At 41.3% G+C, this 60,948-nt stretch overlaps 1 protein-coding gene across 1 annotated transcript; it reads right to left on the bottom strand.

Annotated features, from left to right (window-relative positions):
- Nucleotides 1-3,161: 3,161 nt before the first annotated feature.
- On the bottom strand, nt 3,162-42,884 carry PITRM1 (pitrilysin metallopeptidase 1). Its single transcript, XM_075550131.1, has 27 exons — nt 42,787-42,884; nt 40,080-40,182; nt 37,674-37,780; nt 37,160-37,311; nt 35,618-35,732; nt 35,442-35,538; nt 31,237-31,397; nt 29,502-29,628; nt 29,135-29,223; nt 28,262-28,390; nt 27,498-27,611; nt 27,211-27,307; nt 26,433-26,567; nt 25,045-25,183; nt 18,951-19,067; nt 17,289-17,421; nt 15,308-15,428; nt 15,069-15,145; nt 14,620-14,785; nt 14,232-14,332; nt 12,646-12,766; nt 11,702-11,773; nt 10,452-10,564; nt 5,976-6,101; nt 4,688-4,833; nt 3,943-4,045; nt 3,162-3,850 (listed from the first exon to the last, which is right to left on the bottom strand). The coding sequence occupies exons 1-27, from the start codon at nt 42,822-42,824 to the stop codon at nt 3,757-3,759; spliced, it is 3,093 nt and encodes a 1,030-aa protein (XP_075406246.1). The 5' UTR covers nt 42,825-42,884; the 3' UTR covers nt 3,162-3,756.
- Between the last annotated feature and the right edge of the window lie 18,064 nt (nt 42,885-60,948).

Below are 60,948 nucleotides of genomic sequence, written 5' to 3'. Positions count from 1 at the left end.
AAAAAAGGCAAAGCAAGCTTCTACAAAGACAGCAATGTCTGCTACTAAGGCCCCCGCCAAGGCAGCACCTAAGCAAACGAGTGTGCAGCCCGTGCAAGTGTCCGCTCCCCGGGGTGGTGGGAAACGCTAAGCCGGCAGCAGAGACTTTCTAATAAAGATGCAGCTATAAAAAATAGACATACATGGCCTTAGTGATAAAAAGGAAATTGGAGATGACATGATAGAATTTTGCAATATCAATAACTTGTTCATAGCAAATACCATTGGACTTCTCCAGATAAAATACAAAGAAATCAAATTAGCTACATCTGTGCAGAGAGATGATGAAGAAGCTCAAAGCCAGCAGGTAAAACTAAGCCAAGAATGGACTGTGGAACACTGTGTTTACGTAAGTTTAAGTTGAAGCTGAAGAAAATTATAACAAGTCCACAAGAACCAAAATACAACCTGGATTTTGAGAACATCTCAAGAGATTTGTTGCATTAATAATAGAGAAGATCTGCTGTGCTGTGAGATTACATAATGAATATTATCCACAAAGAAAGCAAAACAGCAATGATGAGGTCAAAGAACTGAAAAGAATATTTCAACGGGCAGCTTGAGAAGACAAAGCCAAATATAATGAAATGTTCTAAGACCTAGAGTTAGAAAATCCAAAAGGAAGACCATGCTGAGCATACCTTAAACTGAAAGAACACACGAAAAAAAAAATCAAGTCTCGAGTTGCAATATTGAAAGATTCAATGGAAAAAGTATTGAATGACACAGGAAACTTTTTAAAAAAGGAAAAAAAATACTAAAAAGTCACTGTACTAAAAGAACTAGTCAGTCCTTTCAAAAGGGGGCATATAAGCAAGAATCAGTGGTACTGAAGGAAAATGGCCAAGCTGCACTGAAGGCATGAGCCAAAATCAAGGCTCCAGAAATTGATAGAATGCTGAATGAAATGTTTTAACAAGCCAATGAAGCACTGGGAGCACTTATACTTTAATGGCAAGAAATTTGGAAGACAGCTATTTGACCACCTAATTGAAAGAGATCTTTGTACCCATTCTAAAGAAAGGTGAACTAACCGAATGCATAAATTCGAGAACACTATCACTGATATCACATGCAAGCAAAATTTTGCGGATCATCCAACCATGGTTTCAGCAATACATTAACAGTGAGCTGCCAGAGGTTCAGGCCAGATTCAGAAAAGGACATCATGAACAAGGGATATCACTCCTAACAACAGATGGATCTGGGCTGGAAGCAGAGAATACCAGAAAGATGTTTACTTGTGTTTGACTGACTATGCAAAGGCATTTCACTGTGTGGATCATCATAAACTATGGGCAGCCTAGAGAAGAGTTGTAATTCAATGGGTGCATGAGCAAATGTGGTGAAGAAAGCTGATGGTGCCCAGCTAACAAAAGATATAGCATCTGGGGTCTTAAAGACTTGAAGGTAAACAAGCGGCCATCTAGCTCAGAAGCAACAAAGCCCACATGGAAGAAACACACCAGCCTGTGTGATTACAAGGTGCCAAAGGGATCAGTTATCAGGCATCAAAGAACAAAAAATCGTATCATTGTGTGCTCACCTCCCAAATATGATCACTGAAGACAAAGGGGTGCATAAGCAAATGTGGTGAAGAAAGCTGATGGTGCCCAGCTATCAAAAGATAAAGTGTCGGGGGTCTTAAAGGCTTGAAGGTAAAGAAGCAGCCATCTAGCTCGGAAGCAATAAAGCCCACATGGAAGAAGCACACTAGCCTGTGTGATCAAGAGGTGTCGAAGGCATGAGATATCAGGCATCACAGAACAAACTCATATTGTGACTGAGGGGGAGTAGTGACCCCAAGCCCATCTGTAGGCAACTGGACATCCCCTTACAGAAGGGTCACAGGGAGGAGATGAACCAGTCAAGATGCAGTGTGGCAATGATGAAACATACAACTTTCCTCTAGTTCATAAATGCTTCCTTCCCACCTACTATCATGATCCCAATTCTACCTTACAAATCTGGCTAGATCAGAGGATGTACACTGGTACAGATAAGAACTGGAAATACAGGGAATCCAGGATGGATGATTCCTTCAGGACCAGTGGTGAGAGTGGCAATACCGGGAGGGTGGGGTAGAGAGGGAGAACTGATCATCAGGATCTACATAGAACCTCCTCCCTGGGGGACGGACAATGGAGGAGGGGGTGAGGGGAGACGTCAGACAGTGTAAGATATGACAAAATAATTTATAAATTATGAAGGGTTTGTGAGGGAGGGGAAAGCGGGGAGGGAAGGGGGAAAATGAAGTGATGCTAGGGGCTTATGTGGAGAGCAAATGTTTTGAGAATGATGAGGGCAATGAATGTACAAATGTACTTTATACAATTGATGTAAGTGTAGATTGTGATAAAAGTTGTATGAGCCCCCAATAAAATTATTTTAAAAACACACACACAAAAAGAATCGTAATTCAAGAACACTTCATTGTGTTTATGTGGGACCTGCACATGGATGATGTAGTTGTGTGAACAGAACAAGGAATGTTCTGCATGTCTGAATGCATGTTTAATATCAGAAAAGGTATGTTTCAGGGTTGTATTCTCTCTTCAAGCTGTATGCTAAGCAAATAATCAGAGAAGGTGGATTATATCAGGATTGGAGGAAGGCTTCTTAACCTGCAATATGCAGATGACACCACCTTACTTGCTGAAAGGGAGGGGAGTTGAAGGACTTGCTGGTGAAGATCCAAGATTGCAGCAGCATGGATTACAATTCAATGTAAAGAAGACCCGAATCCTCACCACTAGAACAGTTGGTAACATGGTAAATGGAGACAAGATTGAAGTTGACAAGGATTGCATCTTGGTAGGCGGAGGGGCAGTGAGAAAGAGGAAGGTCCTGGATGGGGTGGACTGACACAGTGGGCGCAGCAGTGGGCTCACACTGAAGAAGAACTGGAAAGTTGGCACAGGACGAGGGGTGTCTCCGTTCCATCGTACAGGATCACCTGGTCAGAATTGACCCTGTGGCATCTGACAACTAACAACTCTGTGAGGTTCACACCCATCACCCTTTTCTGAAGGTCCTTCCTATAATCATACTATTTTTTAATTAAAAGATAATTTTATTGGGGGCTCTTACAACTCATAACAATCCATACATCAGTTATATCAAGCATATTTATACATATGTTGCTATCATTCTTTTTTAGACATTTACTTTCAATTGAGCCCTTGGTATCAGCTCTTCTTTTTTCCCTCGCCCACCCCAATCATACATTTTTATAAATTAAGCGAGTGGGCTGGAATAGCTTTGTTTACTTTATTCATTCATTTTATGATAAAACCCCTAAAATATTATTTTAGTAAAATAACGAATAAAATACAGGTAAGTCACAGCTGTCTTTTATTTATTTATTTATTTGGTTGGTTGGTTTTGTTTTTTAGCTGTCTTTTATTTTTAAAGCCTTCAAAATATCATATTCTAATGTTAATATGGTAAAATAAGCATTTATGTCATTAGAAACTTTTAAAATTTTATTCTGTGCATCTTTGGCACCTAAACCATGATCATTTATTTCAATTATATCACTTTTTCCTGTTCACAGTACTTTTCCTCCTTTAAACTGAAAGACTTTTGGTCTGATTTCCCGTCAGGATGTTTGGCAAAGCCTTACGATCATATGTAATAATAAGATTTTCCCCAAGCCCACTGACACTCTGGACCTTCAGCTTAAAGGTGGGAATTAAATCTAGCTCACAGGTTTGGTTATCTTACTATCCAAGATGGGTCCTTAGCAATTTTTACATTCTCTGGTCCAAGTAAAGCCAACCCATGTGTGCACTTTCCAATGCCAAGGTACCTAGAAAGAAGTAAAAGATGAGCAATCAGTACTATTTCTAACATTAAGAGTTTTGTTTCTAATTAATATTAAGCCACCCCATGTATACTCACTTATGGCTCACATCGATAAGCTTGTCGTGACTGACGGCAAAGAGCTGCTCCCGATGTGCCTGCTTCACCTCGTCAGCCAGTCCATACAAGAAATGGTCCATACCTGAAAGTTAAATTATGGTACAAATGGAGTAGCTGGCTAGAGTGGCTAGACTCTTGGTTGGGATTATGACATGGTTACATGGACAAGTTTATGTGCATATTTCAAAAAAGGGGGGAAATATATCTACATGTTCTATATTCAAATTAAGCTTAACTTTCTCTCATTCCATCTTGACCTCATCTCAGAACCTCGCTGACTCCTCACTTTTGAACGTAGGAAAAAGAAAGAGTAAAAGTCACATAAGGTTGATAGAAACAAAATGACCACATGTGTCATGTCAAAACATTCTCCTTCAGCCCCATCTAGCTACTTATTTTACCGTATACGGTACTTAGCCTTTCTGGGCCGCTCATTTAAACTCTACAATGACAGAAACCAACATGTCTGTGTCTGAGGGAATAAATGAAAATGACATCCAGGTGTCTGTTTCTAAGGTCAACGTTTAAGTTGTCAGATGTAAAAACTCATATATAAAGAAAAAGGGAAGGGAGATGGGGTGGTTTTTCTGAAATGGTACGCGCTGCTGCTCTTGCTCATTCACGCGGAGAGCAGCAAGTCTTCCTGTGCTTGGGAAGAAGACTTAGTTGCCTGGAATTCTGTCAGGCACAATAGCATATCGAGGTTCTGAAGAACTCAAAATACCTTTGTCTGAGGGCGCCACAGGAGCATCCACACCCGAGAACACGGAAAGCTTTGCTTCATCGATGTCTTGCTGTGTGAATTTTCCAGACTTAGCCCAGTCAACAGCTTTGCCGAAGGCCTGGAGAGTTTCTATTGAGTTTGGATCCCTAGAAATGTCATGAAGTTAAACACTTAACCACTGTACACTGGGAAAACCAATCAGGGGCATACTGGCTTAAACCCTCATCATATCCTGCTCATTGGGGCTCTATTTCCATGCTGCAGAGTCCAAAGGCCCACAGGTACAAATCAAGTCCCACCAATAAAAATTTAAATCTGACCACATAAACCATTTAACACATTACCCTCTAACTACAGAAATACACCCACCTACCTATCTAACTACACCTCTGTTTTCTTCTGATTTTAACAGGACCAGAAGCCAGTGGGCTGAAGGAAAGCCTGAATTCCAATGAAATGAAGGAAAGGCTCGTGTGGTGCTGAGTCAGAACTGACTCACGGGCACAGGACATGTGGAAAAGTTAAAAGGTTAAATTATATCCAGATCTACCCAGAATAATTGACACAGTATGTATGGTTGAACCAATAGATACTTTGTCTAAAAGGAAAGAAAGCCTCCATGGGCCCTTGTTTATATAAACATAGCAATCAACCTGTCTTCTGGTACAGATGCCAAGAGTCATTCCCTCTCTAAAAGAGATGGCCCTGGCACAAATCAGCTGACCAAGTTTTACAGTCAAGGGCAAAGGGACAAGTGGATCAAAGTGTAAAAACCTAAGCCTAAATTTAGTGTGTAAAAAATATACTTTCCAGGACACAGGAGAGAAAATTAATAATTACTCTAAACAAAGTGAAATCGTCTTGTAGCTTTGGAAATTTAAAGAGAACAATCCCCACGAAGGCTACATAGCTACAGAAATTCAAAGAGGACAGTGCCCACCAAGGTGCCGATAATTGAAAGTAGCCTAGAAAGCTCTCAGAATGTCTTCTACATAAACATGCTAAGGATCCAAGTTCTATAACATATAGAATTTACATAAAGTAAAATGGTTTCTATTCTATGTCACTGTCCATAAAATCTGACAACAGAAAGGATACTGTTAGCCATGATTACGTGTTTTAAGATCTGGGGGAATAGATGATTGGAAACAATTATTCTACTAAATCCACTCCAATGCATAAAACCCTGATTCTGAGAAGAATAAATGTCAAGAACTGAAATTGTGGGTGGGTGGGTGGGTGGGGGTGGGGTGTGTGTGTGTGTGTGTGTGTGTGTGTAAACACTTACCTGTAAGAGTAAAGAGTGAATATTCCATTACGGCCAAGCTTAGCACCTCCACCGTAAGCACCACCCTTTTCCCGAATTTCTGTATGTAAGAATTTAGTAGTCATCAAGCGTGCAAGGATCTTAAGACTGAAATTAATAATAAAAAATGCAAGTTAAAAATATTACTAATATGGATAAGAATATTACTAATAGATTATACAGCTTCAAAGACAAATAGAGAATGACATCAAATTAGAGAGAGTCAAGTTGTAGAGTAAGGCATACCAATGGTCCCATTATCTAATACAACAACAAAACACAAAACTGAGAGAAATGCAAATAATAATAATTTTCAAATTGTTTCCTTCAAGTCCAGGAAATGGGAAGTAGGAGTTAAGAGTCAGAGGAAAGGGGATAAAAACATTTCCCTCAAACATTTTAATCTGTGTAACTAGCTGAACTTGTGAGGTCAGCTGTTCAAACCACCAGCCGCTGCGAGGGAGAAAAGAGGTACAGTCTCAGAAGCCAGCAGGGTCACTTCTACTCTGACTTGTAGGGTCACCATGAGGCAGAACTGACTCCTGGCAGGGAATTTTTTTTCTTTTTCTTTTGGTTTATATTAATTTTTAAAATTGGGTCAAGTAAAACACAAATGTTATATTGCTAAGGCAGAGACATCTAATTAGATGTCCTATAGCGGAAAATGTCGGGGGGGGGGGGGCGACAGAAACTAATATAAATCTCTTGGACTGACTTTTACAGGAGTCCCTCCCTATGTAACATTCGATAAACTAAGCCTGCTTTCTGCTAACAGTGGCAACAGTTGATGCCCTGGAAGAGAAGACGGGACCACTCGAGAGCAGGGCCAAGTTCTACCTGACAGGCCAGCCAACCCTGTGGCGCTGGAGGCGATGCCTGGGCAACGTCTGACGGGAAGAAACAGGTGTGTCATGTCTATGGTAAGCACTCAGGTCCCAAATCACACTACCTGCAGAACTCACCTTACTCTAAAAACAATGATGAGAATACACTAAATGAAGAAGTAAGTGCTGGGATGAAACACAATGGGAACACAACAGAGCAGCAAGGGGAGCAGAGCAATGAAGTCTCAGAGGAATCCCAACAACAGACTTCAGGGGCAGGGCATGGCATATTCTTAAGGGCCAACAGACAGACCTGGAACTATTTATAGGCTTTTTAAATTTTTTCATGTCTATCTATATAAGATAGGATAAAAAAATCCCAAGGAAGAAACAACATGACTGACGGTTCTGGGAGCGGGGACAAGGGAGAAGGGGAGGTGAGGGAATGGAAGGGGGGAGCCAACAAACTCAGGGACAAGGGTATAACAAGTGATCTAAAATTGATGACAAGGAGGGCGTAGAATGCCTAGTGGGGTTTGATCATGTGCAATGTAGCTGAGAGGAATTACTGAAAGCTGAATGAAGGTATAACATGATAGTGGGACAAGAGGAAAGTAAAAGGAAATAGAGGTAAGAAGTAGGAGGCAAAAGACATTTATGGAGGTATAAATACAAGCATGTACATATGTAAATATATTTATATATAACAATAGGAATATAGGTTTATATACATATATTTATAAGCTAAGTATTAAGGTAGCAGACGAACATTGGGCCTCTACTAAAGTACTCCTTCAACATAAGAACACATTGTTCTATTATCCAGCCTTCTGTGATGCTCACGTTCCCGACACTATCACTGATGATAAAATGGGTGCATAAGCAAATATGGTGAAGAAAGCTGACGGTGCCCAGCTATCAAAAGATATAGCATCTGGAGTCTTAAAAGTTTGAGATAAACAAGCGGCCATCTAGCTGAGAAGCAACAAAGCCCACATGGAAGAAGCACACTAGCCTGTGTGATCACAAGTTGCCAACAAAACCATCAAGACGTAAAACAAACAATCCCTACGATGTGAACAAGGAAGGCCGGAGTGGACACCCAAAGCCCATCTTTAAACAATTAGACATCCCCTCACAGAAGGGTAACAAGGAAGGGACGAGACAGCCAGGTGCAGTATAGCACCAACAAAACATACAACATCCCTCTAGTTCTTTAATGCTTCCTCCCTCCAACTATCATGACCCCAGAGCATGTACGCTAGTACAGATAAGAGCTCTCAACACATGGAATCCAGGACAGACAAATCCCTCAGGAACAATAATGGGGAATAGCAATACCATGAGGGCAGGGGGAAGTGGGGTCAGGAAGGAGGAAGCAACTCAGTGATCGACATATAACCTCTCCTCCCCCAGGGTGATGAACAGAAACATGGGCAAAGTGAGACAGCGGACGGTGTAAGATATGAAAATAATAATAAGTTATAAATTATCAAGGATTCATGAGGGTGGAAGAGTGTGGGGAGGGAGGGGAAGAACAGGAAGGAGGGGAAAAAAGAGAAACTGATACCACGTGCTCAAGAAGAAAATGTTGAAAAAGACATGAAAAAAATAACAATAATTTATAAATCATCAAGGGTTCATGAGGAAGGGAGAAAGAGGGAGGGGGAAATGAGGAGCTGATACTAAGGGTTCAAGAAGAAAGAAAATGTTTGAAAACAATGATGGCAAATATGCTTGAGACAATGGATGTATGTATGTATTGATTGTGATAAGAGTTGTATGAGCCCCAATAAAATGATTTTTTTTAAGTTGAAAAAGATGATGGCAACATATATACAAATGTGCCTAATAATGATGGCTATATCGATTGATATGAGCCCCCAATAAAATAATTTATTTAAATAAAATTTTAAAAGACAAATTAAATAAACAAACAATTAGCAGCGTATTCATAAAGATCATGATGGGGAAACAAGCCACCCTCTTCTCCTCTGAGTCAGTGGAAACATGAAGGGCCCAGATCGCATTGCGATTTCATTGACAGTTTCCACAGAAGTATTAATCTGTTGGAAATTAAAAGAAAGTAAAAATGCCAACACTTTGACGTGCAATGCCTATGAAGAACAGTGTTTCTAGACTTGCCATAAGACTAGTTTTATCTCTGTAAAGATTTAGAAATTACTTGTATGGGTTATAAGGAGCCAGGGGTGGCATATGCAGGTAAGGGTGGAGCTGCTCACTGTGAGGTCAGCAGTTCGAACCCACAAGCCTTTCAGATGAACCATGTGAGGGCTGACTTTGGTGGCAAGCGCACCAATGGTGATTCTATGGTCCTGAGCCACGTTTCTTCATCAGTCAACTGTGGGCCTTCCCTCTCTTGCCTTCTCTTTGAGGTCTTTACAATCTTCCTTAAAATGCTTGATTTGTCTGAAAACTACTGTTTTATGTAGCAGGGCAATCTAGTACACTTGCTGAAAGCTTCCATGATTTCAGAAGGTGTTCACTTAAAACTTGTTTGAAATTTGATCGACTGTGTTTCTCCACACCACAAAAATTACCCTTTTTTTAAGGTGCCCTAAAGGAGACAAAATGGAGCTTTGATGGTGCTGTGGACCCGACGTTGGGTTGCTAACCCATATGGTTGAGAATGAGGGGGGGTCAAAGCGGAGCCCCAAAACCCATCTGTAGACAATGGGACAATTGGACATCCTCTCCAGAAGCGTCACAAGGAAGGGATGAGTCAATCAGGGTGCAGTATAGCACCGATGACACACAATATTCCTCTGCTTCTTTGAGGCTTCCTCACCCCCCACCTTCATGATCCCAGTCCTGCCTTTCAGTTCTGGCTAAACCGGATCGTGCACACTGGTAGAGATCAGAGATCACAACAAGTGGAATCCAGGTCAGAGAAACCCCTCAGGAACAGAAATGGGAATAGCGCTACCAGGGGGGTTGCAGGAAGGTGAGTAGAGGAGGGGAGGAAGGGGGAACCAATTGCAATGATCGTCACAACAGAAATGTAGGTGAAGGGAGACAGTGGATGGTGTAAAATATGAAAATAATAATTTATAATTTATCAAGGGGTCATGAGGGTGGGGGGGAGCTGATACCAAGGGCTCAAATAAAAAACATTTAGAAAACGATGATGACAACCTATGTAAAACTATGCTTGATGCAACTGAAGCATGTGATAAGAGTTGTAGGAGGCTCCAATAAAATTTTTTTAAAGGAGCTTGTAAGAGCCCCCCCAAATAAGATGAGTTTCTAAAATTATAAAATAAAAATATCTAAAAAAAATTAGAGGCAAAATTTTTTTAATTATTTGTAAATAATGTTAGGCAGTTTCTCCATGAAAATTTAATTTTTGAAGAACATTTAGGACCTGTATTTCTACCTATATATGCACTCTTTTCTATTAGACTCATGTACATTCTAGGAATCTAGACTCTAAATGCTAAGAGTAATATCACAACGGCACAGGAGTTCAAAATTTATAGTAAATCAAAAACAAAATCCCTGCTAAGTAAACCATGCCTTGTGATGTTCTAGTGTCAGAGAAGCTTTACAGAGACTGCAGACGCATCACGGACTGCGGCCCGAGGACGGTCCTGTCTGCCTTTCCAGTTCATACCTGGCGTGATCTGGATGTGTATAAGGAGCGGTTCTAACACATTCCCCAACGAAGTTCACTGGGAAAGGAAGCAGAAAATGGGTCTTCATCTGGCAGGGCTTGAAAGTAGGGTCCTGAGGAATAAAGAGGCCTCAATCAAATCAGGCTGCAATAGCGCAAAATAGCACAAATGGACAAGAGAGTCCACAGCTACTAAAAACTAGAAAATACCTGGTTTTCCTATGGAAAGCTAATGATCATTCTGTCATTCTATAGAATGTCGCACTTTATAAGTAGCATGCAATATACTAACCCTAACACGGTGCTTTCCAATATAATTCTCAGTGTTAGGATTATTTCATGACGCCAGTCATTAGATCTCGCCTTTATTTTCCCTCACAAATATGGTACACTGCTATGTTATCACTATGCTGTAGGATTCACCAAACCAAATGGTAGCATTAGTGTGGTAGTTACATAATCTGGTAGAGGATTATGAGTGAAGGGGTGGAGTCTGACCTGTCAATCAAGATATAACCAAAGAAGCTTCTGTGTGAGCATGGCCTTCTCCTGAGAATTCTGGGAACTCCTGTATTTCTCCTGGGAGGCAGGTGGCACTTCTCTCTCTGCTCACTTCCTGCAGGATCTCCCTGAGGCAAAGCCACATGGACCCACCCTGATGCAGCTCTGGGAACTGGAGGAACCACATAGAGATGCCTGCCACCGCTGAGATACTCCACCCACTGACCTGTGATCTTCCTGCATTCAGCGTCACTGCCTGTGTTTCGTGAGTCTGAAGTGGACTTCATAGATTGGTATCAGACATATGGGCTAATATCAGACTTATGGACTTGATTTGGACTGGGCTGGGATGCTTTCTCAATATTCAACTGCTCTTGTATATAAACCTCTTTCTTAAACACATACGAGTCTCCCTGGATTTGTTTCTCTCGTCTACGCAGAGTAACACAGCTGGCAGTGCTGAATAAGTAAGAAGAGATGACACTGCTGAAGTGATGGAGAATTAGCACTGACTCATCATGGGAAGTTATACCAAAATAAAGGCAAACCGCACTGAAGAGAGCACGTGGAGGAAGAGCTCATTCCTGAGGGCATCCACTCAGCCTGGTCCTAAGGCACAAAGGGCTCCGGGTGGCCGTGATGAGAAGCTACAATGAGCTAGCAATTCTAAGAGAAAAAGCTGTCACACTCACAAAGCCTGTGCCACAAGCTGGGTTTATTCTGAAGTTCTGCTGGTTGTATTAACTCACTATGATTAGCTTCCTAATGATGTGGGAGCCACTGGCAGGGGAACTTCCACTAGGTCCACTAGGTGCGGGTTTCTGAAAACAAAGATGTCCAAGCGTAAGTGTGAAAAGTCGACCATTCACTTGAAGTAACTAACAAGGTAGCGTTTAAACAATTCACAGCATTGACAACAGTGTTTAAGCAGATATGTTTGAGTCTTTGCACCACAAAGGCAAACATCTGAAGTTGTTTCCCCCACCTACCCACTGATATTCAAGTTCTCTAGTAATAAAATTGCCTCCAGATATGTTCAATTGTTGGGCTATAATCAGAAATAGCACAAAACACCCCCTTTTTACACTCTATTTTTTAAATTAGTTAATGAGTCAGTGTGGAAAGGCAAGTACACAGCAGACCACCGTAAATGGAATGATGGATGTAGAAATATAAGATAAAAGCTATCAGAAATAACTCCTATGAAAAAAAAAGTAACTCCAGAGACCATCCAGCTACATAGGGCAAGAATCTAGGAGCTGGCAAGTGTGCAATAACCTACTTTGCAAATTAATCAAACGAATGAGGCTTCCACTCGATACAATTATTCTTGATACAATTATTCAAGAGAGAAATCCTGACACAGGAGTCACGCTGAGACTGCCTTTAGGAAAGCCCTACAGACAGCAGTGAGACAGACTTCACTAGCCACTGCGTTCGGCTAGTGGAGACGCTGTATTCCAACCAAAGTCTGTCTTCCCTCCCAAGGAACGGGCTTCACACGGAAGCAATAAGCTGGGAACACAGGCTAACCACAGCGTTTGAATTCATTGCTTCAGGCGAGCACTGGATCCTCCTATGCTTGTTTCTTTACCTGTACTTATACACAGAATACACGATTATATGTAAATCTTTACACTGAGATTTGGCACATGTAAAGTGCCCTGTTACTACTGACTGTATTTATCATTACCTCAATCACATGTGGACGGACAGGTTTTCGTTCTTTCTTACTTCGACCAAGGTTTTTAATGAAGCTTTCTACGACTTTTGCCGTCTGAGACATCTGCTGAGGAGTTGCATTCACCGAACACCTGTTTAAAAATGTACATGTCCCTTACTATAAAAAATACTATCTTACCAACTACACTTTCAATCAATAGCACAAAAATAAATGTATCATTTTTATATCAAACGATACTCAAAAGTGACAAAAAGGAACAGGAGCCGAGGACAGAAAGGATGCCATCCTCCATCTCTGGCGTGCTTCCCAGCTGCTGTGAAACCCGCTCACTCACGCCAGGGCACGGGAGCTCACATAGGAGCAGCTGAGACAAGACTGATTTCTGGAATCAAACGTTTGTCTTCTTCTGGAAAAGTAGAGAGACTACAGATATCCAGATCTCTCAGTAATGACTCCATATGTACACTATCAGAACATTACAAACCAAGACAAGTATATTATCAGAACACTATAAACGTAAATGAACCGTTTGAAAAGTAAAAACTGGCTGTTAAAATAGCAAATTACCATATATACTCAATGTATAAGCCGAGTTTTTCAGCACATTTTTATTGTAGTGTTGGTGGTAAAATTAGATGCCTTGGCTTATATTCAGGTCGGCTTACACTCGAATATATACAATATATTATATGTAGCAAAAAATCTACCAGGCTTTCCAAAATATCATCTTATAACCCTTTTAAATTATATAGGGACACAAATACCATCAACTACAAGTTATATAAAATATACAAAGCACTGATGATGTATAATTTTTTCCCTTCTATCCTAGATCCTAAATTTACTTTGGTTAAATGAACAGCTCGTATCATTAAAGTAATGCTAGCTATAAAGTCTAAGTACTATACTCAGATTATTTCTCTTAATCCTTACAAAAACTTGAAAAGTGGGGTTTCTTGGCAAAGAAAGCTAAATATCCAAATGGTCAAGGGACCCACCCTAGCTCCACGTGTTAGACTTGGAGCCATTACCCAGGGCTCACTGACAAGGTCGCTGTGCACTGACCACTGTGTCTCACCCCTCAGACTTAGAGAATTTACCCCTTAGAATCTGCCCATGATTTCCAGCACTTTTATTCAGCTTCAAAAATCCATTGTATAACTAAGCAACTAGAAGTTTTTCTCAAACGATTATTTTGTGGTTTTATTTTTGATTTGAGCAATTTATTCTCTACAAGATTTCTCATTTCCATAACTTTGCTTATGATTTGGGAAGCAATTTAATGTTAAATGTTTGCAACAAACCCTTATTTTGCAGTACTATGATTAAATTAGCTTGATTTTCCCCTTATCTCTCATAATATTAAACTTTAAAATATAATCCTTCCCCCTCCATACCCAGAAAATAAATCATCTGAAGCCTCTAGTTAATTGCTAACCAGTACCAACATCAACGTGTATTGTTATCATGAATGTAAGTTTATGTAATTATAGTTTGGGGCAAAAAACTTCTAAACATCACACTGAACCAAGTGGGATGAACCATGAGCTCTACGATTCGTGAGTCATGATTTGCCATGAAGCATGCAGCCTTACCTCAGGTTATCACAGTTTAGCACGTGTTTCTGGATACGTGGGAGCTTCCTCAGGACTGGTTTGATATCTGTCATTTCAGAAATTCTCTTCATTAATCTGACCTACATCAAAGAGATCCAATACTCAGATATCACTGGCAGACCTCCGCCGTCTAGAACTAGAGACCCCTGAGATCAGCAATATCATTTAAGCACCGGAGAGGTTCGGATTTGGGGTTGTGTGTGAGCAGACGGCTTGGGGGAAGGATTGGATTAGGAGTCCAAGTGAAAAAAAAAATCCAGTGAAATTTAGACACTTGGAAAGTTCACTTTACTAGGCATATCTTAACAGCCTTCAACTATACGAATGAACCAGAATACAAATGGGGCTACAACACATTTATTTTCACCTGATCCATCCCATTAAAGGTTTCATGGAGGTCTCCAGCAGGTGTGAGGGTTTTACTGGCTCTAATGGATGCATACAGATGACCAGAATCGGAAATGCCGTTTGCAAGCTCCTGGGCGCTCATTTTTACCAAGACTTGGAAGTGTTCTTCTTCTTCAAAGCAGGGGCTATGGACAAAGAAGAGCTACAATGAAGTCTTGGAGCAGTCTATCCATAGCCCCTCTCTATAACTGGGGGTGGGGATTATATACTTATGTTTATACCCATTTACCATGATTTGAACACCTTCAGAAATCTTACGAGTCCATAAAGATTATACATTATAGATAAAATTAGCTTAGAAAATCAACCACCACCAAAAGTGTAAAATCGTATACTTTTAGAATACTTCAGATTTAGATTTCTGACACATCCCAAGAATGAACATCTTTGGCAAATAATGTTTGTTACTTGTTAAATATTTCACTCCACAAATGCATCATATCTGGTAGATTTCGATCCAGGCAGAGAGATGAAAAAAGCACGCCCTGCATCGTAAGTGGGAAAAACAAAACAAATGGAAAAAAAAACAAACGAATTAGTTTTGAGGAAATTTTAAAAGGAAAAAGCATAAAAATAAATAAAAGGAAAAAGCAGCAGGTACTGGAGACACACGCGTTTGCGCATGCTGGGATCGAGAACTACGTTACCTGCTCGTAGGTATCTAGGTGGGAATCGTCAGGGAGCACGTGCGGAGAGACAGTCATCCCTCCCGTTTTCAGCTCTATTTGTTGGGCTTGTTCTCGGTAGTTATGAATGCCGCAGCCCAGCCTACGGACAGCAAAGAAGCACTCCCTGTATCATCAAGGACAGCTTTCCCGGGCATTTTTAAAACCATGCATTCTGATGTCCAAGATGCTTCAATAAAGTCAACCACCACAGCCTTCACAAACTTTTTAAAATGTTCTTGTTCATGTCCTAAGTGATAAAGCATTTGCATTGATAACATTTATAGATTTTAACCCTCTGTAGGTTTTCTCATACGCAGGGGATTTCACATGCTAGTCTTTGGTGGTCAGTGTCTAGCTACAAAGATATCAAAATATGCCTATCAAATTCTAAGCTTTTAAATGTTTCATACAGTCCCTATTTTATTCTTCTTCCAATATATTCTGAGACACACGATTTGCTGTTTATTGCATTTTTCCAGGGAGCATAGCCTGTGGGTTTTTAAAAAGCTGACCACGCCAGGGGTGCTGCTGCTTTGAAGGAGACATTCCAGCCAGTGCTCCAAGGACGAGAAGGAGCTTAAGTCAAGGCCCCAATGGTGCGGCTTCTCAAAAACTGCAATGTAACCAAAAAAGGACAAGCAGCGGGAACTGTTTAAAAAGAGAGAGCTTCGCAAAGGTCAAGGGCATTTCCCTTCTCATGGCATACTCAGCCAGAAGGTTCCACATTAATCTAGCTCGCTGTAAAGTGCAAATACTTTCATCTCCACAATGCAAACAAGTATAATGGGCACTGGGCCTACACATTTTGCTGTGATGGTTTGAGTTCCCTTTATTTCCTGGGAGCATAAGAAAAGAAAGTCTGCAGGCACACAGACCTACAGTGCAGCCTCCACCTGTGGCCGCTTGAAATGGAGCAGAAGCCACGGATCATGCAACAGTGTGCGTGTACTTGTGCATTTCCAAAGGCAGTTACAGGGACTATTTTACTCACACAACAATAGGAGTTATACATTCAGCTTAGCTGAGAGGCAAATTAAGGAATGAGTATACTACATGATGTTTAAGGTTAAGCCCTGGCTGACATTTTCTATTTGATTACTGATATTTTATTACAAACATTTATTTTTCAAACTCGTAAAATACTCAGCCATTGAGATACCTATATTCTCTACACTCATAAAAATTGTAGGCTATTACAGTTAGAAAACAATTTCTTCACAAAACAAGTTTTAGACAAATACAACCAAAACACTCAATCTCAATGCCACTGAGCTGCCGCCAATTCACTGCACACTTATGGGGCAAGGTAGAGCTGCTCCTGTGGGCGCCTGGGACAGTACATCTCTGTGGGCATCGAGAGCTCAGCTTTCTCCCATGGAACAGCGGTGGTTTCGAAGTGCTGGTCTTGCCATTCATTTTTTTAAATCATTTTATTAGGGGATCATACAACTCTTATCACAATCCAAACATCAATTGTGTCCAGCACATTCATACATATGTTGCCATCATCATTCTCAAAACACCTGCTTTCTACTGAGCCCTTTGCATCAGCTCCTCATTTTTTCTCCTCCCTCCCCGCAGCCCCCTCCCCCCTGGACCCTTGATAATTTATAAGTTATTATTATTTTGTCATATTTCACACCATCCAACGTCTCCCTCACCCACTTCTCCGCTGTCCGTCCCCTGGGGAGGAGGTATATGTAGGCCTTGTCATCTGTTCTCCCTTTCTCTCTCACCTTAGGGCTTGCGATTCTCAGCCCAACAAGTAACCACTACGTCACCGGGGCAGCACGCTAATACTCAAGTTTGGAATAACAAGTTTTAGTTTATTAACATAATTACTATTAATACATTCCTCTCAATGCCATTTACATACAGAAAATATACCTGAATAAAGTATATTAATACATGTCAAATCATATATACAAATGTGTTTTTATTCCAATTAGCAGACTCTTACTTGGTAAGGACACTGCAGAAAAGAGGCACATATGGCTTTAGCTCTTCAGGAAGTGTGTTTAAACTAGAAAAAGCCCGGAAGTATACCATACCATTGGTTGGCTGGGCACAGTACTGAACAGGGACTTCTCCAGCTGTAAAAACAAAAACAGGTATTTTAGTATTACTAGTAAATTTTTAATCACTTTCCAGAGTACAGGCTTAGAATGTATACTAAAAAGAGAAATGCTATTCATTTGCCATATGTAAATTGTACTTTTTTATAGATTGTAGTTTGTTGTGGTAAGAAGCTGAGAGTCTTAAATACTAAAGGTGATTCCCATTTTTAAAAGCATTTCACAGAAAAATCATGTTCTTCTGGGTTTTTAACTGTCCTAGTATCCCAGCTGGTCCTGAGCTGCCTTTATCCATCCATGTTTACTTGCACCCTAACCCTTCTCTTTAGCAGAGTGGGTTACTAGTGATTGAAAGGCCTCATTACAACGATTTCATACATCCTAAATGCCACTCATCTTTTTCTAAGACATCCTACCCACACCTATAGTAACACACACACACACACTACCTCCTTAATAAAATATTCCCGTGACCCACTTGACTCTGTATTTGGTTGATTGTATTCTGTATTGCTATGGCTACTCAATGTTATGAAAGACTGAGTAGTATGTATTATATTTTTATATCCCCAGCACAATCCCCTGAACCATACGAAATACTCAAATATTTATTGATGGCTGAGTCCTGGTGGCACAGGCTCTCCAACACATCGTCCATCTATGTCTATAACCTTCTGAAGGCCGTGTTTCTAGCCCTCCAACCCTACCCTGAAAACGTCCATGCTCTTCAACATCAGTTTTGGCAGGTTCAAGGAACTCAAGTCATGTTACTTGTAAATATTGAGTTTGGGGAGCAAAAAGAAGTTAATGGGCAAGATCAAGGGGATAGAGTGGAAGGGGTAAGGCTTCCCAAGAAAATTCTAGTAGGACAGCCCTTGCTCCCCTAGAAAAATGAGCAGGTAGACTGTCATGAGGAAAACAAATTCCTTGGCGACTTTCCTGTTCTTTTTTTCTCAGTTTTCGATTTCCTTTGAAAACACTTCCATCACAATTGCCCACAATTATCCCACCGAAGAGGAATCATCACCTTCTGAAACACCTTTCTGCCTTGAGTGTAACTGGGCCAGAAAATACCCTCAGAAACACTCTTTTGATTGAATCTATTTTTTTCCTCAAAGGTATCCTAACAAGATTAAGACAACATTACTGAGAGCACTTGTATGCAGCCATCCACTGATGACAGAGACAAGTTTGAATGTCTTTGTTTGGAATAAACCCATGCATGAAGGAATGGGAACCCAATGGCGACTTTCTGCCAGGCCCTTATATGACTCTGTAGATACTGACGTTTCACTAAAAGCAATTTCCAAACCCACTGGTGTCAAGTCGGTTCTGACTCACAGTGACCTGGAGGACAGAACAGAACGGTCCAATAGGGTTTTGCAGACTGTCAACTTCACAAGGACAGAGGGCCACATCTTCCTTTGGAGGAAGTCCTGGTGGGTTCCAACTGCCAACCTTCAGTTGGTAGCTAAGCACTTACCCGCTGCACTATCAGAGTCCTCTAAAGAAACCAGCACCCACGCAAATTGACCATGTTTGCCCACCTGCCAATGCCACCTCCAGCTCAGTGACAGGGATAGTTGGCTCGATATCTGACACTTTCAGAGCTGGTAGACAAGAGGCATCTTGCGGTTTACTTTGCTGAGTTCGTAATTCTAAGCCTGCGGACAAAAAAAGGAACATTCAGGACTATAATTCATATATGCAACTTATCTCCTTTGGATGCAACTTATCTCCTTTCCATTGATCTACCTTTTGACACATTTTGATTGTATGATAGTGTTTAATATTTCCTGCTTTCTTTCCAAATGAGGTTTTTATTTGATCATTGTTGCTTGAGCCCCCCCTTTTTTTTTTTGTATATTTTTCTGTATGGAGGGAAGTCAGTCTGGGCAGATCTATGAAGAGTACAACTGGATTAAAAATTGCCTGAGGCTAAGGGCAAAAAAGGGGAGGCTGGGGAGATGGGGAGTCAACGATAGGTATAAGAAGGAAGAAAATGTTCCCAAAGTTGACTGTGGTAATGACTGCATCACCTTAACATGAATGAAATATTGAATTGTACGATATGCTAATAATATCTTAATCAAGCTATTCAAAAACAGCTACTCCACAGCAAGTGCTAGGAGTAAATTAGTACTAAGGATATATAAGGCACCTACAATTTCTGAACTAGATCTAGCGGCATTAATAGCCTAGCTCAGTAGTGTTCTTTTTCCGAATGTCATTTTATAATTATTTATTTTTTTATTGTGCCAGAGAGCACAGAGGTTTATTTGAGCAGTCATCCAATCATCTCTCAACTGTTTCACTACATAGACTGTACTTGTTATGGGAAGAGAATCCAAAAGGTTTAAGTGTATTGTTTTAAGCATCGGCCTGAACAGTGTATGTATAAAAAGACTCGATCCTTTCTAGAAAAAATTGAGTTAACAGATAATGAAAATTTTCCATGCACTTTTTAAGAACCCCTTGTACAAAATTGGATTTTTTCACATGCATGATTGAGAGGGGATTACTGTATCAATTCAGTATTTTAACTGGATCTCCTGGTAAAGAAGACTCACAGGGTGGTGTTTGCTCACCTAAGAAGGAAGAGGGACAGCTTTCCTAGTTTTCCATTTCCACATTTCTTAAATTCCTTGAGAACAAGTTTATCATGTAACTTAAAGATGGGACTCCAAAGTTCAAAGTGTCTCTGGGGTGCAGGGACTGTGCGTATCTCATGTCCCACTTCATCCCCATAGACATGCTCTGCCCCAGAGCAAAGCTGAAGGTGAAACCATCCTCAACATCAGACTTTCTGGATGTACACTCTGGAACGGCTCTTTCCAGGAGCAAGTGACCATGGTCGCTACAGTTCTTGGTCTCTGAGTGAACAGGTATTCTTACACAGAGCCTTCTAAGAGGAGCCTAATGATGATGATTAGGTCACAGAGGTCAGGTAGAATAGGGAAGAGTAAAGTCTTCGTATTCACCACCACTGCTTGTCAACCACTTCTCCTCTAGGTTCATGTAAGACCCTCGTGTGAGACTCCTGCCATGCAGTTGGTTATACAACCTTTCCTGTTTTCATCGCTGTCATTTACAAACCTCCGAGCTCATTCACCTTTCACAGGAGGCTTTACTATCCCTTTTCCTCCCCCACACCTGAGTGTCTAGTCAGCCATGAGAATATCTTACCTAAATACTCTGAAGTGAAAGGACTATCTGTAATACACTGTACTAAATCAAGGAAGCTGATCGTAATCTCTAGGGTAACCCCTAAAAGAGTAAGTAATCAAAGTATGTATTACTAATGAATACAAAGAGAAATAGAACAAAAAATTGATTCATCCTTAAAATATCAAAATGCACAAGGTGCATAAAAGCAGGTAAAATGTAGCAAGTAGTTCAGAGGATGGACGGAAAACCAAATCAATCAGTGAATTACAGCAATTTAAACAGATAATGAATTCCAGTTAAAAGATGAAGACTGCCCAGAGGGGGTAAAAATGAGAAGCTGATGCCAAGGGCTTAAGTAAAAAGAAAATGATTTGAAAATGATGACAACAAATGTACAGTTGTACTTGAAACAATGGACGGATGTATGGATTGTTATAAGAGTTGTCCGAGTCCCCAATAAAATGATTTTTACAAAAAGATTAAGATTGTCAGATCCAGTGTAAAAACTGTGCTGGTTAAATATATGCTATTTAAAATAGAGATACTTTAAATATAGGACACACACTCAAATAAAAAGAGAAATAAGATAAACTGTGGAAACACAAAAGCCTGGTGTTGCTACACCAATACCAAAAACCAAGCCAAATTTGCTGCCATTAAGTCAATACCGACTCATAGTGACCCTGTAGGACAGGGGAGAACTGCCCCTGTGAGTTTCCGAGACTGAAACTCCTTAGGGGGGGTAGAAAGCCCCATCTCTCTTCTGAAGAGTAGCTGGTGGTTTGAACTCCATACCTTACAATTAGCAGCCCAACACATAGCTACTATGCCACCAGGACTCTTACACAAATACAAGTTCATGAAAAGGTGGGAATGGAGTTTCAAAATACCCAACTGGCTAACAATGCCAATGAATGATCCCCAATGGTGCAGTGGGTTAAGCATTGGGCTGCTAGCCACAAGATCAATAGTGTAAAGCCACTAGCTGCTCTGTGGGAAAAAGAGGAGGCTTTCTGCTCCCATAAAAAGCTACAGACCCCCAAACCCCCCCGGAACAGTTATATTCAATTGTAGGGTTGCCATGAGTCGGAATCATCTCAACAGCAATGGGCTGGGAGGGTGAGGTTTGAATGGTGCAATGGTGGAGCTGCTCAGTGAAAACTCCGTGGCTGGAGGCCACCAGTGGCTCTGCAGAAGAAAAGATCTGGTGATTTGCCTTCACAAAGATTACGGCCTAGGGAACTATGGGGCAGCTCTACTCTGGCCTCGAAGACAACAACAATCTCTAATAGCCCTAAACCACACCAGTATGTGGCTTCCTCCAATTACACCGAGCCATTTGAATACAAGACGGAAAATGGGTAGCTGACCTGTCCCCAGGATGGGGTTTTACAATTAAAACCAAACTAACTTCCATTGAGTCATGCCAGACACACTGACAAGAGAGGGGACTTTAAATAAGGAAAGAGTAAAGGAACAGACGACAGACTGGGGAACCATGGTGGGTCACAGCCTGAGGTGTTTAAGTTAGAAAAGAAGGTTGGTGGAAGACAACTTCCAAAGACCACTCACTGCCACTGAGTCGACCCTGACTCAACGACCTTCCATGACAGGAAAGAACTGTCCCTGTAAGTTTCCCAAGCTGGAGTAGAGATGCTTGTCTTTCTCCGATAGAGCTGGTTGGTGGTTTCAAACTGTTGACCTTGCAGTTAGACACCAAAGTTTCAGAGATAGAAAAGCCTGCAGCTGGGATGGTAATGGTGGTGGGAGTCATTAATAACACAGGGTTTATAACTGTCACAAGTCAATCTTTCTCCTGCAACAGAGCAGCAAGGAGAGCCAAACAATTAAGTCCCCAAAAATAGACTTTGGGGCTCCTAAAGACCTAGAACTATTTATAGGCTTTTCTTTTTTTGTCATTGGTTTTTGTTCGTGGTGTTGGTTTTTTTGTTTACTTTTGTTGTTTTGGTTTGGTTTGCTTTGTCTTTTTTGTGCTTGTTATTGTCTCTGAATGTCTCTCTAGATAAGATACACGGAATAACCTACCTTGAGGAGAAAACAACGGGACCGTAGGTTCAGCGGGGGACATGGAAGATTGGGGAGGGGAAGGCGGAGGAAAGGAAGTGGGATGTCAAAAAAATCCAGGGACAAGGGAACAAGTGATCTAAAATCGATGGCAAGGAGGGCATAGGATGCCTTGTGTGGCTGGATCAAGGGCAATGTAGCCAAGAAGAATTACTGAAACCCGAATGAAAGCTGAACATGATAGTGGGACGAGAGGAAAGTAAAAGGAAATAGAGGAGAGAACTAAGGAAAGGACATTTAGAGAGGTCTAAATACAGGCATGTACGTGTGTGTGTGTGTGTGTGTGTAATGGTAAGAAATAGATCTATGTGCATATATTTATAGGTTTAGTATTAAGGTAGCAGATGGACATTGGGCCTCTACTCCAGGCCTCCCTCAATGAAAGAACACTTTGTCCTAATACCCTGGCTTTCTGTGATGCTCACCATCCCGACAGATCACTAAAGACAAAATGGGTGCATAAGCAAATGTGAAAAAAGCTGATGGTGCCCAGTTATCAAAAGATATAGCGTCTGGGGTTTTAAAGGCTTGAAGATAAACAAGTAGCCATCTAGCTGAGAAGGAAAATCCACATGGAAGAACCACACCAGCCTGTGTGATCATAAGGTGTCGATGGGATCAGGTATCAGGCATCAAAGACCCAGGACAAAAAATCATATCAATGTGAGTGAGGAGTTGTGTGGAATAGAGACCCAAAGCCCACCTGTAGACAAATGGACATCCCCTTACAGAAGGGTCACAAGGAAGAGATGAGCCAGTCAGGGTGAAGTAGTAGCACCAATGAAACATACAACTTTCTTCTCTAAGTTGTATGTTTCGCACCAGCACCTCCCACCCACTATCATGACCCCAGTCCCTCCTTTTAGTTCTGGCTAGACCAGAGCATGTGCACTAGTACAGATAAGAGCCACAACACATAGAATCCAGGTCAGATAAACCCCTCAGGGAGAGAAATAGGGGAAAGGTGAGTGGAGGAGTGGAGGGGAGGAAGGGGAATCAACTGCAATGATCGTCCCAGGGGGACAAACACAGAAATGAGAGTGAAGTGAGACAACGGACAGTGTAAGATATGAAAGTAATAATAATTTATAATTTATCGAGGGGTCATGAGAGTGGGAGGGGGGAAAGGGAGGGAAAAAAGAGGAGCTGATACCAAGGAAGGCCTCAAATAGAAAATAAAATATTTAGAAATTGATGATGGCAACATATATACAAATGTGCTTGACAAAATGGATGTATGCAAGGGTTGTGGTAAGTGTTGTAAGAGCCCCCAATAAAATGATTTAATTGAAAAAAAGACAATCTTTCTAAAATGAGCTGAGAGATCCCTACTAGATAAGTTCTCTACAGCACCAAGCTCAAACCTATTGGTCTTATCAAACCTCCCTGTTCTTTATCTCCTCAATCAACCCATGTTTGGGGGAGAGAATATATGTGTGCATGTATAGGTAAGCACGTGCATGTCTATGTGTACTGTCTATGTTTTTTTTAACAGGTTATATGGAGGTACAATTAAACTCAGAATTCTAAAGATAAAATTCAATGGGTTTTGACAGCAATCATATTTATACTACAGAACATTTTCATCACCCCAAAAGTTCTCACCTGCCCCTTCACAACTCCATGTCCTATGCCACTCCTGGCTACTAGCACTTACTGATCCACCTTTGTCATCTCTAGCATTTCAATACATGGACTCATTTTCTCTGTAAGCATTTTTGGTGACTGACTACATAATGTTCTTGAAATGTATCCAGGTTGTTGAGTGCATTTGTTTACAAAGCACAAACTCCAGCAGTCTCAGAGCAAGGCCCTCCACAATTTGGTCTCAATTCATCATTCTGATCTTAGTCTTTCTCACACACTTTCTTTCATCCAGGCCTAGCTAGTCCTCCTTTTTAAAAGTGACACACTGTTCACCTGTTTACCCGTGCCTACCTACACAGATCCTAGCTATCTATACTCCATGACAAGCTCAAGTCCTTTAGCTAGCTCCGTTAGACTTGTTAGCTCTTTATAGCGCAGACTTGTCTTCCTTCTAAACTCATAACTGATATTGTCTACGTTGTTCCCTTGGCAATTTGCCATATAGTAAAACTTGAGGAATTATATTGATACAGTTTAGCACCTAGAAGTACAAAGAACTCATAAAATTCATAATTCGTACATATTCTTTTCCAGGATTTCTTCCTTGCCTGTCAAACCACAATATAAATTATTTGAGAGTAGGGGTTGAACATTCTAGATGCCCAATAAATATTTGTTGAGATAATTGCTTGGCTTCAACTATTAACTACTTCTTAAAGTTCACTGGATTTGGGAAAAGGCCAGGAATCCACCTTAAGAGGCTTTCTTCACAGTTACTAAGAGCAAAACAAAATCTCTAACCTTTCTTGTATATCGCTTCCTTGTCTTTGGGAGAGAGAGAATTGATCTTTTGCTTTAGTTTTTCTGTTTCCATTTGTGTTTGCTTCTCATAATATTTGTCATCTGGTTTCATTGATAAAGTCAACTTATGTTGATTATTCTGTAACAAGAATAATACAAATATTAAACAACAATTTATTAAAGTTTAATATATTGTACCAGCCTTTGCCTATGTGTTTTTGGTTGGTTCTGTAGTTCCATTTACCCATTTTGAAATAGTGGAAATAATAAAACTCTCCTCAAAGGTTTATTTTACAGCTGAAGTTCTAAAAGTCATGTAAGTTTATAGAACCATATTTAATATCACTAATTACATAAAATTTCACAGATGCTGTTATTATTACTATTAAGGGGGCTTCAAAAGTTTATGAAAATTCCGTAAATTTTTAATATAATTCTTCTATGAATTTTTTGAGGCGCCTTCACATTATCATTATTATGGTCACTATGTCTTATTCAGAAATGTATAAATATTCAACATTTTCTTTACTGTTTGTGGGAAAAAATTTTTTTAAACCTACACTTTTCAACACTATTAATCTTTGATTATAGCATAAATATAGCATAGAATAAAGGAACTACGTTCTAACTTAGTCTTCATTCTACTATTAACTTTCCAATAGTCAAAACTAATCTCTTGATTCAGAACTTATTACATTTGAGGATAAATTAAGTGTTGATCTAACACTAATAAGAAATATTAGGTAATTAACATGCTTCTCTTAATTATTTCAATAACTAAAAACACACACAAAATGCTCATTTGTAAGACTACAAAGAGAGGTGGGAGAATTAAAGTACACAGAAACTTGACATTGAATAACTACAATAACTTAGAGAAATTGCAATCATATTATGTCTCATGCCCAAAACAAGGGCATATTAAAAGAGAGTTACCCTCAGATACAGACAATAGTTTTATCTACCACAGTAACATCATTTTTAAAGTTGGAACAAATTAATGTCTATATATAGACTTAATATAAAATCAAATACAAATGCCTAGAAGCTATTCAAACAAGTAAGCAAACAACAAAATAATTCCATTAAAAACAAAATAAACTAAAATATTTATTGTTCTTATAGTTTAGAAAATTCTTCCGTTTTTAAAAAAAATCCATAAAATGTATGAAAATATTTAGTTTAGTACTTATGTACCTAGATTCATGTATTTACATGTAAAAAATACACATATATCCATATAAACACAACTCACAGTGGAACCCAAAAAATATGATCTTTCATTAGCAGAAACAGGCTTACATAATATAGTTTATGTTCCCAAAGCTCCTTTCATTGTTACAAAATCTAGCTTTAAAATGACAGATTTAACATTTCAATTTTCTTACCTTAAAATATTGCTTCACTTTTTCTTGTAAAAACTTTGGATTTTCCTTAAGGCACTCTCTGAATTGAGCCATTTGATTTCCTAATTTCAAGAGTTCCACAGGGTCCCCATCATGATTCCAGCAAGAAGCTATGAACTGGGACAAAGCATTTTAAAATCACTCTGTGTATTACACTACAAATACTCAATTATCCCTGTAAATATCAGAGGGTTAAACTTTATTAAGATCTTAGGTTTCTATATTGGAAACTATCACAAGTGACAGCTTATAACAGAAATTGAGTCATTATCTGGTTGAGAGATTAAATTAACTCTCCCCCAGTGTTCTAATAAAAGGAAAGCACAGATTTACGTAATTTTCAGAAATCATCTTCATTAATGACAACCACTTGCATACATTTCTACCCCTCTAAAGTACTCCGTATAAATCTAAATCACTTAAAAACATAAATTACCATCAAAAGCCTATAAGCTAATAAAAAGGCAGAAATAGGGCATAAAATTAAAAAGACAAGCTAAATCTAATAAAAACTTAAATGTAAAAAGTCAATTACATCAGACCTGAAATTGTGTAACTTTCTGAAAACATACACACTTTAAAGTCCAAATAACGGTTCTATGTCACTCTAGACTAGAGTAGTTTAAAAAGTTCAAGGAAAACTGGTATTCAAAGGAAATGAGATTTCTCCATGAACTTTTACTCAACTCCCTTTCATTTTCAGTGCTATAATGAGCCAGTCATTTTAAAAGCAAAAAGAGGCGGTTGAGAAATTACATACTGATGTCAGCGTAAGTCCGAAGCTAGTTGATTGGTGTTTCATTTGTATTTCAGTTTTATGAAGCAAAGCTTCAATTCGATCATCTTCAAATCCTTTCCTATAGAACAAAATGATGAACTGAGATGGCGAAAAGAAATAGTGCTAGGTAGCAGACACAATATTGAACACAATTAACGATGAACTAATGTATGCTTGGTGACAACAGGGCACAAAATTGAGAAGGGTCGTTCCCCTTACCAAACTACACAGCATTCATGAATTAATCACTGCAGAGAAAGCATACTCACTCAATGACTTCATCAATTGTTTTATCAATAATGGTTTTGACAGTCTGAATATCTTTCTCTGCAATCCCTTGTAGGCCTACACTGAAGAAGGCCTCCCTTGTATAACCATTATATCTAAAATCCAAAAAAGAGATGATGCATTAAAATCCATGATTTTCATCATTCACTTTCACCAAATGTGCCACAGAACTTAGAACTTTAAACGTCCAGATCCTCTACTGAACTAACAAACATAGGTGTATTCTCAGATACTCCCTCCTCCCTCAAATAAAATTAGCTACATTTAGACTCTGTCCTTTTCTTACTTCTAAAAATCAACACAAACTTCATGTACGGCAAACTAAATTGAGGAAAAAAGAGAGCGCTGTGGAACTGTATACTCTTAACATTTCAAAGAGTATTTTAATATACTAACGTTTGTAATAGGCGGCATGGAACATTCTGAAATCTTGAAAAAAACTCTCTTGGTTTTTGTTTTTGTCTTTTTCTTTTGTTTTACCAAATGTTCCCTTCTGGACTCTGCAAACAACTTCTTCAAGAATCCAAATCTAAATCAGCTTTGTGTTCTTGGGGAGGGCGGTGTGGTCCTGCCACCCCACAGGGCAGCAGCCTCCCAGGGCTCTAAGAGACCACGGATGACAGTAACATTCAGCTCCACTACGACAACCAAAACGTTAACCGCTGTGCAGACATGGAGGAGCACGCCCCTGGTGGACAAAACCAGTCATTGAGCGCTACTGATCAAATCTAGTCATAAAACTTACCCCACGTTAGGAGAAAAGTCTGTGCCAAGTCCAGATTCAATTAAAGCTTTATAAAAGGGAGAATTGGGCCCACCGATCAAGAGTGAAGACAAAAGAGTTAATGTGAAGGATTCAAATGTATCAGTGATTCTTCCGTGTCAAAAGAAGACAGGAGTGGCATGGAGGAGGAAGAAAGGGAAAAAAGGTAAGCTGTTGGTCCTTCTAACATTTTCAAAATCATCATTAACATTCTCATGTCCAAAGACGAAGTTCTACAACAGCCTGGCCTTTTAACCTCTCTTTTCGCTTACAATGCATTTATATACTGTGATTGTTGTTTTCTTTTTGGTGTCAAACCATTGAGTGTATTTAACTCAATATCTTTGCACATATATAATCCCACTTTCTCTACAATTATAAGAACACTATAAAGTAGACTACAATCTGGACTAAGAAGAGAATGGTTCAAAGCTGTACAGCTACTAAGCACAAGACACGCAGACAGATTGAACTGCCAAGTGAACACCTGTTCTTTCTTCCACAGCCCTTCTGAATATCATGCCCATGAAATCGCTAGAACTATACTGAGTTGTCTTATATTGTTCCGAGGTGACTATTCATAGTATTCATAGTAACTATTGCTGCTTCATGCCAGTCTTTATAGGCAAGGAAAACTTTCACATACAAAAAGAAAGTACACTGTTTCCTCCTACACAGCTACGCAGAGTCATTTCCTCCCTCTCCGGTGTTAAGACCTTTCCTGACACTTCGCTCTCTAGTATGAAAACCTAAATCTAATGACACACTTAATTATACTTGATTATGGAATTCAACCTGGACAGTTTTCTCCCATTTTTCAGTGGCCACCAATTGTAACAACTTCTGCCTGCTTACCCTGGTAGGAGGAAGCTGACACTGACAGTTGTCTGCTTAGAGGAATCTGCAGCGAGTGAGTCAGGGCCACATGTTATCTGGAATTCCTTCTGTAAAATGATGTGACATTTCAAATTGACATAGAGTAGGAATAGTTTAAAACCACTCCAGGCTATTCTGGATATGGCAATTGGACCAAAAATGTGTTACACTAAATTAACTTTCTTTTTCAAAAAAAAAAACCACCCGTTAGCCTCAAAACATTCTTAAATACACTATGCAGCCCACAAAAGCATTTAAAATTCCTATGATTACTATATCGTTCCAGTATTTACTATATTTAATAGGTAGCCTCTTTAAAAATTGATTTTTCTGTAGACCTACATACAGGTTTATCCCAAGGTGTCTGAGCTGGCACTGTGGTACTTGGTTCAATTTTCTGAAATTTACTCAGTGCTTCTTCATCAATTTGTTTCAGGTGATTCTCTAACTGGAAATTACCATACGTGAAGATCCTAAAATTTTAAGAAACGTTATTAGTTTATTTTAATTAAAAGATTTCAAACTAATAGTCAAGACTTTTTGTATGAAATGAAGGATACACAATATACAACAATATAAAGTGGATAGTTACCCAGTTTACATAATGAAAGAACTTTATACAGAGGAATAATTTTTCCCTACATATCTAACTATAAACACCAAATAGAAGCTTCCTTTTTTTTAATAAAATACATTGGCTGTAAAAACAAAACACAACATAAGCTGAAAAAATGAACTAAAGGTAAAGCTAGCAACTATATGGTAAAACTTATGGCTTCTGTAAAGAATATTGAATATACCACGGAGAGCCAGAGAACTGACAACTGTCACTTGGAAGAAGTGTAGCCGGAAAGCTCCTTAAAGTGACAAGCAGGTCCCTGGAGAAGGACCTCAGCTTGGCAAAGCGGAGGGCCAGTGAGAAAGAGGAAGCCCTCAGAGAGATGAACTAGTGCAGGAGCTGCAACAGGGGAGGATCACAACCCCACACATAACCACTCTGCCACCACTAACAAAAACAAACAAAAGCTGGTCTTTCATCTAGATCTAAAATACTGTGGAGAGCAAATGCTTTGAAAATGATTAGGGCCAAGAATGTACAGATGCGCTTTATACAATTGATGTATGTATATGTATGGATTGTGATAAGAGTTGTATGAGGCCCTAATAAAATGTTAAAAAATAAAATAAAATACAGGCGTGGCAAATAGCAAGTAATTTATTTGTCTAAATAATTATTGCAAATGTGTTATTATTATTGCAAAAGAATCAATTTATCTAAGACTGAAAAGCCAAAACAAAGCATATTTTTAAAAATCCCAATTTTAAGCTACAAATTTCAGATTGTAAATGCTTTTAAGCTAACCCATTATTCAACCTGGGGGTGTATCTACTGATAGAGTTAATCTTTTTTTTTTTAATGTTGTCTAAAGTATTTTCGGATTTGGAGTACTAGTATCCAAAAAAACAAAACGGAACAGAACAAAAGGAGCCCTGGAGGCACAAAGCTAAATGCTCTGTTACTTCCCAAAGTCTTCGTGCGTGCCGCCTCCCAGAGGCGCCACGGGACAAAGAGCGGCCATTCTCCTTCGACAAACATGACACACGTCCCCAGACTTATTTGACCGACGGCCCCCTTTTTAGAAAAAAAAATTATTCAACGTTCCTGCGCATTAAAAACGTTTGTATTCTAGGCTCTTAACCAAGATGAAGTGCAGGTTTTTGCCTTGGCAGCGCCCTGGGATAGTTCTATCACCCTTGGGAAGATGACATCGCTCACTTTGGGTAACACTGGTTCAGAACAACACCAACAATAACCACAAAATGCGCATACGGTCACGCATGTATGGCTTTAGGCCAGATGCTTCTTCTGCAGCTATGACTGCAAAGGCAGTGTTTGTGACCACTGTCCTGTCCTGAGAGTCGTCGTCATTAGTTTGGGGGTTTTCTCTTAAGGAATGCCCACATAAAGTAGGCAGGCAATCCAGCATGCAAAGAATCTTACCTACAGCAACATGTCTTTGAGACGGAACGCAAGCAAACAAGTTAGCCACCAGCACTGAACTCTACATACGCAATGTTACCTAGCGTTGCTCGGGTGATAATGAGTAGCATGGAACTGCTTCAGTTGTTCCCAGGTAAGATCCGGGATGCAGAGTGGGTCGCCACCAGAGATCACTGAGTATGTGTGGTCAGGGAGAAGTCTATTTTGAAGGTGCTGTGAGAATATTCGTTCATTATCTGTCTTCAAATTAAAAATAAACACGTAAATAAACGTTATTCCACCGTAATACAGCATATCAAGCACACCGTGGGAGCATAGAACTGTAACACTTTAAAGATAAAACTGTTCTTACAGAAAACATGGTCATTCGTGCAGTTACTGATTAATGTTAGCATTAAGATTATGAATAATTTATGTAGTGGAGCCATTAGGCTGGCTCTTTACACTCAGTACAGATTGAGTAATCAATAACTGCTTTGCTCAAAGCAAACAGCAGAACACATTGAAACGAAGGAGTCATTTTTGCCCTCGAACTGTAAAGAGTCTGGTGGAGTAGTGGGTTATCAGTTGGAATGTTAACTGCCAGGTCAGCAGTTCAAAATCATAAGCTGCTTCTTGGAAAAAAGATGAGGCTTTCCACTCCCCTAAAGATTTAGAGTTAAAAAAACAAACAAAAAAGATCCAGGTTTTCAGAAACTCACTGGAGCAGTTCTACTTTGTCCTACAGGGTCGCTATGTGTTTAGTTAATGGTACTGGTGATAGATTCCATGGGGTTTCAGAAGAATTCAAAGGAAATCACCCTAATTTGACTTTCAACAAAGTGACTTGAAGGAAATGATACCCAAACTGAGTATTAAAGGAAAAGAAATTGTTTGTCAGCTTAAAGTGGTCACAAGCCAAAATATCAGGAAACAAGCAATCCCAAGCACTTCAGAAATAACTAGCCCAGAGCAGGGACTGGTCTTAAAAGCTGACACAGTAAATGATGGTGCAGGACTAGGGCAGCAGTTTCCCATAGAACTTTTGAATAAAGGGATATTTTTCTTTTCTAGATAGTTTTAGTGACAGACTTAACATAGCTACAATTCAATGGTTTAATCGTATCAAAAAGAACTGTGCAGTCATCAGGGTTGTTTCTCTATTCCCTAGGTTTATAGGTGTGTAAAGCAACTCGATGTGTAGGTTTGTACATTTAATACACAAAAAAACATCTTTAAATGGGTCAAAAAGAGATCCAATGATATTACATTTTCCCCAATGTCCGCCATACTTGACTTTACAGTGTCCTCAGTTCAGATCCCTCAACTCCGATGGAGGGGTTCACCAGAGGCTTCATCCACGTGTGGACCTGCAAAGGGATTCTGGGCTTCCACTGCCATCTCTAGCTTTCTGCGAGCCAGGTGTTCACAACTTAAGCTCTGACACCATTTCCTCCTTTACCTTTGGATTACATTACTTACAATCCTTGGATCACACAGGCTGGTGTGCTTCTTCCATGAGAATTTAGTAGACTCCTCACTTAGATGGCTGGTTGTTTGAAAACAAGCCTTTAGAAGACCCCAGATACTATTCTTTCTGATAGTCGGGCACCACCTGGCGTCCACACTTGGCTATAGCACCCATTATGTGCAGCCATCTCCTCTGGAGAGCAAGCTTGAAGCAGGGCCATGTCATAAGAACTAATTGTTCTTAGATTAGGGCTAGAATTAAGTGCAAGCACAAAATCCATTCATACATCTGTGGTTTATATATGTCTCTGGTCTACCTTAGAGGTATTATTGTCATTTTATGGTACAGAACATTATTGATCATCCCCCTGGGCACCACTTCCACTGCCATCAACTCACTGATGACGCATGGCGAGCCTACAGAGCAGGGAAGAGCAGCCCCTGTGAGTCTCTGAGCCTACAAATATTCACAGGAATAGAAAGCCTCATGCTCCCCTTGGGGAGTTCCTTGGTGGTTTCAAATTGCTGACCCGATGCGTAACCACGAAGCATTTGATAGTGTCATCAGTTTAGCCAGTGTCGAGACGAGGAAATTATGTGAGTACGGGTCAGCTATGAACCACAATACATGAGTTACTGACGGGCACAGATTGGACTCTTAAGTGACTGAGCACTATTGATATAAATGAGGGGTGGTGATAGGAAAAATCTTCCAATAATATTCACAACAGCAGAGCCACGCCTATGAGATTAATACAAGTCAGAACGAAGCAAGAAGGGTATTAAAGTCCATGGTGGTTCCAGGCCACCATTCATTGGGCACCCACAGGGCAAGAAGTTCAGATCAAAGTCCAACGTCCACCAGTTCAATGCTAGTAGTCGTCTGCTGCTTCTCACACGAGGGAGTCTCAGCCTCAAGTCCAATGCTACAAGTGGGTTTAAGGTAAAGCCCAAATCAGTTGGTGGCATTCCCACATCAAGTTATTCTGTGTGGCCTGGGTGGCCTATGAAGGATGTTGTGTGCCTCAAAAAACAGAGCCTAAAGTTGCAGGAATCTATAGCCCGCGGGCTGGATCACCCAGGCTGCAAAGAGAGTTACGTCCTAAGTGTTCAGTTAGGAACCTAGTACCATGCATATTCTTCCCCTGTTCCACTAAGTATTGTTAAATGTTGTTTTTGTTTTGTTTTCCTGATGGGAGGTTGCTCCTCCCCACTTTCCTACCTACAGAAATGTAACTGCCTCCTCTGAGACATACCGCCGCCCCATCTCTCATCCTGACTCGAATTTCTAGGAAGGTTTTCTTACCACGCTAGTGGAGTGTGTGTTGGATTGAGGTGGCCTTAGCACAATGCTGGATGGAAGCAACTCAATATTCTTCTTCTCCCCACATCTTGAAAAACTGACCCCAGCTGAGAGGAGGTCTCCTCTGTCGAAGCGGTTTTTAAGAAGTACATTTAAATGGGTGATTCATGGTTCATGGGTGTTACCTAGTTGCTGAGGGGGCTGGATTAGAAGAATACATGCCCCAAGAGCAGTAGCCTGTCTTCATCTTGGTGTTTATCCTCAGAGTAGTAGACGGACATACAATATTTGACCTTCTGTGATTGACTAACTTCACTCAGCTTAATGGTTTCCAGGTCCCTGAATGTCTTGAGGTGTGACCCATTTTAAAGCTGTTTCCTTAAAAAAAAAAAAGTACAGAGGAACTATACGTGGACTAAGCCCCTGGTGACTCCCCTCTGACCTTGAACCAGGTGTGAAGAACTCTGCATCGTGTGGAATGCACTACAAAGTGGATTCTTGCAAATGTGGTTAGGTTAGAATTTAGGCCCCATCATTTGCTCTCCCTTATGATACATTTAAACTTGTTCTCGTTTTTCATATGCTCTGCTTTCTTTCAAAATGAGGTTTTTAATCTGTGTTACTTTGTGATTTTTGTTATTTATTTTTTACTGTTTTTCTGTCTATGAAATCCAGGATAGGCAAATCTACAGAGACAGTACCTGGGTTAATGATTCATTAGGGGAGGTCAAGGGGAGCTGGGGAGCTAATAACGATGCGTACAAGAATGAAGACAATGTTCTACAACTGATTGTGGAAGTGATTATACAACTTTTCTTGATATGATTCAACTATGGAATTTTTTTTTCATTTTCGTGGGCTTTTTTCCAACTATAGAATTGTACAATAAAACTGTTAAAAAAAACAAACACAAACCCAAAAAAAATGCATTTTCTTTATCATAAAACAGCTGAGGAATGTTTACATACTTACTCATTAACTTAAAGCTCATCAATAAATATTAAATATTAACAAATACCCTTTGAAAAATATTTTTCATTAACAAAAACAAACAAATACAGAGAACAGCAGCCCAGTTTGCTATTTTTACAAATTTCTTAAAGGTCTGGCTTAATTGAAGGCTGCTGGTTCTCATAGCTGCCTCTGTTTTCAATAAGTTGTGACATCACACATCAAATCTAGCTTGGAGACACTCCGCTGTAAACTTAAGCAAGAATGAGAACGGAAAACGTTACGTCTCAATGTCATTATGAAATGGTTTCACCCACTGAGCTCCTGCGGCTAATCGAGCAGGGCTTCCCAGACCACAATATAGAAGCCAAGGCTCTGGGATGAGCAGGAGCCCCGCCCTGCTATCATCCCATGGTCTCTGCTCACAGAGCCGCCCATGTCCAGGTAATTCGAGAAGTTATCCGAAAACGTTAAGTGAAACACTGGAATGGCCATTCTCTCTCAAACCTGTCTGGATTTCCTGTTTTACACAGCTAAGATCACAATTTTAACACTAGAGAAAAAAGGAACAAATAACTTACAAATGCTCCCTTCATTTCATTAAAGACAACGCCTTTAAAGGTCAGGGGTGTCTGGGGGTCACTTGGATTCGCATGCTCGAGCCTCCATCCTTCCTGCCTGAACAACGAAGAATGGTGGTGAGACGACGAAGACGCCAACACTTAAAAACAAGAGCAGCCAGTGAGCCCTTACATACCAGAAGTCCAGTTCCCGTAGGCATGGGAAAAAGGCCGCATCCAAATACACTGAGAGGAGATTCTGAAAATCCTTCGGGTTTTGTGTGGAAAATGGGTACAGAGTATAATCACTAGCTGGGGACAAATGAAAAGTGAGATTTAAAATACAGCAGATTACCACCAAAGTTACTCTCGAACCGAATTTCACCATTAAAGAAGGCTCCCGTGTCAATAACACAAATGACTCAATCCTCTGCTTTGCTCCAGGTAATCTCACTAGTTTGACTCTTACTGACCCTGAGTTTCAACTCTTCTAGATCTGACCCGATGTCTGCCCCTTAATGAGCAATCGATGCAGATCTTTGAGTAAACATTTCCAGATTGGGTTTTGTGGAGATCTTAAGATAAGCTCATTCTACAAGGGGATTGGTTTCATTGTTCTCTTTCAATGCAGGTGCTCTGCTCTAGCAGCGCTTCATTGTCACCTTTACCAAAAGTAAAACCCAAACAACGGCTACATAATCAAGATGGAGACTAATGCTGCCGAGGCTCTGCACTTTTCCAGAAAAAACACAGGGTTCACTTATTGAAAACCGCCCTTCTCATCATCTCAGCATCGCGCGGCTCTTCTCACAGATTGAGTCTCTGACATCTTTCATCCAGGCCAGGGCTGGCAAACTAGCTTTCAAGGCATGTGCGCTCTTCCGGTACACGTATGTAGCTCGGAAGTAAAACCGAGAAATTTTAGGAGAGATTATTCAGATAATAGTGATTTCATTTGTTGCCAAAGAAAAACACAACCCCAAAACTATTATTTATGACTCTTGAATAATTTTAAACTGTTGTAAGGGACAGGATTGGCTCTTCCGTCTCAAAAGTGTGCTGACCCAAGGGACAAGAGTCAGTCAGCCAGGGTGCAGCATAGTACCGACAAAACACTTAATATTCCTCTGGTTCCTTGAAGCTTCCTCACCCCCAATATCATAACCCCAGCTCTACCTTACAAATCCGGCAAGACTGGAGCATATACTGGTTCAGACAAGAGCTCTCAACACACAGAATCTGGGACAGATGAACCCTCAGGAACAGAAATAGGAATAGCCATATCAAGAGGGTAAGGGAGAAATGGGGGGCAAGGGGGAGAAAAGGGGGAAGCGATCACCACGATCTACATATTAACCAAAAAAATGGGGGGAAGAACAGAAATGTGGGTGAAGGGAGGCAACGGTCAATCTAAGATTTGAAAATAATAATAATTTACAATTTGTCAAAAGGGTAGGAGGGGGGCGGGAAGGAGCTAATACCATGGGCCCAAACAGAAAGAAAATGTTTAGAAAATGATGGCAACCTATGTACAAATGTGCTTGATACAATTGATGTATAGATTGTTATAAGAGCTATAAGAGCCCCAATAAAATGATTTTTAAACAAATAAATAAAGTGCTAACAGCAACCAAAAAAAAGTTTGCTGACCCCTGAGTTAGAAAATCAGTAAGTTACTCTGGTGCCAGTGCCTCGATCTATTGTGACAAACTGATTCTGGGTCAGGACATGTGTCTCACCTGTGAAGGCGTTCATGAACGTCGATAATGACCTATTTAACATTTTGAAGAAAGGATCTCTGCAGGGGTACTTCTGGGAACCACAGAGAACTGTGTGCTCAAGAACGTGGGGAACACCAGTACTATCCATTGGAGTCGTACGGAACTGTACACTGAGAGAAAGGGAAACAGAACCACAAATGAGATGGCAAGGCTTCAACTAACACAGCTTTTACACGGGTAGTGAGCTCAGATCATTAGAATTAATCACTCTAGTATCACGATCTGTCAATAAAATGGCTTCTAACTATCAGAGAGACGATCACTGCTTCACACTAGAGCAGTTTAATGTGTACAACCAGGGATCACAATTCAGGTCATCTTTTCCTTATCTTTTTGGAATCTTCTGCCAATGAAAATAAAATTTTACTGAGATATTGTTTTAAATTACTTAGGATACAATAGGTATTTTAAATAGAAAATACTTGAAATCTAAAATAGCCTTTCAAACATGTTCTTGCAATGCACCACATACCTAAACAAATTATTTTTGTCTTCTCTTGCGACGTGTAAATATCTAGCACCTGTGCTGTCATGACTGAGTTTCACAGCAGTCAAGAAGAGTTCAGGAATAGGTGTTACCTAAATTTCAAACAAAAAATATGGTTATTTTAAATTAAATGGATGATAGATGTGTTTGCCTTATAAAATAGACAATATGGGAACCTAACATTTCAGGGCTGAAAGGGTATCAGAAACTATGTGTTGAAATTCTTTATCTTACAGAGGAGGAATTAAGGCCTAACGTTGGTAACATGCTCACGCCTCACTGAACAACATGATTAAGTCTCAAAGTCCTAAAGGTCATAATGTGAAAATGGGTAACTGTAGCGATGACAAAAGGGAAGATAACCACATAATTAAATAACTGCCAACCCACTGAGAACCCTGGTCCAGCTAAGTGGACACACAGCCATCACAGGCAGCGTTACTCTAGCCTTGCTCTTTGGGTATACTTGTTAAATCGTAAGTCAGTAAATCACAACTAGCCAGATGGCAGATTTTTGATGACTGCATGTGTGAAATGTTGTTAACAAGATAGTTGAGTAGTAGGTGTAACACATATCCCATTATTATTATTGCTACACATCTTCACCTTTCACACATTGCCTGTGGTAGATATTCTCATCCCATTGACATATGAAAGAATTAATGCATCAATATGAATTAATTTGCCCAAGAGCACAGAGAGCCAAAATTCAAACTGCCGTCTACCTGTGCTCTTTCTAGTTCCATGCTGCCTTCTAGTAAGAATAACGACTCTCACTTTTTACCTGTCTGCTGGGTGTCTTTTGCTTAGGCGTTTCATATCACTTAATGTTCCGAACGGCTCTATAAATAAGCTCTTATCCTGAAAGAGCTGACGGATGCTCCCCAGAGTGAAATTTGGCTTCACCTCGTTTATGATGAGTTCTAGTGGAAGGCTGGGGTTATTACCAGTCCCTGCTTCTCCTGGAAGGATCAGCAGGCAGACAGCAGGGTCTTCAGAATAGTGGGAGCCGTGAAGAATACAAATCTTTCCAATCAAAATGAATGAATCCTCATTCCGAGGGTGGTCATCTCCTCCTTTATGCACACCTCTATTCTAGATTCTACATTCTTTTGCATTAGAGGTTTTTCTTTTATCCGCCAAGCATGTCAGCTAGCTGTCTTTCCTTCAACCATACCCTATATCACTGTGATGAACAATAATGCTGGCACAGTTTGACTGCATTTATTTCTTTATGTTCAAAGCTCCCCTGAGCTGTCAGGGATGACTAATAGACTAATATTACTCTAGAACCTTTAAAAAGTTTGCCTCATAACAGCTTCAGGTATATATTTCTCTAACAAGAATCATGGGTTTGGAATAATCATGGGTTTATTATAAAATGCATTTTCATAAAGCTTGAAAAACAAAGGAAAAGAATTCACCATTCTGAATAAGATTTATAACCACATGCTCTATGATAAATCCAAACTTTGTTCTGTGGCCTTTATGGGACTTTATCAATGCTCTAACCTTGCTATCAGAAGCCCAGGCATCAGTCAAACTAAGTAACTCAGTGTCCCTGAGCCTTGCCTTGACCTACCACATCAGCACTTGCTAGAGTTTCCAACAATCTCCCACCTCTTCGTAACAGAAATGGAACTTTGTCCAAGAATCTTTCCCTATTTCACTACCCGGAATACACTCTCTTGGTCTTCCCTTGCATTTTACACTTCTGATACATCATTAATCATGCTACCCCTAGTATTAAAGTTGTCTGTAAATATTTGAATTGCTTATTTTTCAACTATTAGACTTAATTTAAAAAGGTATGCAACCATTTAAGCAGGCCAAATAAACAGCAATAAAAAACAGGCAAACAAAAAGCAGTAAAATCTCTTGGAACATAAATCTAAGGAAATGAAGATGCACAACCCTTTAAATGTAATTCTGAAAACCAAAAGCATGAAATAATTTTTAAATCATTTGCATGACTTCTAGCAAACTCTTTGGGGGACAAATCTTGACCAGAACCGCTAAGAGTCATTTAGAAGTTTGATAAAGCACACTATAAACTACTATATTGGGGTACAGAAATACTAATGTGTTTGACTATGAAGGGTTGATACCAGCCTCCTCTGGGAATGTTATTTTCTAAAATCTGAAAAATTTATGAATCCCAAAAGATATCAGGCATGAAGGGGTTCAGGTATAGAAGTGGGATCAGGAAACCATTCTGTTTCCAAACCCTATTCGGTTGGGCACCTGCAATGCATCAGCAAATAGGCCTGGTTCTAGAGACACACACTGCAGAAAAACCCAGTCTCGGCAGGAAGGGCCCCACACAGCAGCAGAAGTTGCATCTCTGTTAAGATGTTGACAAGTAAACAGTGTATCAAAATGCACCAGTACCTGGTTTACAGTGAACCCGTGGATTTTTTCTCCTACTTTATATTGTAGAGCTCTCTCACAAGCTTTACTGCTTGTCCACCTCCATGCTTCCTGGTTGGTACAGCTGTAATTAAGAAAGGTAAAAAAAAAAAAATTCTGGGTGACGTAACTAAGCAGTATAATAAAGGCTATTCATGGATAGAGATAATTAATTCAAAGAATAATTGAATCATGTAACTTCCAGACATATGCTAGCAAATTCATTTCCCATAAAGTTCTTTCATTTTTAACCTTTTACCTCAATCCAGCTAAACTTTCTTATTAACAGCAAGTTGTTGGTGCTGAAAACGGTGTACAAGTTCACCGTGTGCAAACGATGATGCAGGATTACCAATTTTCCAATCACATATATTCTTAATTGTATAAAAATAAATTTCCTCTAAGAATAGCTTTTTTGGCCAAGGCCAAAGAACTTACCAATAAGCTGAGCTAGCTCACACATAGCTGGTTTTTTGGGGGGGTTTTTTGGGGGGAGGCTGGTTTTGTAACATAACAAATAAAACTAGTCCTTTAAAAAAACAAAAGAATAGCTTTTCCCATGATAGGAAAAAGAACATCACAGTAAAACAATAAATTCAAACTAGAGTAAAATACTATTACACATTTAACACGCTGAAGACAAGGCTCCCCACCCATCAGTGATCTCTGTGACATCTAGACAAGGTTACTTGTAGGAGGCCGAAAGGGTGTCAGGAGGCAGCAATTTCAAAAATAATTACTTTTGGGGAGGGGGGGAAGAAAAATACTGTTTGCACTGTAATGTTTTATATGAGATTTTCTAGATTAACATTCTAGCTCACAAAAATGTACTTTTTAAAAAAAAACATTTTATTAGGGACTCATACAACTCTTATCACAATCCACACATACATCAGTTGTATAAAGCACATCTGTACATTCATTGCCCTCATCATTTTCAAAGCATTTGTTCTCCACTTAAGCCCTTGGCATCAGGTCCTCTTTTTTTCCCCTCCCTCCCGGTTCTCCCCTCCCTCATGAGCCCTTGATAATTTATAAATTATTATTTTGTCATATCTTGCCCTGTCCGGTGTCTCCCTTCACCCCCTTTCCTGTTGTCCATCTTCCAGGGAGGAGGTCACATGTAGATCCTTGTAATTGGTTCCCCCTTTCCAACCCACCTTCCCTCCACCCTCCCAGTATCGCCCCTCCACCCTCCCAGTATCGCCCCTCACACCCCTGGTCCTGAAGGGGTCATCCGCCCTGGATTCCCTGTGCCTCCAGCTCCTATCTGCACCAGTGTCAAAAATGTACTTTTTAAAAAGATAGCACAGAAAGCAAACTTTTAAAAATGGGCTAGTCATTGGCAATATTATAGCGAGATCGTCAATTTAACAAATTCTAGAATCAGAGCATTTTAAGAAGTTATTTATCATCAAGAACACAATCACAAAAAGAATATACCACATTAAATGCATATAAATCTAAAGAAGCAATACTTGGGTTCCCCCTCCCAGCAACTGGGAAAAAAAAACAGCGCCAGCTAATCATTCCAACTCCTGAGACCCCATGTGTTTCCAACAGGGTTTCCACCTTTGGAGCTCAGGGTTTTCACGGTTCACTGGCTGCGCATCATCGAGCCTTTCTTCCAGGTGGGTTTGAACCACCAGCGTATTAGTTAGTAGATGGTGAACAGGCACACACACTTTCATGTAATTTATAACGTATAAGAGGAAGCTTCCAAAAGTTCACAGGAAAATAGAATTAAAAGATAAAAGAACAATTCCACAAACTTTTTGAAGTTCCGTCCTATGAATAACACTGCTTCTGCCAAACCCACTCTCAAAACTGACATCCCACAGCTCCCCACGCATAACCTGGGCTGCGATAGCAACTTGCACCGGGTGAGTGGGATTTGGAGGTGTAGCGAGGCAATTATTTATCATCTATTTTCATAACAAAAACGTTCCCTGCATTTATAAACATGAGCTCTGACACTCATTCACGATTAGAAACAATGCATTTTCTCATATGAATCTTTTTTTTTTTTAATGTTCGATTCGGGTGGCTGCGATCTTACTGAGAACTTAATAGTTCGGGGAAAGTAGCGCTGGAGAAAGGCCTCCTAAGGATTCTCGGCCCCGTAAGAGAAATGAAATGGGAGCGAACACAGTCATGAACCGGTCAGTTACTTTCATGGCACATATTAAAACCCACATTAATGATAACCTTCACTTCAAAGGGGCAGACAACCTCCACCCCGGGCCGGCCACGCACCCTGGGGAGCACGTGAGGTCCACGAAGGGGAAGGGGAAAGAGGGTCAGCGACGCTCCTGGGGCCCCTAGGAAGCCGCGCCGACTGTCCCGGCTAAATCCCACAACCAGCCGAGACCGGAAGTCCCCTCCTTTCCCCGCAGGCCCAGAGAAGCCGCGGACAGGGAAGCCAGGGATTTTCCTGCTTCTCCTACTTTCCAGGAGGCAGGGGTGAAACGCATGCCCAGCCCTGAGCCACGGAGGAGGACCTCGAGGGTTCGGGACCCCGGACCAGGGCAGAGGTCCGGCAGAACGCCCCCGGGGCTCGTTTCCCTCCTCACCCCGCCTCCTTGACCACCGCACACACCGCCCCCCCGCGAGCCTGCGCACTGGCCGGCGTGGGCAGGCCCTCCGCCCCTCCGGGTCCCGCCGCGCCCGCCGCAGCCCGCGTCCTCACCGGCCGGTCAGCCTCCGCAGCCCACGGCAGCGCCACATGGCCTCAGGAGACCGAGTGCGAGCGCCGCGCCGCTGACAGCCGCTTAACCCGACGTGGGCGCGCCGGAGGCGGGCCCACACGCCGTCCGCGCCGCCCATTGGTCAGCGCGGCGGAGCTACGCCCTCTCTAATAGGCTCGTAGAAGAAAGGGCAGCTTCTACTGGCGGCGTTGGGCCGAGGGGCGTGTCCCAGTCGTTGTCGCCCCGCCTCCGCACCGCCCCTTAGCCACCGGAGTGGTGGACCCGCCTTGAGGGCGCGGGGACCACGGAGAAGGGGCTGCGCAGCTCCTGATACGGGGAACTCCGTCCCTTTGGCCTTGTGTGGGCGCGTGTGCCTTACGATAATGTTTCCACCCCGCACTCTCCCCGGTTTTACCTATTTACTCTTTAGGGCAAATGATGTAAGAGTGACCTCCATCGGGTTCTTGGCTCCCTAGGCCTTGATTGCTTTGCTTTTAAAAATAAGAGGATCGGAATTCCTGAGGCCATGATTCCGGGATGTTTCAAATCAAGAATGTGACTTCACCTCTGTTGTTGCAAGGGGTCCTGGGAGCGGGAAAGACTCACTACTACCCTGTACACAACAGAACAAGTCATTGCCTGGTCCAGCGCCATCCTCGTCCTTGTTTCTAAGAGGTCACTGCCGTGGCCACTGCGCTGTTCCATGTAAACGTTGAGAGACTTTCTCCCCACCACCACCCTCTTTTTTAAAAAACTCTTCTACTTTATCAACCGTGATGTCTTCCACAGATTGGTGTCTCCAAAGTTCATGAAACAGAGTCTTGCCAGCCTCGTCTCTACGGAGCATTCTGGATGTCCTTCCTCCAAGACAGATTTGGTTCGTTCTTGGAACAGCAGTCCATGGTATACAGTGCTCTTTGCCAGCACGGTAATTCAAAGACCTCCATTCTTCTTCCGTTTTCCTTACCAAACGAAGTCTTGGACAGCAGATTTGCCCCGTAGAATACAATGTTTGATTCCTTAACAGATGCTTTCATGGGTGCTCCTTACAGATCCAAGTAAAGTGAAATATTAGTGAAATACTTGACAACGTCCATCTTTTTCTCCATTTGCCATTGGTGCTGATGATTGGTCCAGTGTGAAGATTTCTGTCTTCTCTGTGTTGAGTGGTAACTATACTGAAACCTGTAGTCTTTGATCTTCATCCCTAAGTGTTACAAGTCCTCTGCATTTAGCAAGCAAGGTTATGCCCTTTGCATGTCACGGGTTGTTCATGACTCTTCCTCCAAATCCCCAGCCACGTTCTCCTCTGTGAGGGCCAGTTTCTTGGGTTATTTGCTCAGCCTGCAGATCGACTTCACATAGGAAAAGACTCCAGCTATAGAACAACTCAAGAAGTCCTGCAAGAGGTTGGAATAGTTTCCTGACGCTGGTCACATTGTTACCATACCTTAGTTCCCTAGTGCTGCTACAACTGAGAAGCCACAAATGGGTAGTTTCTAACAGTCAGAAATTTATTTTCTCCCACCAGCTGCAGGAGAAAGCTCTCTTGTTCACCCTGTGTGTGTTTGGGGGGGGCGGGAATCTTGTCTCATTTTCTCTAACAATCTTCTTGACATTACATTATGATCTCCACCAGAAATCTATGAGGGTGATTTTTTTTAATATTGCTACACATTGTAGATGCTTTATTAAGCACAGTATAAAAATCTGAAGCTAGCATTAGTCGACATCATCCTCTTATCTAGATCTATACATTTGTGAAGTAGGTGTTCCCATCTCCCTTCCCTGGAAAAGTCGGCACTCTCTTAGTTACACCACTTCGAACCAGTAGTTTGGACATCCTCAAGTGACTCAAAGCATGTTCCTTTGGAATACTCCTTGCGTTTGGGGAACAAAAAGAATTGTGAAGGGGCAAGATCAGGGCTGTAGGGTGAATGAGGTAAGGCTTCCCAATGACATTCTTGAAGAATGAGAAGGCACATTTGTTGTGGTGGAAAACACACCACATGCAATATTGCTGGTCTTGTTCTCAACATTTGTTTTCGATTTTCTGAAAAATCTTTATTATGAATTCTGTAATCATGCCGTGTCTTCATGGAAATCTATCGAGATTACCCCTTGGGAATTTAAAACCAAAACAAGAAACAGTCATAATAACTTCCTGAGTTGGCCTCTCTGCCTCAAGTTTAACTGGCCCAGCAGATCCCTTCTATGCCCCTATTCTGATTGGACATTTTTTTAAGTTTCAAAATTAAAACAAATGTATTATTGAGAGAACATGTCCCCAGCTGTCCTCTGATCACAGAGACATATTGAAGCGCATTTTGTTTGGAATTAAGCGGTGCATGCATATTCTTGTTCGCCTCTTTGCCTAAGCTGCTCTTTCATCTCTCAAGAGCCATGAGTTTAAAAGACAACCTGGTCATGCCTGATTAAAATAGCAACGAAAACTGTTTACCAATAGGACGACATCCACAGATATAGGGTTCAGGATGTATAACACATATTTTATGGGACCACCACCTAATCCACAACATTTGTTGTTGTTGTTGTTGTTAAGATTTTTTAAAAGTGCCCATTGACATTATTGTTCACCCAAGGCAGAGGGTTGAACAGGGAACAGAACCACAATTGTGGGTTGGAATCGACGATTGGGGTTTGAGCTTCCCTGTTAACCTGGAGGTTGGTGATGGAAAGCTATCCAGCAGTGCCGCAAATGAAAGGCCTGGCAATCTCCTTTTGTAAAGATGACAGCAAAAAAAAAAAAAGCAGCCATCTGAGCAGTTCTCCTACACAGCACATGGGGTCACAACTGATGGCAACAGGTAGAAAGAAACAGTCTACAGTGGGGTTTCTTCTTCAAGACACAAATTTGAGCTTTTAAGTTCCTCAGAGATTTTACCTCCATTCCACTTCCTTCCCTTTCTCATCTTCCTTGCCGCTTGTGTAAGTGAACTGGAATTCCCTCTTATTTCTTCCTGCGTCTCTAAAGAAAGATAATGCTGAGTAGACAGCTACCATGGAACGAGTAAAGGCATTAGTGGCAAGGTAGATGGTACTACCGCTGCAAAAAGCCACAAAAATTGCTACAAAACTCTCTCCATAGGGCAGCCGATTCTGCAATGGACCCAGCACCCTCTCACTGATGAACCCAACTGAAGAAGAACAAACGACTACAATGAGAAGCTGGGATACTTTGTATGTCCATGAACTTTTATTCCGATGAGAATTTGGGTGCTAATATTAATGGGTCATCACAACAACATCTCTGTGATCTTGAAGGAGACAGCTGGGTATTATTAACTCCATTGTGAATAAGAAGGAAAGGGAAGCACTTGGAGGTTAGAGTAGTTTGATCTCTCTGGAGAGTAGATGCGTATAGACCCAGTAATTGCCATTTATTAGTACACTCCTACAGGAGACAGCATCTCGGTGGATGACCTAAATAAACACACACAATGTATAAATAATCATTTTGAGCATCACCTTTATGCAAATGTAGTTCAACTTGTGGTCACACAAATCATTTCCAGGTAGAAGAGAAAGACCAGAAACAACTTTTCCAATATCCTAAGTTACAAAAACATATCCTATTTTACAGGGAAATGCATTGTTTTTTTTCGATTAGCAAATCAATATTGGGTGGGATAGTTTATGGCCAGGGCATAGAAGAGCAATCAAGTGTAGATAGAGTCGTTCCAAGGATAAGACTCTGTCCTACAACATTCCCAATGAGAACCTACAGAAATGTGATTTAAAATAAAGACTCAACAGCATCTGTCAACTGATTTAATATGGGAAATGCAGTGGGGAAGGAATTAATGACAAAATTGTAAGGACCCGTCATATTCCATAGGATTTTAATCAACATGAAGACTGCTAATTGGCTTATATTGAATTAAAATGTCACTGAAATTTTAAGAGAAAACAAGTGTAAAAGTCAGATTTCAAAGAAAGATTGGTAAGGATAATGGACATATTTACATGGAAGAAAAAAACATAAAGGATGTTTGGAAATATGTTATAGTTAGCTGAGGTATCTTAGTTTTGTTTTTAAGCTACCATATATACTCTAGTGTAAGCCAACCCAAATATCAGCTGAGGCACCTAATCTTACCACAAAAACTGCATGAAAAATTTGTTGAACTCAAGTACTCCCTCAATGCAAGAATACTTTGTTCTATTAAACTGACATTCCTTGATACTCACCTTCCCAACACGATCACTAAAGACAAATGGGTGCATATATGAATGTGGTGAAGAAAGCTGATGGTGCCGGCTATCAAAAGAGATAGTGTCTGGTGGGGAGAGATAGCGTCTGGGGTCTTAAAGGCTTGAAGATAAACAAGCAGTCATCTAGCTCAGAAGCAACAAAGACCACATGGAAGAAGCACACCAGCCTGTGTGATCACAAGGTGTCAAAGGGATCAGGTATCAGGCATGAAAGAACAAAAAAATCAAATCATAGTGAATGAGAGGGAGTGCAGACTGGGGACCCAAGACCCATCTGTAAGCAACTGGACATCCTCTTACAGAAGGGTGGCAGGGAGGAGATGAACATACAACTTTCCTCTAGTTCCTAAATGCCTCCTGTCCCCCACACTGCATCCCCCACTATCATGATCCCAATTCTAATTTACAAATCTGGCTAGACCAGAGGATGTACACTGGTACAGATAGGAACTGGAAACACACGGAATCCAGGACAGATGAACCCTTCAGGACCAGTGGTGAGAGTGGCGAAACCGGGAGGGTAGAGGAAGGGTGGGACAGAAAGGGAGAACCGATTACAAGGATCTACATATAACCTCCTCCCTGGGGGATGGACAATAGAAAAGTGGTGAAGGGAGACAGTATAAGATATGACAAAATAATAATTTATAAGTTATCAAGGGTTCATGGGGGAGAAGGGACTGGGCAGGGATGGGAAAATGAGCTGAGAATGATTATGGCAACATATGTACAAATGTGCTTGACACAATGGATGGATGTATGGATTGTGATAAGAGTTGTATGAGCCCCCAATAAAATGATTTATTAAAAAACCCAACACATGGCTAATTACATAAATAGGGTCTAAACTGAAATTGTGTACTAGAAGGGGTGATTAAAATGACATTGGAACAGTAAAAAAAAGAAGAAAAAACACTTAAGGAGACCTAGATAAATGGCAGGATCTACGTTGACCAATAGGAAACGCCCAGCCATTGCTAGCGTGGCTTTCTTGGCTAGCAGTCCAGCCTTGATGTGGCATTGACTCCTGTGTGTGCCTCTCAGTATCCTGTGCTCCTTTGTTTAAGGCACGACTCAGAGGAGATGAAGTCTAGGGCCCACTCTACTGGCCTCATTCCCTAACAAAAGAATGTTTCCAAACAGGGTTACATTCGCAGTATCAAGGCTTAGAACTTAAACACATCTTTTGTGAGAGATAAAATTCAGTTCAAATTCCCTCACGCCTTGGTTCATGGTTCCCTTTCTGCATCCTTAAAACTAGCAAGATCTGGTCTTTCTTTTAATCCTGTCTTTCTGGTTCTGGTCTCCCCGATTCACAACACTTCTGATTACACTGGGCCCACCCATATAATTTAGAATAATCCTTTCTTTTGTGGTCTTCGGAAAAGCAACCTTAATTTGGCCCATAGTGGTAATTCTCCTAGCCAGGTAGCCACGTATAATTACAGGTTCCAGAGACTCAAACATACACATAGTACACTGTGGCAGCCACAATTCTGCATGCCATAAAGTCTAAAGGACATCTCATTCATGCATACAAAATACCAGGAGAACATTAAAAAAGAAATTATTTATTTGTTCAAACAAAAATGAACATCTTATGAATCGTCTGTAGCTACTTTAGAATATAACTGTCAGGTTTATATTCTTAAAAACGTAGTCAATGGATAAGCTTTCCCTCATTTCCACTCCCCCACCCCCAGATTTCCCCCGACCTTCTTTCCTGAGCGTCATTTAGTAGTCAGAATCCTCATTTTACACATGAGTGTACAAGTTTTATTGTATATTGCTGCTATTTTTAGCAAGACATTGCAAAATAATCCAGCTGATTGGTTGGAAGGAAACCCTTTAACGTGTTAGGGAAAATGGCGCAGTGGATTGAGCAATGGCTGGCAGCTGTTCGACCCCACGGGCCGGTCCACGGGAGAACGATGTGGCTGTCCGCTCCCGGGAAGACTGACAGCTGTAGGAACTTGAGGCGCTGGCGCAGCAGTTCTATTCCGCTTTAAATCAGAGTATTCTGGGTCCCGATGAATCAGAACCACTTCAGCAGCAGTTAAGTTTGGTTTTGATTTAGGGATAAAAAGAAGATAATGACTATTGATCACTGACTTTTCAGCCACCAGGTTCTAAGACCTTAGAAACAATTGTGCCTTCTTGTTTGTGGCAGTGAAATTAATATTCATTCATGAAATGTCTTTTTAGTGGAAATGAGCCAGAGATAATAACATTTATACAACCTAAAACTCAAGAGGGGGAAAACTGGTTTGTAACTTCTCCATGGATTCTTCCTTAATTCAGACAATGTATCAGCAGCAGCATAGATCTATGTCAAAAGTATATCATTAGCATTACTCTATTCTTCTCAATATACGGATTCTTAAAATGACATCTTTGTTAAGTATTCTTCTTGAAAGAGTGGATCTTGTAAATCATGAGCCAAACAAATTTGTCCCCACGACCAGGTTCCAGAGGGCAAGCACTTGGTCTTATTACTCCATCACAGGCCGACTAAAGCGGGAAGACCAAGCGTGGCCCTGCTTGAAGGATAACGGTCTCTGGAGAGCCGAGATTGAAAATATTAAGTGGAGAGACCCACAGTTAGATATCAAATCTTAAGTCAGATGAACAGGAGGGAGAGCTAATCCAACATGCAGGAATCAGATTAGAGATATTAAATCAGGAACAAAGTCCAATGGCTCCTGAATGAGGTCTGCCAGCCACATTTGAGTATTCATTCTTCAGCGTGCTTTGGTCCGTCTGTCTGTTTTCAGTAGGCCAGTGATGCGCAGAGGGTCCCTGGGTGGGACAAATGGTTACACTCCCCACTAACTGGCATCGTATTGGAGGTTTAGATCCTACCACCTGCACTGAAGAAGAAAGGGCTGGTGATCCGCTTCTGTAAAGGCTACAGCCTGAAAAACCTCAAGGACCAGCCAGACTGTATAACACAGAGTCAATGTGAGTCTTGCTCATCTGGGCTGAGTTTGTGGTTTTGCTTTGGTATGGTGTGGATGAGGACATGTTATGGGGAGGGACCGGTCCATGGAAAAGGACATCTTGTTTGGTAAAGTCGAGGGGCAGCAAAGAAGAGGAAGACCCGCAACAAGCTGGACTGACACAGTGGCTGCAACCATGGCCTCCAATTTGGGAATAATTGTGCGGACGGCCCAGGACTGGGCAGAGTTTTGTTCTGTGTCGCAATGCATCAGAATGGACTTGACCTAACAAAACAGCCACACTGGAGGAGACTCTGGACTTAATGTACGAAGTTGAAGCAGACCCAGGCGGTTTATGTCTAGCAGATTTCTGTCAAGCTCACTGTCATCAACTCACAGTGAGCCCCGTGGGTTTACAAGACTGGAACTTGCTTATGGGAGTAGAAAGCCCAGTCTTTTATTATGATTACTATTAATCATTTTATTGGGGGGCTCTTACAAATCCTATAGCAATCCATCATTCAATTGAATTAAGCACACTGTGCATATGTTGTCGTCATTTCCAAAACATTTGCTTTCTATTTGAACCCTTGGTATCAGATCCTCTTTTTTCCCCTCCTTCCCCCACCCTCCCACCCTCGTGAATCTTTGATCACTTATATATTATTGTTGTTATTTCATGTCTTACACTGTCCATTATCTCCCTTCACCCACATTATTCATGTCCCCGGGGGGTGGGCTGTATATTGAACCTTATGATGGATTCCCCCTTTCTCCCCTCCCCCCCCCACACTATCCCCTACCCTCATGATATCGCTACTCTCCCTACAGTTCCTGATGGTTTTATGTGTCCTGAATTCCATGTGTCGAAAGCTCTTATGTGTACCAATGTGTGTACTCTGGTCTAGACGGATGTGTAAGGTAGCACTGGGTCATGGTAGTGGGGGAGGAAGCAGTCAGGAACTAGAGCAATGATGTGTGTTTTGTTGGTTCTACAGTCACCCTGGTTTAAATCGTCCCTTCCTTGTTACTCTTATGTGTGTGTGGGGGGGTCCAATTTTCTACAGATGGACTTTGAATCTCCAGTCCTGTCCCCATTAACACTATGGGTCTGTGAGGGAATGTTGTGTCTTGTGGTGGGGCTGACCATGCATGGTCCTCTCTGCGCATTAGCTTCTCTAAGCAGGGATGTCGTCCCTAGGGCTTGGTGGACTATGATGAGGTGTTCTCTCGCTCTCTCTCTCTCTCTCTCTCTGTCTCTCTGTCTCTCTCTCTCTCTCTCTCTCATTTGCACCTGTGTGGTTTGAACAGACCTGCCACCATCCCTGGGCTATAGCCTCAGTGCTGTCCTCTCTCTTACGTTCTTCTGGGGAGGAGGTCAACATAGCTCAGCTTGGGCCCGGCCCCATCATCCTCTCTGTTAGCTGCTCCATGCCAGTGTGTTGCCCTCAAGATTTAACACTCTGGGATAGGGTCTTGTCCCTCTCTCCTGTCTCCTCTTTCCTGAAAGTCCAGTCTTCCTTCCATGAAGCTGCTGCTGGTTTCAAACTGCCAACCATGCAGATCACAGCCCAATGCATAACCACTATACCACCAGGGCTCCAGTAGTAGATTCCTAGAGAAACTGAATATTGCCGTTCCCCTTTGCTATCATTAGCAATGCTTTGGAAGGCAAGCACTAGAGAGTCAGGATAATCATGATTTGATAATGTGGTAGTTACACAATCTGGTGTCAATTTGAGGACTAAGAGTGAAGGAATGTAATCTAGCCTGTCAATCAGCTGATAGCCAATGAGGCCTCTGTATGGACATGGCTTTCTCCTGAGGATTCTGGGAACTCCGGTATTCCTCCTTGGAGGTGGGAGAGACTCTCTCTCTTGGCTCACTCCCTGGGAGACATCCCTGTGGAGAAGACACCAGGAGAGAGGCTGATGGAGCCAGACCTCTGGAGCTGGAAAAGCCACGTGGAGACCCCTGCTAGAGCTGAGATGCTTCCACCACCATTGGATCCACAAGATTTCCCACCCACTGGCCTATGATCTTCCTTCATTCAGCATTACTGCATGTGCTTCAGAAGTCTGAAGAGGACTTTGTAAATTGGTATCTGACATATGGGCTAATATCAGACTTATGGACTTGATCTGGGCTGGGCTGGGATGTTTTCTCAATATTCAACTGCTCTTGTATAGAAAGCCCTTTCTTATACAAATATGAGTCTCCCTGGATTTGTTTCTCTCGTCTACCTGGGCTAACACAGATCGTTAGCTCCTCCCTGGCTCTTTCTAATGGATACATGTGGGATCCAACCCCACATCCGGATGGGTTCTAAGTGATGGGTCTGTAATTGAAGGGAAGAAATTAAGAGACAGACAGAAGTTTGGGGGTCCTCAACTCCACCATGGCATCAGGAATCAGGTCCGAACAGGAGAGAGAGAGAATGTATTTTTATATCAACTTTATAGTCTCAGGAATGCAATCTCCCTAATTACAGGTAACTACATAGGTAACAACGTGGGCAGTACCTTACCAGAGGTCCCTTAGTTCATCAGGGGAGTAGCCTAAAACCAGTGCTGGGGGCAGAGAAAGGGGGGTGACTGTCCCCTGTGCAGGGAGAGCAATAGCAACATGTCGCTACTGTGTTAGATAAAGCTGTGGGGCAGACAGCTCTCAGCCACGTGCTTGTGAGAAGTCACTTTAAGGCAGCACTATTCTGAGAGGATCTTGTGGGGATTAATCTTAATTATGAGAACATGATTGGGACTCATCTCTAACTCACAAGTGTGAAGGCCTCCCTCCACCCTGAACTCTGGCCTCCCAGACTTGTTAAATATGAAAATAAAGAATTTGTCTGCATACCTTCTCTTCACATTCTTCAGTTTCCCACAGGTAGATTTTTTTTTGGGGGGGGGCGGGTATGGCTTCAACCAATCCATGGTGAAAAGACGCTCCTGCGCCAGAAAAGAAGAGGTCACTGGGAGCTAGAATATAGCGTCTAGACTGACACCCAAGAACACATGGAATTTTCATATATGACAAAAGAAACATTTTAGATCACTGGAGAAAATATTATTATTCAGCAAGTAATGCTGAATTATATTCAATACCCATTGTTCATGTCAAAATAGATCACATGTCCCTTTACATTAAATATGGAAATGTCTAATATAAATAAAGCTGGGTAGATCTTTTTAAAATGGAATTATTTCTAAGTATGAGATAGAAGATAAAAAATATGTAACCAAAGAATCTACATATAATCTCCTCCCTGGGGGACGGATAACAGAGAAGTGGGCGAGGGGAGATTTTGGACAGTGTAACATATGACAAAATAATAATAATTTATGAATTATGAAGGGTTCATGAAGGAGGAGGGAGTGGTGAGGGAGGGGGGAAAATGAGGAGCCAATATTAAGGGCTCAGGTAGAAGGCAAATGTTTTGAGAATGATGATGGCAACAATTGTACAAATGTGCTTGACAAAATGGATGTGTGTACAGATTGTGATGAGTTGTATGAGCCCCTAATAAAATGATTTTTTAAAAATATGGAACCATATTCAATTTGTAAGTTGATATAAAGTTCAGAAACAGACAATTTTTAAAAATCAGCCTTAAGTATAAACAATAATTAAGAAGTTATTTAAAAAGCAGGAATTTAAAAGATTCTTGCAAGAGAAAATACAAATAATATAATCAAAATATTGATAAACATTAAAGATAAGTGGTTCAAAATATGAAAATTACAAAGGGTCAAGGGTCTGAAAAGACCCTCAGCCATTACTAAGAAGACGAAAATTTAAAACAAAGTTGTGATACTCTATTTACCCAATAAAATATAAATATTTCAAACTCACTGATACCTAGAGTAGCTCTTCTGAAATGATAGGTGTAATAATTGGTGTAAATATTTCAGAGCTACTTGGCAGTGTTAATTAGAAGGTCTTAATGTGCATTTCCTAAGACTAGCAATTTGCTTGTCTTGTAGCTTAGTGTATGCCTACATTCATAAAAACCTGCAAAAATAAATATGCACAGTGCAGTTGTAAACAAGTAGTCCTGATAACACAGTGGTTAAAGCACTCAGGTGCCTACCAAAAAGGCAGGTTTTAATCCATCATCCACTCTGTGGAAAAGATGTGACAGTCTGCTTTCATTTCCAAGATCACAGCTTTGGAAACCCTAGGATACACTTCTGCCCTATACTATAGGCTCTCTGTGAGTTAGGACCAACTCCAAGAAAGTGGATTGTTGTTGTTGTTGTTGTTAGGTGTTGTTGCGCAGGCTCCGAGTCATAGCCATCCTGTGCCCAACAGAGCAAGCCAGGCCTGCAGGTGCCATCTTCAAGCCTATGTGGGAGCCCATGGTGGCAGTGACTATATCAAGCCTTCTTCTGGTGGGTCTTCCTTCCTCTTTTCGCTGCCCCTCTGCCTTACCAAGCATGATCTCAGGGACTGGACTCTCCTGACAACAGGTCCGAAGCGCAGTGTCTAATCAGTCAATGCTGTTAGCTTTGACATACTTTTGACTTAGTTTTTGTCATTTATCATGAAAGTTGACACATGGTAGATCTGAGGTGTCCTGGCGCAGGCTCTGACTCCCAGTACCAGTGCGCACAACAGAACAAACTAGCGCCCAGTCCCTGATCATTCTCACAGCACTGGGATGCTTGAGCCCACTGTTGCAACTGTTGTGTCAATGGGAGAAGCACACCAGCCTGTGTGATCATGAGGTGTCGAAGGGATCACGTATCAGGCAGCATCAGAACAAAAAACCATATCACTATGAATGAGGGAGAGTGCGGAGTAGAGACCCAAAGCCCATCTGTAGGCAATTGGACATTCCCTTACAGAATGGTCACAGTCAGGGTGCAGTGTAGCAACAATGAAACATACAACTTTCCTCTAGTTCCTGAATGCTCCCTCCCCCCCAACCCCCTTGTCCCCCCCCCCCACTATCATGATCCCAATTCTACCTTACAAATCTGGCTAGACCAGGGGATGTACACTGGTACAGATAGGAACTGGAAACACAGGGAATTCAGGGCGGATGATTCCTTCAGGACCAGTGGTGTGAATGGTGATGCCTGGAGGGTGGGGTGGAAAGGGGAAACCGATTTCAAGGATCTACATATAACCTCCTCCCTGGGCGACGGACAACAGAAAAGTGGGTGAAAGGAGACATCAGACCGTGTAAGATATGACAAAATAATAATTTATAAATTATCAAGGGCTCATGAGGCGGGGCGAGGAAAAAGAGGGAAAAATAAGGGGCTGATGCCAGGGGTTTACATGGAGTGAAAATGTTTTGAGAATGATGAGGGCAATGAATGTACAGATGTGCTTTACACAATTGATGTATGTATAGATTGTGATAAGAGTTGTATGTGCCCCTAATAAAAAGATTTAAAATTTTAAAAAAAAAGAGTTTCCTTCTTGCTGACGGATCATCTGGGAGGTTGAGCATCAGGATCGAAAGGGAAAATAAAAACCCAACACGGCATGCAAGAGCTCACCTCTCCCGAACGCAGGACAAGAAAGGGAGCAAACGTGTTCTCCCACAGGCACACACAGTCTTAGGGCACGTAGACCCTGTCGATCACACACGCAACAAGGTGGACAGTGTCTTAAACTTGACCCTGTCAATCACACATGCAACAAGGTGGACAGTGTCTTAACCTTGACCCTGTCAATCACACACGCAACAAGTTGGACAGTGTCTTAACCTTAGATGCCCCTGAGCTCATTGGGGAGTAACCCAAGACCAGTATCGGGGGCCGGCACAGGGGAGGTGACTGCCCTTTGAGCGGGAGGCGGGGAGGGGACAATAGAACTTATTTGTTCTTAGAGACAGGGAGCCTTTGGTGCATAGGGAGTCACTGCGATAGTTTATTGTGCCAGCCTGGCCGATAAACACAAGTAGGATTAACTGAAGAGCAGAGGGATAAATGGTTCGGTGAGCCTCACCTTGCTTGTTCTGTGCCTCAGTTTAAAGGGGTACACTACCTGTGGGATGCCTAGCCTGTGCACTGTGTCGCTGTAAGCTGAGGTCCCTTTAAGCCCACATGATTGGAATGTTCATCTCTGGAGCTGGGGACCGACAGTTGATGACACTTGGGGACCTGCCTTGCTGTTTGCTGCCTGGATATATATAGCCCAGCTCTCTCTACAGAGGGGGACTGGCAACTGGCGGCTCTCAAGCCTTAAAGGACTGCTAGTGTCTCACTGCTTTATAATTTAACTGTTAATTTCTTGTATTATCTATCTCTATATAATTTAACAGTTCATTTCTTGTATTATATATCTATCTTTATAAATATATTTATATGTAATTACTAGCAATCTGGTTTGTCTCTCTAGAGAACCCTGTCCAACACAGGCACCAGGTACGGTAACAGGCATCTTTAAAGCAGCACTCTGGGGGGGATACTGTGGGGATGACTTTTAGACAGGAGAATGTGACGGGGAGTCAGGTCTAACTCAAAAATGTGAAGGCCTCCCTCCACCAGAGTCAGCCTTTCAGACTCTTAATTATAAGCATAGAGAATTTGGCCAGATACATTCTCTTCCAGGTCCTCAGTTTCCCATAATCATCAATTTTATCAAGCATGATATCCTTTTCTAGGGACTGGTCTCTCGATAACATGTCCAATGTGCATGAGATGAAGTTTCTTAATTCTCACTTCTAAGGAGCCTTCTGACTGTCCTCCAAGACAGATATATCTGTTATTCTGACCGTCTATGATACTTTCAATCTTCTTCACCAGCACCAAATTCAAAGACATCAATTCTTCTCTGGTCTTCTTTATTTATTGTCCAGATTTCACATGCATAAGAGATTAAAACTAGAGATGGTTTCGTTTAAAATATTATCCAGATTCAATGCATATTTCCTATCTGTTTAGGAATAAATATACATATATGTGTAGACCAATGTAAGGATCTCCACTAAATTTCCATGAAAACATTTGTGTTCATTTATCCACTCATTTGTATTAAACGGGTTCAAATAGGTCTCATTTAGGTTTTTCTCTTTTAGGGCATAATTTACATGTAAACCACTTAAATGTAGGTTCGATGTTTTAGGAGACATATTGAATATTAAGTTATCAGAAGAGCCTCAGAACCCTAGTGGGGTTATTGGGTTAGGGGTTGGGCTGCTTACCCTAAGGGCAGCAGTTTGAACACCAGCACTCTCCGGGAGGAAGATGAGGCTTTCTACACTTGTGAAGAGTTCCAGTCTCAGAACCCCAGAAGAGGCAGCTCTACCCTATCCTATAGGATCGCTATGAGTTGGAATCAGTCAGAGGCAGTAAGGTGTCTTTAAGTTTAGGATAGCATAAAAAGATACAGTACACCTAAGACTCAGAGAGCATATGCATGTCATCAACAAACCTGAAAGAGCTCTCTTAGATGTTCTTATAAATAAAATAATGGGACCCATGAATTAGTGAACTGTTTCATTGCCTGACAGTATTCTTAATGAATTCCAACAAACTTCTTTTATTGTAAACATGTAGCTTATAAATCGTTGTGCACTGTATTTATAGTTGAAGCTGCTTAAGTGGAAAACATGATTAAGGATTCAATTGTCTATTCATGATCAATCATTATGTGACTTGGGAAATAAATAAAACTTGGTTTCATCATTATAATTATTCTTACTTTTATGATTCAGTAGACTTGATCTCAAGTGATATGTAATATAAATGTATAACATTCATGAATGTGCATATACAAAAATTAAATGATAAGCTTTCCCACCGCGACTGTGGTTGTTAGGTGCCTTCAAGTTGGAGCCAGGTCACAGCGTCCCCCTGGACAACAGAACGAAGTACCGCCAGGTCCTGTGCCAATCTCACATCGTCCCTGTGCTTCAGCCCGTTACTGCAGCCACTGTATCAACCCAGAAACAGAGGCCACGTGAGCCCAGTGAAGTGCCCTGGAGTTCCTTTTCTCCTCAAGGCTAGCCATGGTTTGTAATGATGCACACAATTGAATAACTTTGCAATGGCGATAAAACACAAGTAAACATGTCTCTGGTATTCTCAGCCAAGATCTAGCTGATATAATAGCCTTAAGATGAAGCAATCAGAAGGCCTTTCCTAATAATTTATGTTGGCACCCCAAAACAAAGAGGTGTAAAAAGAGTAGCAGAATATAGAGGTGCTAAATTCCATTAATGGTGGAGTCCAACCCATTCCTCCCCCCACCTTCCCCTTACCTTCCTGGGGGAGCAAGGAGGAACCGGTCACAATGATCCACATATACCCCCCTCCCAGGGGGACGAACAACAGAAAAGTGGATGAAGGGAGACAGCGGTTGGTGTAAGAAATGAAAAAATAATGATAATTTATAAATTTCAAGAGTTCATAAGGGAGGGAGGTGGGGAGGGAGGAAAAACAAAGTTGATAACAAGAGCTCAAGTAGAAAGAAAATGTGTTGAAAATGATGGCAACAAATGTACAAATGTGCTTTTTACACAATGGATGGATGTAGGATTGTGATAAGAGCTGTGAGAGCCCCCAATAAAATGATTATAAAATAAAAAGTCCAACCCAAATCAATCACTATCATGGAGTCAACTCCAATTCACAGTGACCCTGTAAGATAGAATAAAGCTGTTCCCAAGACTATAAACTCTTTTAAGAGCAAACAGCTTCACCTTCTCCCAAACAGCAAGCAGCTGGTGAAATTGCACCCTTGACCTTGTGGTTAGCAGCCCCACACTTAGCTCATGAAGGTCCTTCCTGACGTGAAAGAGCTGGGCTCCATTCCAATCACTGTATTTCATGCACGGTCTCTGCGCTTCTGTCCGTGAAGACGTGCATTTGTTTTGAGTTGAACAGTTTTTAGCAAAGTTTCCAGCCTAAGACAAAGTAGGCAAAAAGGCCTGTCTACTTTCTGAAAATGAGGCAGGAAGAACCTTATGGATCGCCAGGACTGAAGCCAGGGAAGCAGCACTTTTGTTCCCCGGGGAGCAGGTTGCTAACCAGTTCTGCCCTGTCCTGTAGGGTGGCATCGTCTCCCTGGCCACGAGCTAGTGAGGGACAGCAAGGACAGCGTCCTTCCTTAAGGAGCCACAGGGGAATCTTGTATATCAAATACGTGCATCCCAGGAAAGTTGCCCCCATGCTGACGTGGTCATTCTAATTTTAATTTCCCTGAATTCAGTCTCTTCACTGACACACGCGCTGACAATGACCTTCCTTATTTATTTTAGGTGGATTGCTTCTGTTCCTCTTCATCAAAATAAGTACATTCACCGATTAACTAAGGACAGTGCTCAGTCAGGAAATGGTCCACGCCCTTGAATCATGCTCAGCATTAAGTTTTGCAGGATTTATTTTTTAATCATTTTACTGGGGGCTTGTAAAATGCTTATCACAATCCATACCCCATCCATTGTGTCAAGCACATTTGTACATTTGTTTCCATCATCATTCTCAAAACATTTGCTTTCTACTTGAGCCCTTGGTATCAGCACCTCATTTCCCCCTTCCCTCCACACTACCCCTCCCTCATGAACCCTTCATAATTCATTTTGTCATCTTACACTGTCCGACATCTCCCTTCACCCAGTTTTCTGTTGTCCGACCCCCAGGGAGGAGGTGATATGTAGATCCTTATAATCGGTTCCCCCTTTCTATCCCACCCTCCCGGTATAGCCACTCTCACCACTGATCCTGAAGGGATCAACTGTCCTGGATTCCCTGTGTTTTCAGTTCCTATCTGTACCAGTGTACGTGCTCTGGTCTAGCCAGATTTGTAAGGTAGAATTGGGATCATGATAGTGGGGGGAGGTAGCATTTAAGAACTAGAGAGGCAATGTCAATTATCCTATGGTCTTCTTCATGAGATATTTCCACGCCTGTCATTTCAGTGTGTGGCCTATATTTTTAAAAAATAAATGCAGATCTGTATTGATGTTGACCTTATACTGCGTCGTTTCTTATGTGAAGCCTGATGAGGCTGTGGGTTGCTAACTGCAGAGTTGGTGGTTCGAACCCACAGCCTCTCTGTGGGAGAATGCTGAGGCTACATGTGTCTGTGGAGATGAGCACTCCTAGAGGTCCTCCAAGGGTCATTATGAGTCAGAATTTAGTCCATAGCAGTGGATTGGATTTGCTATTAATACTAAAGGTGATAATAACCTGTTTTATCTCTTTTCTAAAGTGATATTTTGTCATATTTTAATCATTAATATGAAGATATTTTATTGTTAAACAACGACATTATATAGAAATCTAATAAAGGTAGTCTAACATCAGCAGATCTCTGAGTGTAAATTTTTTTTTTGAGTGGAAATATTTTAATGAAAATTTCAATCCGGAAATCGTCATGTTCCCACAGGTTGAAAGACAGAATTTCTAAATCAGGGTCTCAGTCATGTTCGTTTCTTTCTTGTCAGTCGTCTCAGTTTTGCAATCCTCCCCTGGCATTTGCCTTCCCTTGCAGTTTTGCCTACGTGTCTACTCTGGTCTGTTATAACGCAGAAGTGATTAGGCTTAGGATTCATTCCATCAGGTCACATTACGGAAGGTGAGCCCAATAGGTCGCATTACAGCCACTGGATGTCAGCCCTTATTTTGAGGGGCTATCCGTGACTCCATAATACCCTGCTACTCCTCAGCTGCGCGGTCTTGGAAAACGCACGTCACTTCCCTGGGTTTCGGTTTACTTTTCTGCAAAACAGAGATTTAACCAGACCACTTCCATTCCTTTCTGCTTCAGCATACTGTTATTTTATAAATTAGTTATACAGGAATGCTAAGACTTGGAAAGAAAATTCCTTTTAGGACAAACACCAGTTCTTGTCTTTGAGACTTAGAGGCATTAGCAGAGAACAAGCCTTCTATTTCCTAAGCTATCATTTTGGCTGTAGCAGTTGAACTTGCTTCAGCACCACGTATAACATCAATGCAGAAAGGGCCTTGACACACAGACCACACCACTTCTACGGCAGAACATATGCTCTCGAAAACTTTGGGGTCA

The sequence above is a fragment of the Tenrec ecaudatus genome, chromosome 5 (assembly GCF_050624435.1).
Source record: "Tenrec ecaudatus isolate mTenEca1 chromosome 5, mTenEca1.hap1, whole genome shotgun sequence".
In the NCBI taxonomy this organism is placed as follows: domain Eukaryota; kingdom Metazoa; phylum Chordata; class Mammalia; order Afrosoricida; family Tenrecidae; genus Tenrec; species Tenrec ecaudatus.
Note: the sequence above shows the minus strand (reverse complement) of the source record. Positions and strands in the feature narration are given on the sequence as shown.

What these genes read in the sequence shown, in the direction of transcription:
- PITRM1 (XM_075550131.1), bottom strand. Translation starts at nt 42,824, where the DNA reads ATGTGGCGCTGCCGTGGGCTGCGGAGGCTGACCGGCCG. An exon ending in GTTCATGAACGCCTTCACAG is followed by an intron (nt 35,733 to 37,159) that starts GTGAGACACATG and finishes ATTTGTCCCCAG; the next exon opens with CTAGTGATTATACTCTGTAC. An exon ending in ACCTAGATACCTACGAGCAG is followed by an intron (nt 15,146 to 15,307) that starts GTAACGTAGTTC and finishes CTTACGATGCAG; the next exon opens with GGCGTGCTTTTTTCATCTCT.